Source organism: Aythya ferina (assembly GCF_964211825.1).
Source record: "Aythya ferina genome assembly, contig: HAP1_SCAFFOLD_96, whole genome shotgun sequence".
Classification (NCBI taxonomy): Eukaryota; Metazoa; Chordata; class Aves; order Anseriformes; family Anatidae; genus Aythya; species Aythya ferina.
The window spans coordinates 123306-193730 of NW_028181422.1; the positions used below are offsets into that span (position 1 = coordinate 123306).

The window sequence follows — 70425 nt, forward strand, 5'->3', positions numbered from 1 at the left end:
AGTAAACTGGAGCTGTAACTAACACAAGCAGAAGCAAGGCTTCTGTGTTTTCAGCTGAATAAAGTTCCAACAAAATCATCCTCTGGGATTTGAAGCTTACTTCACATGACATGCCAACGACTCTTTTCCCTCCATTGTAAAGCGGATCCCTGCTGTTAGTTGCTCTAGAAGCAAAGGAATCATCGGTTTGGTTACCAAATAGCCGCTTCTGCAAACGAGAAGTGTTGTGCTCTCTCTTCCCTTTGAATGACTCCACACTTCTCATCAGCTACTGGATTGCTGACCTAGAATCAGAGAACATCCCAAGGTGGAAAGGACTCCCAATAATCACCAAGTCCAACTCGTGGCTCCACACAGGACCACCCCAAAGTGAGACCCGATGTCTGAGAGCATTGTTCAACACTTGTTGACCTCCGTCAGGCTCGGTGCCATGAGCAGTGCCCTGGGCAGCTGTCTCAGTAGCCAGCCACCCCCTCAGCGCAGCACCTGAGGCGCACGGGGCTCGGCGGGGCGGCCCGGGAGGGGAGGACGGCGGGGCGAAGTGGCAGCTCCCTCAGAGCCGTCTCCCCGCCGCCTCGGCCGCATGTCGTGGCTTTTTCGTGTCGGGGCTTTTTCATGTCGTGCCCTCGGTCTCTCGCCGTGGGTGAGATGCTGCTCCCCAGCGCGGACCCCTTGCGCGCGGGGCCTGCCCGCGGCGGCGGCGGGAGGGAAACCCCAACCCCAAAGCCCTCCCGGCAGGGAGAGCTCGGGGTGAGGGCCGATCCGGCACCGACAGTAAACACACGCCGGAGGAAACGCTCTGGTTTTAGCCATGAGCAGCGCGGCCAGGTTCAAAAGGCGTCACGCTGGAGCTCCGAGTTCGGCGGCGTTCCGAGGCCGTTGTGGCGGTTGTGGAGACGGCCCCAGCTGAGGTGGCTGCTGCTGTCGCTGCTGTCCCCTCTGTCCCTGCTGTTGCCGCTGTTGCCGCTGTTCCCGGACCTTGGAGACCCCCGGCGGCTCCCTGTGCCAGGCCCTGTGGCCCCGGGGAGCTGCCCGCCGCCTCGTTGGCCAGCCCGGCAGCAATCCTGCCAGCACAGAATAGCCCACTGCGTTTCAGGGTAAAGTGACGATTAATTTCTATTTCCTGGCCTGGGTGCTGCTTTCTTCTTTAAGGAAGCTTCAAGGTTAAAGGTTCAACTCAGTTATGTCAGGGTTCAACTCCGTTTCGTGAAGGGGCTCTTGTACGAAAGCTTAAGCTGGGATTGACTCTCTGCTAAGCGGAGGCCAAACGTGGACCTACTGAGAAGCAGGTCCTAAGTGATAACATTTTCTAAAGAGACTGCTAAACACATCTGAAGAGTGCTGCTGCAGAACTCTGAATGGGGGGATAGCAACTGTCTTAAGTGATCTGGAATCTTGAATTTACTTTTCAATGGACAAGAGGTGTGTCTCTCAAGGCAAACAAAGAGAGGAGTAACACCCTCTCTTGTCACTCATGTCAACATAAATTTATGCTCAGAGCGTAGGTGTAGGAACAGCATCGGTATGTATATGGAACATCGGGAGAGGAAGCTCTATCGGTATTTACAGTTTTTCTACTACCTTGCCAGAGAGACGTCATCTCCAAATGAGAAATGGATGTATTTTGAAACAGTGGTGGTGGATCGGATTTCTTCTTTCTAGTGTTAATATTTGCTCTTGAATCGTACTTAATACCTGGTAACACCTCAATCAGTTGTCAAAAATAAACTTAAAAATGTGTAAGGCTTATCTCATTGGTCAGTATAAAGATCAAGGTCTTCCCTTCCCTTCCCTTCCCTTCCCTTTTTTTCTTTTTTCCTTTCCTTTCCTTTCCTTTCCTTTCCTTTCCTTTCCTTTCCTTTCCTTTCCTTTCCTTTCCTTTCCTTTCCTTTCCCCCCAGTATTGTTTTTCTGTTCTCCTTCTCACTGCAGTCTTGATTTTGTTTCTTGTCCCTTAAGTATGTTTCCAATGTGTTGCTGAAACATTTTCCCTTTCAATCCTACAAAAGGAGCTGTCACTGGTGAAGATCGGAGCTTATCCCTGAGCCCAGGAGCTGTCACCTTAGTCTTCCAATCGGACAAGGACGACTTCATTTCTCATGTAAATGCATTTGTCAGGTTTGCGTATTGTTTTTTCAGGAATGGAAAGTGTGTATAGAATGGATTTAAAATCAATTTTAAATGTAAAACGTCAGGGCAAAAAAGTTCTAATTACAACCTCTGCGCACAATTTGCCAGCTGTGGGACTAGGAGTTTTCTTATTTACTGTGTTTTGTTTAACGTGTCTGAAGTTTAATGGATAGCAATCAAGGCGTGCTAGAAATCTGAAAGCACTTTATGCTTTGTTCTCTCCGTCATTTTGGTATAACAAACTAGCTTATGTTTTAAACCCTCCATGAGGTTAGTGGTTTCCCTAAAGGTAACAAGTCCCTGTGTGCTACAGTAAGACAGTAACAAAACATGAAGTATAGAAGTTCATCCTGTCATTATTCAGCTTCTGCCTATGGACACACAACTACGCTTATTTAAAGCGGTATCACCTTGAAACCTAATCAGCATTTTAAAAAGGACTTTGTAGCAGTTATTGGCTTTTGTCCTGGAGGGCTGAGGTTTGTTTTGTTTTGTTTTACATTCAGCATTTCCGTTTCTAGCTTACATTCCCCTGTTGTTTTGCATGAGGAAAGCGTGCAACTTTAGAAAGGAGAACGGAAAGAGCTGCTTTTTAGTCTAACTTTTCAGTTTGTCGTAGGAGTTTTAAATGTGGTAGGAGTAAAACACCAGAAGTACTGCTGCCAAAGTTATATTCAAACTCGTCTTTCTTGGAGAAGCAGAAGAAACCAGGGAGAAATAAATTTGCAAACATGCTCTTCATGCTCTCCTTTCCCAAGATTTCTCTGAGATATAGCCCATCCTCTGTGGGTTTTGAGGTATATGGTTCCCAGGAGTGAAAAGGAGGGCCAAACATCTCTCCTCATGGATCTCAACGTGCCAGGGCTTTAGTGTACTGCCACTTACGGCTCCGCTTTTTCACCTGGAAAAAGCGACCGCATGATGTAGACTGAGGAGCCCTCACAGATTAACTTGCTATCACCAAGTGACGCCCATGAAAGGTGTATTTAAAAGCTAGGCTCATTCTAGAATCACAACAAACCCCTCATGACTGGTGCAGTAGACAGTGAGGTAGAGGGCGAGCCCTGGAAAGACAGAAGAAAAGTAGCAGTGAGTTCTGGGTACCTTTGTGCAGACGAAACAGAAAAACGCAGGCAGTGAAGTAATAGTGTTCCGTTACTAATGCCAGCAATAGATAATTGCAACAATTATCTATTAGATCATAGGTACTAATTAACAGATAATTGCGCAACTCCGGAAATCAATAAATAACTGATTCCCCTCAGAGAATGTCTTCTACATTTTTATATTAAAAAGACTCCAGAGTTGTAATGGATTAAAATCCTACGGAAGGGAAAGAAATGGCATCAGCCACTAGTTCTGCAGAAGCGAAAAGTAATACTGATAGAGTTTAGATGGAAATTTTCACTTTGTGTGTTTAGTTTGGGGATTCTTTTTAAATCATTCATACCAGCGATTTAGTTCTTAAGGCTGTTTCTTTGAGATTAAGTGACAGGACTTCTGTTACTCTTTTCTTCTTGGAATGCTTCTTGATATTCTTACGTCAGCCAGAACTTCTGTCTCTGTTGCAGATGTGAACAATGACCGTAGCTAAGAAGCCCAAATCTTCAAAGCCTAAAAAGCCCTCTTCAAGGCGGTCTGGCAAATCCAAGAAACCAAGTACTAAAATACTGATGTCACGCACCGCCAACTGGGGCCGGATAGTGCCTGCAGAAGATTCAAGCCAAGTCTCTGTGGCCCAAGGACGTGGAGGTGCTATTTACTGTAGATCATCTGAAAAATCTAAGGCTTTTGCCCCAAGAGATCTAAGTAAGTGTGCGTTCTATCCTGCCTCCATTGTCTTCAAAGCAAAAGTAGAAAATGCAGTTCTTACTTGTTGCACTGCTAGAGAAGGGGACTACTGTGAAGAAAGACTTCAAAAGCGAATCCCCTAAGGCAACTGAAGTGACTGATGTTACAGAAATTAATTTTGATATATTTACAGTCAACAGAGAAATACGGGGAGCTTTTTGTAATGCACAGATTCCTCCATGTCTTTTCTGTTTTGCAGAGAAAAGTGTTTGATTGTTGCTATTCACAGCTTCCATTTTTCACAGGTTTTTTGAAGGATAACATTGCTCAGGAAAAAATCTGGTATCTGTAGGGGTACCGTCATTCCTAGTTCCTAGTTTTTACGTTTTTACCGTACAATTTCAAGTCTAAGTTTGTGGTTTAAGTTATAATAAGGAAAAAAACAGTAGTTGAGTTAATCAGGTTAAAGATTATAGATGGAGAGGAACTTGGCATTAGGTGCTACAAACAGAATGGCAGTTAGCCTTGCCTTAGAAGAATTAAAATGCTTGACTAAAATTGTTTTTTTTTTTTTTTTTTTTTTTTTTTTCCCCAAAACATTGTGTTGACCAGCCAATTTGAATTTGGTGGTATTAAAGCTGTCTGCAATAAGTTTTTCTGGTTTGGATTGTAGCTAGCTCCTCTAGGTGCTCCTGCAGAATAGTATTTTTTTAAATACCTTTCTTCGAAACAAACAAACAAGATCTCTTTTTAAATTTAACTTTCTTGCAGTCGTTAATGATGGAATTGCTCCGCCACAGAGCATTCTTTTTCCACCTGAGAAGATTTGTATGGATTGGCGAGAAACACAAAGTGTTGGAGTTGGCCTGTACAATCTTGGCAACACATGTTTTCTTAATGCTACTCTACAGTGTTTGACCTACACACCCCCACTTGCCAATTACATGCTTTCTCTTGAGCACAGCCAGTCATGTGAGTACTTTCTAACAGTATTTTGAATCTGTTGGATAGCTCTGAAGGTGAAAGAACAGCAGTGATTCTGTGAGATAAGCTTATTTGCCTGATTTTACCTGTAGCAGCTGGCTTTGAGCACTGTATTAGCAGTGGGCTCCGAATAGCATATGGAGTGCAATTAATGCACCATGTTTTATTTATTTATTTAGTTATTTGTTTGTTTGTTTGTTTGTTTATTAAAGGATCATTTATTGCTTCATGGGAATAATGAAGTGCATTGGACAGTAATGCATTTGGTAGTAATTTTAGAGAGTAATACATTTTGCAGCCTGTGGAGTTCACATTCCTGTCAGCCTTTACAACTGCGACTTTGCAGTAGTCTTTTAGATTTCTCATCACAAAATGCATTTGAATACAGGCTTAGTGGATATTTTTCTTCTGTCAAGTTGTGTGAAATGAAATGTTACAAGACTGTTGGGACATTGGCATCTTGGGAGAATAGAATGTAGCAAGGAGAGTGGATATTGTATCTATAGTTTAAATTGTACTTAGATGTTTGTAGGTATGGATATTTCGCTGGACTGGGATGCTTTGTTCTTTCACTCTTCAGGTCGTGAACAAGATTTTTGCATGATGTGCACGATGGAGACTCACATTAACCAGGCCCTGCGTTGCACTGTTGATGCCATCGAGCCTACGCATGTTATCAGTAATCTCAGTCGTAAGTGGCTTCAGATGTGTTTCTTTTCGATAGCTTGTAATCTTCAAATAATTATTTGATGTGTCTAAGTGGTTTTAACACTCCAATGAAGAGAGATTTTAGAAATACAAGAATGATTTCATTTTTAAATGAGGTCAATACTATCATCTTCTTATTTAGGAATAGGACAACATTTCCGTTTTGGCAGTCAAGAAGACGCACACGAGTTCTTGCGCTATACTGTTGATGCTATGCAGGAAGCGTGCTTGAACGGAAGCACCGAGTAAGCATAAACAAGTTCACTTTCATACATTCTCTAGCACCTTCTAGTCCTTTATTTACTCTCAGAAATGATCTCTAGCACCTTTTAGTGCCTTATTTACTATCAGCAACGCAAGTCTACATCATCCTTGGTTTTCATCAAACTCTTTGAAGAGTTAACTCTGTGCCTTAAATCTTCTGAGGTCTGATTATAATTTATTTCCAGATTGGACAGATCTTCTCAAGCTACCACCATCATTCATCAAATATTTGGAGGATTTCTAAGATCGAGAGGTACTTGAAAAAATATTCCTGTCCTTAGAACTGATCTGTGTCTTTTGTCGGTAGTAAAGCAGTCTGTAGTTTGTCTAAAGTAGTATCTGTCAACAACTTGAATTTGGACAGTTAGTCTCCTTCACATAATGTTAAGCATTTATATTTTGTTTCCAGTGAAGTGCTTGAATTGCAAAGCAGTTTCGGATACGTATGAGGCATTTCTTGATATCACTTTGGATATAAAGGTAAGATGTTTTCTAAAGATAATTCATGATGTTTAAGTACATGCATAACTTTCTAAATTAAACTTGTTTAACTTAAAAAACCAAACCACATATAATGTTAAAACGTAAGAGCTTGGTGGTGCTAAGGAAGTGGATTGGACTTTGTCCTTCCGTGGAACCCATGTAAATAGTCTCCACATTTGCATTGGGTTTAAGGGGAAAGAATTCTCTTTCTGCAAAAATTATAATGCTGTCCTACTTCTTTGTTGTTCTACCTCAATATGCATCTAATTGTTAGACTGATGAATTTGTCCCCAGTATTGATGACAAAGCACACTATAGATGCTGTCTAGGCTACTGGAAAAGTATTTGTTCCAAAGTCAAATGCCTTCCAGGTGAGGTCAATGCTGAGCATGTTCTTTCTGCCTCCTTCTTCACAGTGCTCCTAGTAGATCGCTTGAGTATGTTAGTAAGATTCTCTTATAAACTACTAGTATGTCTCTGGAATTTTGAATTACAGTGACTTTGCGCTCTTCTTTCTCGCTGCTCTAGGCGGTTTCGTCTGTTAGCAGAGCTCTGGAACTCTTTGTGAAACCTGAAGAGCTGGATGGAGAGAATTGCTATAAATGTAGCGAGTAAGATTTTGACGAATTAGGTCTTAATCCTAGACGTCAGTTTTCTATGTTGCATGACTCTGTTGGACTACCTCTAAACTTTGGATCTACTTACAAGTTTTGTGGAAGTTTATAAAAGACTTGGATTTTTGTTTCTTTGGAGGGGGGAAGTCTTGTTCATAGGCATTCCCTATGGGTTTGCAATTCTCTGGCTTGTATTTTGCCATCAGAATTCAAAAAGAGCTACTTTTGTTCTTTCTCTTTATTAGCTCTCGACAGTACTTTTCTTGATGTAAACTGCCCAGTTTCCATTGTTCTCTGGGCTAGTGGCTAATTTTCACTGCTTACACCGTAGGTCCTACCTTGGAGCGGGCAATGTGTCAAACTGAACTATTTTGTTTCAAAGGATGGCAGATGGGTTCAGTGTCTTTCCAGACAAGCTCAGTACATGAAGACTTCCTACTGTTAAATGTCTCCCTCCTGTAGAATGACCATGTGCTTCTGTTGTATTTTTGATGTTGATAGTGGACCTATGTTGGAGATTATTTGCAATTTCTAGCCCTGGGGACCAAGGCTCTCTCGTTCCGCTTTCAGTATTTGTATTTCCCTTGAAAGCTGAAAGAATGTATCCAGGATTGGAGTTCAAATAGCCACTTTTGTAGACCAAGAAATGGTACCTTGCCATCCAACCTGGTCATACCCTTTTGTGAGAGATTCCTGTTCCCGCTATGCTCTGAGTTGTTGGGAAAATTGACCTTCTTCTGTGTATTAACAAACCTGACACGCAGTGCATGGGTTTATGAAAAGAAAAAAGACCAACCTATTATGCAAGTAAATATCATTCAAATAGCATAGGCATGCGTGAGACATTAAAAGGAGTTTGTTTTGGGGGCTAAAAGAAGATGCCTTCAAACACTTATCTCTGCTTGTTTTTAAGGTGTAAAAAGATGGTTCCTGCATCCAAGAGATTTACCATACACCGTTCTTCCAAGGTTCTCACAATATCACTGAAAAGATTTGCAGATTTCACAGGTGGAAAGATCAACAAGGTATGTTTACCACTGTAATGCAACTATATCATTGTGTAATGGGACATCCCCCAAGGCTGAAAGTTGTTAATATTTTCAGACAATAATTGTAGACTAACGACTATGGCTTATTCTTTCTCTTAATATCAATAAAGTTCCCGCTTGACAAGAAGCATATGCTTTCCTCTGAGAAGGCTGATTCATCAGGAAACAGTTCTCTGCAACTTCTAGTCTTAACCGTTGTTTATGGGAAGACTTATTTGTAGTGAATCAAGAAATATATTCTAGAAATATATTCTAGAAATCAATTCTAGTCTGTGTTTTTTGGAAGTGTTTTTCTCTGGCTAGTCCACAAAGTACTCTGGGATAATTTTTCTATCTTCTTGATGTCTCTTTAGGAGGTGAAATATCCGGAGTATTTGGACCTGAGAGCCTACATGTCGCAGTCAATGGGAGAACCACTGCTCTATGCCTTATACGCGGTGCTGGTACATCACGGTGTCAGCTGTCACTCAGGACACTATATATGCTATGTAAAGGTAGAAGTCAACAGCATTTCTAACAGGGTAAAGGTTGTGCTGGCAAACCAATTAAAGCATGACTAGCAGCTACTGTTTCTAGGGAAAAAGATTTCATTATATTTTTATTTGACATGTGTGTATTTTGTTCCTACCCGTGATTTCAATTGGAAAACGTGCAATTCACCTAAAGAAATCGTTGTCTTTATTTGCAGGCTGGTAATGGACTTTGGTATCAGATGAATGATGCTAAAGTAGTGCGTACTGACATTAAAAGAGTTCTTGGTCAGCAAGCTTACATACTTTTTTATATCAGGTAATAACAAATCTTAAATTGTGTTCAGAAGAGATTTACTTTCCTGTTATTGATATTTTTCTGTTTTGCAAGTGTTTTTCTTGCTATCCCAGGAGAAGATTATTATTTGTCTAATTCAGTTCTGTCTAACCTGAAATTCTCTGTGTCGTTTATTATCTTTTGTTGCTTGGCCTTAAACTGCAGCACTCATGTAAATTGCTATCTATGTGTTATCTGTAGCTGGCTAATTTAGAGAAGGAGAGAAATGAAGGTCATCTGTGGTGTAAGAATGAATTATTGCTCTGCAAGTGATAGTCTTAGTAGGAAGACTGTTCTCTACTTTTCAGTTTGTAGTCTTGGCGAAGCCTTCTGTGGAGAAGGCTTCCATATCGTATGAGCTGTTCCTCTAAAATGATAGGATGGGATTTAATCCAAGAGTAGGCTGAAAGAAAAACTAAACTACGATCACTGCTCTTTTCTGAAGGCGCTATGATTTGACACTTGGAGAACGTGCGTTTTACTTGCCAGCACCATCTTATCCCTGTTCATTCCCTCCTGGTCAGCAGGGGGCTAATAGTAAGCAGGCTGGATTTCTGGGACCACGACTTCTTCCTCATATGATTAAGGTAATTCAGGGAAGCGGGAGGGCAGATAACGGCACCAAACTGCTAGTGGGTTTGGGGTTTGGTGTGGGGTTTTTTGTTTGGTTTTCGGCATCTTAGTTTTGTTTTCCTTCCCACGCTGCAGCTTTCTTCACAGCCCTCATGCTACAGCCAGAGTCATTCAAACAGTGGTTACTGCTAAATTGTGCAGCCATGCGACTCCATTACTTTATACCTCCAAGACAGCTTTCTAAAGCACAGAGAGCTACGCTCTTTGACTATTTAAGCAGAGTGTACTAATCCTCAAATCATTTAAAAGAGGACTTGTTTTTCCTATCCTCGTCACTTTAGCTAAGACAGGGAAAACTAAATGTCTTATTCCTGAGCACCAGAACGATTACTTCAGGCTTTTCAGGGTATGTTTAAAGGGGAAAATAAATATATTTGGGAATAGCAGCAGGTAATGTTAAGTTGCTTGGCTGGTTTTCAAAGATGATGTTAATTTGATACCAATCTGCAGTAAACCAAAAGCAGGAATTGAATACGCTTATTGGACTTGCATTTATCCTTAAAGGGCAGTGTGTTTTTCTTTTTAGGTGTTAAGACCATTTGTAGAAACACTCAGTAGGAGAGTTTTGTGTTTCAAAATGTTACATGCAGTGTTTGCGTTAATCCATCTTGCAATTTCTTCTTTTTAAATACAGAATTCAAGCCGTTTAAATGGAAATGGATCCATAAAAGAGGACACAAAGACCACTGGTGTCACCCTAAAAAGGCCATCTTCAGCACCACCAATGGCCTGTGTTCAAAACCAGGCGATTACCAGGCCTTCAATGACTGATACGTCAAGAAAACAGAAGATCACCATCAGTATTCACAATAAATTGCCTGCTCGTCAGATTGTGTCACAGCCTGACTGTCTTAGCAGTGCTGTGGAGGATGAAGATCTCTACCAGGCTGTTCCTTCATCCACAATTACAAATTCGGTAATGCAAATGAAGCAAATGCAAACAAACAAAAAAGTTTCTGATGAAATTTTTGTGGAGCCAACAGTGAATGAAAATCCTAAACTCAGCTCTGATAACACAGTCCCTTATGGTGCAGAATCTTCAGGAAAGTCTGAGGAGGAGTCAAAGGGCTTATTTCAAAGGAATTTGAAATGCAATGTCCTCTAATGGAATTTTGGTTGGAAAGGTAGTCCGTACATTGCAGCATTCCAATTCTTCCTGTCAGAATGCTGACAAAGGAAGATCCCAGCATGAGCTGCCAAAAACAGATTCACTAAATGGTGCTATTAGGTTAGTTACTGAATCTAAAGAAAACGGACTGAAACTTGATGATTCCACTTGCCGAGTTGAACCTGTTAAACCTTCTGAGATGTTCTTTTCTAAAACAAATGGATCGCTTGAAACATAGATTTGCTCCATCGAGAATTTCTCACCTACGATGTATTCGGGAGTGTTTATTGTGTTCCTAATTCAGGTGAAATACTGAGAAAACACAGCACACATGTGATCGTAAGACTTTGTGGTATTATCCCCTTAGAATTTGCAGACCTGAGCTTACATTAGAACTTGTCAACTTAAGCTCAGCTGAGATAAAAATTCCTAAGTTTCCTAAAGTAGATTTTGGGGGGTGAGTTGGGGTTATCTTTGAAGTGTAGATAATGCATACAACTCACAGCGGTCTTGCTTACCATTTAATGGAGACATTCTGACAAGACTAGTCCTCAGTACTACTACAAATAGTATTTTTTTGTCTGCTGACTTGTGCGTTTTAATTGCAGATGCCTGGAGCTATGCCTTCAGTCAATCGAGAAGTCATCACGGAGTCCTTCAGAGCCAGCCAGCTGAACAGCTTGTCAGAGGAAATGAGGTAAAATGAGCACAGTCTGATTAAGACAAGACTTTATGGAAGTTCGTTACAGTTTTATCTGTCTACTAATAGTATTTAATGGAAGGATTTAAATTAGTACAATTCCATACTGTGTGTCCAGTGTCACGAACAGAACTAATGATCAGCACTGAGCATATCACTCTGATGCAGGTTGGTGCCTCAAGGAGAACTTGTGTTCCTTTATAGAATGTTTTTCCATTTTTCTCCACTGTCTGGAGAAACACTGGCTGTTCCCCGCTCGCCCCTATGCCTTTTTTCTCAGAGCAGCAGGTGGAAGGAGACAGATGCGTTTGCTTTTTTAGTGCAATGGCTTCAGAAGCAAGAGGGGAAAAAGCACTTTCTCTGGGAGCTGAAGAAGGTGTCCTAATCACAGGAGAGGTTTCTAAATGGCATATCTTTGCGAGCGTTCCTGTAGTCCGGAGGTTTTTGTTTGTTTGTTTGCCTTTGGAAGGTTTTACTCTTAATATTCATGTCCTTCAGCAGAAGTGAGAAATGGGTTTTTATTTTATGCAGTGTTGCGGAACCTCCGAAATCTCCTGGGAATGATGAATACCTCACCCAGTACCAATGTGATGACCGTGGAGACAAGGAGAAAGCAAGAAGATCAAAAGAACGTGACCTCATTTCAAAAGAAACCGTTTTGTCCGGCAAAGAGTCTTGTGAGCCTGGTGAGAAATTGCGGCAAACTTCCTCTCTCAAGTCTGACACTGAATGTAGCTCTAACAATCTTTCTTCCTTAGCTATTGCAGATAGACGCCAAGATACAAAGGACAAGACTAAAACCACTGAGAAAGAGCATTACCGAAGCAAGAGGGAACATGCTCCTAGTGAAGAGAAGGAGAGTCAAAAAGCAGGTCCTTCCAGCAAGAGGAGGTGTTCTCAGAGCGTGGAATTTGTTGAGCAAAAGAGTCACAAGCAGGAGTACTGGGAGGGAAGCAGGTACAGATCTTTCCCTCGTGAAAGAAACAGCCCTGAGAATGGCAGAAGAGCAGTCAAATATTCAAAGTACAGATCTGGCAGCGGAGGAAGATCAGAACAAGGTAGCAATAGGTACTACCGATCCAAAGGGGAAAGAAGTTGGAGCAGAGAAAGATACTATCGAGACGAAGCACGGAGATGGGAAAGATGTGGCTATTACAAGGATTACTATTCACCTCATGCGACAGGAGACAGTAGAGAGAGAAAGTTCTCTCACGGCGATTCAGCCTTTGACAGATTGACTGCAACTTACTACAGCAGGTCACATAAGCATTATCATTACAAAAGCGGATGGCCTCACGGTTCCCTCTTGAGAGAGGAAGATGTACGTCGCTTTAGCACACCCCGAGCAGACTTGCATCGTTGCTCGGTACCTCAGCAACATTCCAGAAGACATTCTCGTGAAAGACATGCGCTTCCACCTGTGTCAGCTCATTTGGAGAACTGTCGCCAGAAAAATGAAACAGAAGGAAACAGAAAAAGAAAATATACCCGTGCAGAAGGTAGTGAAAGTGAAATAGAAAGGAAAGACAGAAAGATAGAAAAGGAGCTTGTAGGTGGTGAAAAAAATGCAAAAATATCACAAGTTCTGGAAGAAACAGAAGTCTAAGGATAAAGATGGAGAGAAGGATTCCAAGTAAGCAAGGATTCCAGCATACTCCGCATTTTTTATCCTAATTCTTTTCTGGGTGCTTCTCATGTCTTCCTTTTATTTTATTTTTTTTTTTTTTTTTCTGGTAGTTTCTAAGTTATTTAGATAGCATCAGCTGGCTGGGGATCATGTTGTTAGGTTGATCAGTGAAGACAGGAAAGCTCTTGCTGAATTGTGTCAGAGCACTAGCTTTGGACCACATAGTTCGAATCACATCCGTACACCATTCCAGATTAGGTTAAAAGATTTTTTCTGCTTGCACGTATTCCAGAGCTAGCCGTTGTTAATGATCTGTGTACAAACCAGGACCTATGGTCCTTCAATCTGACGGCTTAAGTTTGCTGCATCTAAAGTAAGTTGCGTGTGCACAAAGCACCACAAAATAGCTGACATGCTGCAAATCATCACCTGTGGTAAAATAAATCAAGTTTCATATAGGCAACAAGTGCCACATCTTTTTTTCCCTTTTTAACTTGCATGTTTCTTTCAGACTTCATGATTTGTGTTTCTGTGCGCTCCACTTTGACAATGCCAATCGCAAGCGTAAGAAAAAGAAGAAAAAGGAGAAGAAAAAGAAGAAAAAGGAGAAACACCAGGAAAGCGAAAGGCTCCTTGGAACACTTAGATCCTCGTTTCCAGAAGATAACGCGGGAGAAGAAGGAAGAATCCCATCCTCCAGATGGCTCTTCATGTCAGTAATGCAGAAGTGAGAGCAGTAAACAACCTTACAAGGAAGGGAAGACTTCCAGTGCAGGCGAAAGCAAGAAATACTGCTCCATCGCATCCAACGACTATACTAAAGGTAAGCGGCTGCAGCGTGTGTGAGGAATTCCTTTTATATTAATCTCGAGATTATTTCAAACAGTCTTGAAGTGCTTGATGACTTAACAGTCTGCAGACTTATTATCAAATCAAAAAAAAACCCCACTTGGTAGACTATTTTTTTCCCAGTTTTGAATGACCACTAGGAAAGAAGGCCTGAAATAAAGAGGTTAAAGGCAAATGGTTTTCATTTGGTTTGATGATGAAGTGGCAAACAAGAGGAAGAGTTGCAAGCTCCCTTCTTAAATTCAGTCCAGCCAAGTAGGAAAAGTAAATGTGGACAGCTGTATCTTGGCAAAGAAGATAGTAGGGAGCAAGGAGGTTTAGCAGTCAAGATGGAAGGTGATGCCATGAGGCTTAGAGGCTAGTAATGTTCTAATGAATCACAGCCTTCCTAAAAAAAACCTGCCTGAACAATTCACGTGAATTACATACTACCTTCAGCTATTTCAGCTTCTTGCTGTACAGCTGAATGCCTTTCACGTAATGTTTGGAGAAGTAAAATCTCGGAAGAGGTTTTCATATCTTTTGCCCAGTTTGGATGATGAAGTAAATTGCCAGAGTCAGTAGATTCTGGCACTGACAAGTTTCTTCAAGCTTAAGAGCGAGTGCAATTGTTTCCAAGCATTTTTCTTTTCTGAGAGAGGGAGCACCAGAAGTTGTCATCTTAAAATATGACATGGAGGGGAGGCTGGTTGTTCACACATTCTTGCCAACATTCATGCAATCTGTCCCATTATCAAGAACAAAATTAGGGACTGAACGGAGGTCTTTCAAATTCCAGTGTTGCAAAAATGGACTTTTTACGATACTAATGTCAAAAGAATCCTGATTGTACTAGACTGGAAGTATCTCTTCTAGCTGAAAAATCAGGAAGAGCACAGAAGAAAATGCCTCTGCTCTACTGCTCTTCGGGCTTCAGTGAATTCTCTGGCCAGCAGATGGCGAACTCGTTCTCTCTAAACCAGTCCAAAGTAGAGGAAGAAAGTCAACGTCTTGCATGCATTACACAAGTGCGGGGCATGGGGATCCCTGGGCTATATACGTGAAAGAGATGTTCGTTGATAAATACAGCAGTACCCGCCCCACTTGGATACACTGCTTGCAAGGTAAGCAGGATAGGAGGGCTGTGCAAAGCAATTCTGTTAAATTGAGGAATTCAAGTATTTCGTCAAGCCTGAAGATACTAATTAGTTTCCTTTTGGGGAAGGTCAGTCTTTCAAAGCAAAGAAAAAATGTCTCTTAAGCAGGATTTTCTGAATGGTGGAATCTAATCTGAAAAAAGACCACTTCCACACGTTAATTATTTGCTAGTTTATTATTTTTAATTTTCTACTGTATTGAACCTCTCAAAGAAGCTAGGGACAGACTAGGAACAACGGAGGACTTGTTAGAGTGCCTTTTCAACCAGAATCATGTTCCTTTGAATAAATGAACAAGGATAGCTAGTGACAATTTGTGATTTAAGGAAATTGCAGATACGTGAGAGAAAGAGCAGCATTAAAGCAGTTAAATTCCTGCATTCCTAAGTGCTCTCTCTAGCAAGTTAGTGAACGCTTCTGTTCTGTGGCTAGGATTTGGTCAGCTTTGATCACTAGTAAACCAAGGATGCCGTCCAGTCAAACCATCATATGACTGTAACTTACCTAAGGTCAACCGTTTGCTATCAAAGCAGGTAGCTTGGTCCTAATATTCTGTACAGCTCACCAATTTTAGCATAGAATTCAAATGTAGTCCGTTTAATGGGAGGACTTTGGAAGCCACCTTCTCCAGTCAGTTCAGATGTCGGTGAGGGGCTGGTGAGCCGCTGGGACGGAACCCCCGTTGCCCGGGTTCCCCAAGCAACTGCCCCACTCTCCAGCCACCATGGCAGGTCCAGCAGCCGGCTCCCGCTCCTCCCGGGGCTGCGGCCCTGCTGGCGAGCCCAGCGCCCCAGAGCTCAGCCCAGCGGCCTTTTTCCCACAGAGGGTTTCCCCAGACGGCTTCCGCGGCTTGCGCAGACGCAAAACTCCCCCTTCGTCGTCCCAGCCGTGCCGCCAACGGTGGCTGCCTGGCTGCTGCCCTCCCTCCCCGGAGCGACGGCGCTGCCCTTGCAGCCCCCGCAGGTACCCACCCTCCCCTCCGCGCTGCCCCAGGCCACCGTCTGGCACGTGGTGCCGGGGGTCCAGGGGCAGGTGCTGCAGCTCCCCGCCAGGGTGCAGCTGCCACCTGGGGGGCACCTCCCAGCCCAGGGGCACCACCTGCAGCTTGGGCAGCTCCCCGCCGGGGGGCAGCTCCCTGCTGTGGGGCAGCTCCCCGCCGGGGGGCACCAGCTGCAGCTGGTGCAGCTCCCCGCTGTGGGGCAAAACCTGCAGCTGGTGCAGCTCCCCGCTGTGGAGCAAAACCTGCAGCTGGTGCAGCTCCCAACCATGGGGCACCAGCTGCAGCTGGTGCAGCTCCCCGCCGGGGGGCAGCTCCCCCACACCGCTCCTCCCTGTGCCCCCTGTGTCCATCAGTGGGGACAGCCCATGGTGACGGGGACACTGGTACCCCACCATGCGCTGGGGCTGGGGCCCAGGGCCGTGCTCCATGGGGAGCTCCTGCACCCCGCAGGCACCTGCCTGTTGCAGGCCCCCGCCCAGCGCAACCCCCCGCCACCCCTCGTCCCGGGGCCTCCGCTGCGGGGGCAGGCGCTCCCCACGCCCCGCACCCTGAGCAGCAGCCGGGGGCAGCTGCCGGAGCCCTGCTTGCACGCCGTGGGGCTCAGCGAGGACCAGGGGCCCCCGCTGCCCGGCCCCACTGCCCCCAAGCCTGCCCAGGCTCCAAGGACCGCCAGCACCCAGACGGCGACGCCTGACGGTGAGTTTGGGGCTGGCACAGCCGGCCGCTGGGCGCCCCACACCCAGGGGCCATGGGAAAGCTGACATCGCCCGTCTTGGGGGATTTTCTTGCTTCGTCCTCAGCGGCGACAGCCCCGCAGGTGCCTGAGGAGCCCCCGCAGCTGCCCGAGCTGGGCCCTGATGCCTTTGCCGAGGCCTTTCCAGAGCTGGCAGGGGACAGCCAGCAGCTGCAGCACATGCAGGACGAGCTCCTGGCCGACCTGGACATCCCCATCCCCGGCATGGAGGAGCTGCTCAGCTGGCTCGATGCCGTGGAGCCCCAGGACGCCTTCCCCGATTTGCCCAGCAGTCCTGCCCTCAGCCGCTTCCTCTCGCAGCTGCCCGACCTCTGCGAGGACATCGAGGAGCCGAGCACGCAGGGACTGGAAGCCACAGGAGCCCTCGGTGAGGTCCCCTCAACCCCTGGGCTGCGCCCCGAGAAGCTTGAGGGTGGGCTGTCGCTGCAGTCCCCCGTCGTGCCAGCAGTGAGCCCCCCGCTCAGCCCTGCAGCCAGTCCCCTGCCCAGTGCGCTTAGGAGCCCCCTACCCAGTCCACCCCTGAGTCCCCCCAGGAGCCTCCCTGACACCCAGCTCCTCAGTGCCCTTAGTAGACCCCTGCCCCAACCCCCCCAGCGTTCCCTCAAGACCCGCCCCAACCCCAAGGTCCCCAGTGCCCTTAGTAAACCCCAGCCCCAACCCCCCCAGCGTTCCCTCAAGACCCGCCCCAACCCCAAGGGCCGCAGTGCCCTTCGTAGACCCCAGCCCAAATCCCCCCCGAGTTCCCCCAAGAAACGCCCCAACCCCAAGGGCCGCACTGACCATAGGAGACCCCTGCCCAAACACCCCCTGGGTCCCCTCAAGAGCCCCCCGCCTGCCCCTGCGTCCACCGGCACCAAGCGGGGGGCCAAGCGCCCTGCGCCCAGCAGCACCCCCGGGACAGCGCAGAGCTGCCAGCACAGGAGGCCGACGACAGAGAACCCCCCCGGCAAGGAGAGGAAGATGCTGCTGGGCCAGGCTGGCCAAGGCCGCAAGAGACCGTGCCAGGGGAAGACGGGTGGCAGCAGCACGGTGGCTGGCAGCAGCAGGGAAGCAGGCAGCAGCGGGCAGCAGCTGGCGATCAACAGCAGCACGGCACCCAGCAAGAGAGCGCGAAGCCCGGGGGCTGCAGGGGGGCAAGGAGCAGCGGCGCCACCTCCCCGCAGAGCGCGGCTGCTGCCGGAGACTCCGAGTGGGGAGCCCCGTGCCGTGCGGCCCCAGGACAGGCTCTGTCCCCAGGCCAGCGGGGCCAAGACGCTGCAGCGCCAGCAGCCGGGGACAAAGACCCCCAGCGAGACTTTGCAGCCGCTGGGGGCCAGGGCCAAGGCGCTGGGGCCAGCGTGCCAGCTGGCCTGTGTGCAGCCGCAGCCCACCTCCAGCAGCCCCAGCAGCATGCCCAGCGCCCCGCCGACAGTGCCAGGCTCCAGCTACCCGTGACCAACCTCGGGCTTCTCCTCGACGGCCCCCGCAGCACCCAGGCAGGCACAGAGACCTCTGCAGGCACCTGTTCCAGCTTCAGCCACGCTCCTCAGCCCTTGCCCCTCTCGCTTGCCCTCTCCCCTCTCTCGTGCTGGAGCTAGGGGATGGGCTTGCCACTCACAGGGATGGCAACAGCGCCAATGGCAAATGCGCGCGCGCCTCACCCAGGAAGGTGGCAATGGCAAGCTGGGGAGATGCTGGCAGCAGCTGGGCTGGGAAAGCTTGGCCATGGCAACTGCTGCTTGGGACACCAAAGGGCTGAGAGACAAGACTTGCTTCTTCTTTCGGGGCATTGCTCTTCTTTCCTGCCTTCTGGATTAAATTCCTCTCCTTAGGTGGTCACTCAGCAAGGCCTCTGCCTGCAGAGCACTTCTTCTTGCACTGGCATGCCAAGGGGATAAGAACTGGGAGGTCTTTGGGATAGCAAATGATCAGTGGGATGGGAAGTGATGATGGGGATAGCAATTCATTGGAATGGGACAAATGGGTTTTATTTGTATTAAATTTAAATTTTTTAATTTTCATTTAATTTATTGGTTTTCTTATTTATTTAATTAAATCCACCTTATTGACTGTGTTGTACGGTATGGCATTGTTTTATTATTATAAAATTATAAGTATTTAATAGTATTAAATATTTTTATATATTAATATCTTATAAACTGTAAGTATCATTATTTATTATTTTGTTGGTTTTTATTCCTTTTCTACCCTATTAAACTCTCTTCATCACAACGCACTGGTTTGGACTTTATTTTTCCTTCCGAGTCATTCTGGATTCACTCCGGATGGGGGGACACTAGCGAACGCCTGTGTGCTTCAGATCCAAGGTCACCTTTGCCCTCATTCAAGATACATATTTGCATCTGTTGTTGTGAAACAAAATTAACAACAGGAACAATAAAGTTACCTACTTGCTAGCAGCAGCTCTACATTTGCTGGGGTCTGCTCTGTGCATTTTGAAGACCATTCCATGCTCTTCAGCCCCTTCAGGAGGAAATGTATGGTTCTAGGAAAATGCGTCTTGACCTGATGCAAAGCTGTGACGCAGCCTGCAGCTGCTGCAAGCCCTGGCATTTTACCTGCAGCCCCTCCAACAACTCTGATGTTCCCTGCATCGACTTCAACCACTGCGGCAGGACCTGAGGCCCCTCAAAGCCTTGTCACACACCCTGCAGCCCCTCCAGCCCCTGGCATGTTCCCTGCAGCACCTCCAAGCCTGGCACAGGCCCTACAGCTGGCTCCGGGGACGACCCCGCTGCTGTCTCAGGCACCAATACACACAAGGGGAAGGAATGCATGCAGAAGTCATCTAGTTTCGGAAGGGCAGAAAGTCCTCCCAAGAAGAGGAAGGAGCAAGAAGAAGGCGAGGCAGCCTACCCCAAGGTAGGGCCATCCCAGGGCACAGGAGGCTGTTGGAAAGGAGATTAGATAGAAAAGCAGCAGGAAGCAGGTGATCCCCATCCCTGGGTGAGCTGCGAGCCATGGGACAAGATTGCAGCTGTCCTCCAGGCGAGCACATTGTCAGCTGGCTGCTGCGCTGCTGGGAGAGCAGCTGTGGGAGCCTGGCAGCAGAGGGCAGGGAAGCCAAGCAGCTGGGATCCTTCTCTGGGGAAGGGGGCACTGAGAAAGCGCTTGAAAACAGGGCACAAGCCCTCAGCCTCTGGAGGCGTGAAGGAAAGGGATCCCTTCTGGGAAGATGCTGTGGGCTTGCTGAGGCTCGAAGAACAGACGGTGCTGGCTGCTACCAGCGTGCTGCAGCAGCGGCAAGACAGAGCCGTGGTGGTTTTCCTCAGCTGGGCAGCTGAGCTCCAGCACAAGCGCTCTCTCCCTGGCCCTCCTCCAACGCCAAGGGGAGAAAAGAGGCTGGCAAGGGCTCAAGGGCTGCCAGAAGGACAGGGAGATCACTCCACAAGGAGCGTCACGGGCAAAGCAGGCTCAGCACAGCCTGTTCCAGTCCAGCCCGGGGCCTGCTCCTGCGGGGGCTCTCCACAGGCCGCGGCCTCCTCCAGGCCACAGCCACCTGCTCCACCGGGGGCTCCTCCAGCCACAGGGGGGCTGCAGCGTGGAGATCTGCTCCACGGGGGACCCATGGGCTGCAGGGGGACAGCCTGCTCCACCAGGGGCACAGCCTGCTCCACCAGGGGCCTCTCCCTGCACAGGCCGCAGGGGAACTGCTGCTGGGAGCCTGGAGCACCTCCTGCCTCCTGCTGCACGGACCTTGGGGGCTGCACAGAGCTTTCTCACTCCTCCCTGAGCCAGACGCTGCTGGGCAGCAGCTTTTGTTCCCTTTCTTAGATGGGCTCTCCCCCAGGCGCAAACATCATCCTTTTGCTCTGCGTTCTGGGCAGCAGCGGGTGGGTCCCTCCTGGAAGGAGCCTCCTGGAAGCGGCCCTGAGCTCCCATGGGGCAGCTGCTGCATTCTCCTCACAGAGGACACCCCTGCAGCCCCCCGCTCCCACAGCCTGGCCACGCAAACCCAAGCCAAGACACCGAGCGAGCCTCCCTGATTGCCAGCCAGCAGCTGGCTCAGCCTGGGACCCCAGGCCAGTGCCCACAAGACTCTCCTGGGCCTTGAAAAGCAAGCCTTGTGGGGACGGAGCACCCACAAAGAACGGACTCACACAACAGGACTCCTTGCCAACACCGCCTCACAGACACCTGGGCCTTGAGCGGGTAGCTCACCTTGAGCGAGCTCATTTCCTTCCCAGTAGCTGAAATGTGCCCTTTCGGGGGCATTTGGGGGCTACAGCGTGCTGCTGAGAGGGATGTTGGAGCTCCTGCAGGGCAGTGCTTCCACTAAGGCAAGGCCTTTTCTGCATCTTCTACTGCCCTGCAAGCGAGGATGCTTGGGGCACACAAGAAGCTGGCAGGGGACACAGCTGCAGGGATTGCAGGGATTCCTAAAGTCATAGCCAAATACAAGAAAGACAGGAGGACGTGATGCTTCCGAGAGAAAGGAGCTCGCTTTGGGGTCAAAATGCATCCCTTTTTCAGGAAAGCAAGAGATGCTGTGCATTTCTCTCGTCCCCCTCAGACAGCCACTGGGTGACGATGGTGCCAAGTGTCTGGAAAGAGACCTTGCTTTCTCAGGCCCAGGTGTCCAGCTGCACACCAAGGCTATCCCTGTCTTCCAGGCGCAGTTGCCAGGCCCAAGGCCGAGCTCCCCTGCGAACCCCCAGCCCAGCAGACCTTGCTCCTGGCATTGTGGAGCAGCCATTTCACGGCAGCCTTTTCTCCTGGCAGTCAGCTTAGCGCCGAAAGCTCTGTCACCGGGACGCCTGAGAGCTGTGGCAGCTCAGCAGAGAGTCACTGTCAGCCTTGGAGCTCACAAAGGTGGGTGGCCACAAGTGCCCTGAGTGTCCAGCTCGCATTGAGGACTGCTGTGGCACTCAAATTGTCACCTGTTTGCTGCGATGCTGGGATACCTGCTCTGGTAGCCTGGCATCAGAGGCCGGGGAAGCCAAGCAGCTGGGATCCTTCTCTGAGGCAGGGGACACTGAGAGTGGAAATGGAAATGGGGCACAAGCCCTCCGCCTCTCAAAGGAACCCCTCAGATGTTTAGGTATAGTAAACTTATGTATATCTGTGTGACTCTAGACCACAACATGTTAGTGTTCTGGTTTGTCCACTGCTTTGTTGTGGGGGCTTTGAGTTGGCCTCTACTCTTTAGGTGAATGCTGACTTCATATCTATGGTGCACTTTATTCTTAAAATGGGAAGTTTCTACCAATTTCCTGTCCAAAGTTCCTCATAAGCCAACTGCAATCATCATTTCAGATGTATCTCCCAACTTACACATTTCCTAATTCTCCTTGATATTTACTCAAGAAATGCATTTTCACAGAGACATCATATTTTTCTCTCAACTGGCATCTGGCTGAGCAGAATGATGTCCTTTAATTCCCTTCCACACAATAGGCAACTTGTTCCTTCTGTCTTCTGAACACTTCCTCCTAAGTTCAATGTGAATACAAGTGGCAGAATTTTGCCTCATGTCTTATATGTGTGGCAGGGCTGCCCTGTCAGGTGTATTTATACTGGAGAAAAAAAAAAAAAAAAAAAAAAGAATAGCCATACACACCATATAACCACTTAACTTTTTCAGTTCTTCTGTTAACAGTGCATGAACATGGGGTTTTGTTGTTTTATTGTTTGTTTTAAACTCCTGACTGCCATATAGCAAACATGACAAAAAAAAAAAAAAAAAACAAAAAAAAAACCTTTGTTGAGAATCTCTAAGCATGGCTCTACTTTGTATTATCAAATGTCACTTCACCTGAACCATTTCAATCACAAGGGATATCCTTCTGTCAGGCTCGGTAGTACTTCCCAACTTTATGTCACCTGGAAATCTCAAAGCTCATATGTAATTTTTAGTCTTCGGCCACCATGTCCATATGAACATACCTAAATTTGAAGTCATCTCTGCTCTGAATAGGAGGTTGGGTTTTCAGAGCTCCCTTCCAGCCTACATTTCTCCATGAGTCTTTGCCTCCTTAGCAGCTGCAGTTTCAGAACTGTCTCTGAGAATCACTACAGGGAACCTCTCCTTTGCCGGTAATTCCCTCTTCGAACAGTGTGAACAATTGCAAACTCCCTTGATTCACTTGCAGCCCCAAAGCCCAAATCCATAGATAAGGTATCAGAAGCTCACAGAAAGTGAAATAGATGTAGTTCATCCCCTGTGTAGGGGAGCACTGGTCCTACAAAGGCAAGCTACTAAATTCTCTGGAAACAAATTAGCTTTAATAAATTATCTTGTAAATTCCACATTACCCGCTACTTCCCTAGTCTTATCTCTTCTTGCTACAAAACTTTGCCCAGTGTTGATGTCAAACTAACAGGCCTGCACTTGTCTGGATCACTCTTTACATTCTCCTGGACAGAAGTATATTTGTTACTCTCCCATTCTGGGGACTATCCCTGATTTGCACAGTTGTGATGTATTTTTCCTACTTGACTTGTTCTGTGTGCCAGTGCTGTTAATAGGCTAGGTAGATATCAGCTTGTCATTTTTCACTTGAATCACTGTAGATTTTTATTTCACCTCAGATGATGTTGTGCCTAGTGCCCTACCCTCATTTGCAATGGGAATCCTGTCACTGCCCTTAATATCACATTGTTGTTGCTGTTAGATGCAGGAAATAAGATTTGCAGCATTTGAGACATCATTAACTTTTGATCTATTTTTGCCTCGAGTATGCAACTGTCCTAATTTGTTCTCTTTGTTCCCCCTGGGTTCTGTGGCTTAAGTATCATTCACTATTATTGTTTAATTTTCTATGTGAAGGAGGTTTTGGGTCATTCGTACTTTATTTTTGCAGTTTTTAACCTCTGAAATGTACCTTTTCTCATTGCTTTTTTCCCATCGGAATTTTGAATTTTAACTCTGCCTTCTCTGCACTCCAGTCCCAGAGATGCTTAGTCAGACTCAATGATTCATTTCCTTAGATTTCAAAGTTTGCATTTGTAAGCCTCAAAAATTTCATTCTAAGCCTGGTTTTGTTTTATGTTTTGTTTTATCAGTTTTATGGTATGATAAGCTTTTGCTTCCACTGAAGGGTAGAAGTCATTACGAATAGTGCCAACAAAACAGAAACATAACAATGAAAATGATATTTGAATTCAGAATAGGTATTTAAAAAGTTCACCTTCTCCAGCACAAATGGGGAAAGTAAAATAAATAAATAAATAAATAGAGCAGTCCTAAATCATCAAAACTGGCCAAAGAATTAGAAGAAGCACTATTTTTCCAAGGCTGCAATGTTTTCCATTCATCTCACTGGGCCAGCAGAGCACTAGAGAGCTGGATGCACTGAAGTCCTGGCTCATACCCTAAATGACCTGCAGGAAGATCTTCTTATCTCTGTCCCCCCGTTTCTCCTTTCAATCTCTGTTTTGTCTGTTTGTATCACTAGCTATCAAAGCGCTACTGAGATATGCACGTGCAGCACCCAGCACAACCTTGTTTCAGGCTCCAGTGGGACCTTTAGGCATTACCATCCTATAAACAAGTCACAGTGATAGTGAGCGTAATTACAGTCGTCAAACTATTCCAGCTCCACTTCATTAGCCATGCCCTGAGCTAAATAACATTTTAATCAGTTTGATATGTCATCTGTGGCTTTCTTCACTGTCACTTGCAATCCAGCAAACTCCTTCCTTCATGTTTCTAGATTAGACAGAGGGTTCTTAACTGCAGACATCCACTTCCCTGTTCAGGAAGCAGTGAGACCTTTCATCTTCACCCAGAATTAAGATGATATCCAAGCATCATGAGACACAGCGCGTGTGTCTCCTAGGCCCATCCCATAAGAGCAGGACATTTACCTCACATGAGAAGAAGACTTAATGCAGAGGCAAAGCGAGATACTCGGTGTCAAAGCCATGTCTGGATGATCATTAAAGACAGACCAATATTACCCAGTACAGGAGGAAAATCTATCATTTGAAGAAGATTATGGTCTCTGATTATTAGTTTCAAAATTAGTTTTTTTCTTTGGATTTCCTCTGAACTTAAACTTAGTTTGGAATGCCTTTGGTTTTGAATAGTTCTGAAATTGTATTACTTCTCCTAAGTAAGTTGATAGTCTGTTCTATTTACATGAAATTCAAATAATATAGTGAAGGATCTGACATCAGTTTTACTGTGTGCCAGGCTGAGAGCCTTCCTGTACTTAAAGGCAACCTATAGGAAAGCTGGGGAGGGGGTCTTTATCAGGGCCTGGAGTGACAGGACATGGACTAATAGCTTTACACTGAAAAGTTAGATTTCTGATATATGTTAGGAAGAAATTCTTTACTGATAGTACTTCACATCCAGCCACTCCAGCCCCTGGCATTTTCCCTGCAGCCCCTCCAGCCCCTGGCATGTTCCCTGCAGCCCCTCCAAGCCTGGCACAGGCCCTACAGCTGGCTCCGGGGACTACCCCGTTGCTGTCTCAGGCACCAATACACACAAGGGGAAGGAATGCATGCAGAAGTCATCTCGTTTTGGAAGGGCAGAAAGTCCTCCCAAGAAGGGGAAGGAGCAAGAGGAAGGCGAGGCAGCCTACCCCAAGGTAGGGCCATCCCAGGGCACAGGAGGCTGTTGGAAAGGAGAGCAGAGAGAAAAGCAGCAGGAAGCAGGTGATCCCCATCCCTGGGCGAGCTGCGAGCCATGGGACAAGATTGCAGCTGTCCTCCAGGCGAGCACATTGTCAGCTGGCTGCTGCGCTGCTGGGATAGCAGCTGCGGGAGCCTGGCAGCAGAGGGCAGGGAAGCCAAGCAGCTGGGATCCTTCTCTGGGGAAGGGGGCACTGAGAAAGCGCTTGCAAACGGGGCACAAGCCCTCAGCCTCTGGAGGCGGCGCCTGTCAGGCGTGAAGGAAAGGGATCCCTTCTGGGAAGATGCTGTGGGCTTGCTGAGGCTCGAAGAACAGACGGTGCTGGCTGCTACCAGCGTGCTGCAGCAGCGGCAAGACAGAGCCGTGGTGGTTTTCCTCAGCTGGGCAGCTGAGCTCCAGCACAAGCGCTCTCTCCCTGGCCCTCCTCCAACGCCAAGGGGAGAAAAGAGGCTGGCAAGGGCTCAAGGGCTGCCAGAAGGACAGGGAGATCACTCCACAAGGAGCGTCACGGGCAAAGCAGGCTCAGCACAGCCTGTTCCAGTCCAGCCCGGGGCCTGCTCCTGCGGGGGCTCTCCACAGGCCGCGGCCTCCTCCAGGCCACAGCCACCTGCTCCACCGGGGGCTCCTCCAGCCACAGGGGGGCTGCAGCGTGGAGATCTGCTCCACGGGGGACCCATGGGCTGCAGGGGGACAGCCTGCTCCACCAGGGGCACAGCCTGCTCCACCAGGGGCCTCTCCCTGCACAGGCCGCAGGGGAACTGCTGCTGGGAGCCTGGAGCACCTCCTGCCTCCTGCTGCACGGACCTTGGGGGCTGCACAGAGCTTTCTCACTCCTCCCTGAGCCAGACGCTGCTGGGCAGCAGCTTTTGTTCCCTTTCTTAGATGCAAGATCTTCTTAAATTCAGTCCAGCCAAGTAGGAAAAGTAAATGTGGACAGCTGTATCTTGGCAAAGATAGTAGGGAGCAAGGAGGTTCAGCAGTCAAGATGGAAGGTGATGCCATGAGGCTTACAGGCTAGTAATGTTCTAGTGAAACCCAGCCTTCCTAAAGAAACCTGCCTGACTACTTGATGTGAATAACAGACTCTATCCATCTCTTTGCTATCATAGAAATGGTGCTGACTGCTTCTTCAGAGTAACAGAAGTTCGTGATACTACTGAAATAGTTATGGTTCAGATGTAGATCTGATTTCTCCTAAGCACGCTGAATTCGCAGCTATTGATCCTCCAGAGGAGGCTTTGCAATTGAACACCTGGAGAATAGGTAAATTTCCCGCTGTTGTTCTCCTCTCCTCTTGTTTTGTTTTGTTTTGTTTTGTTTTCCTAGCAGCATAGGCTTAAGACTCTGAAGAAACAGGCTGCTTTTTTTCATTTCCAACATTTGCTGTTCCCTGAGCCCTGCCTTCTATTTTTGCAGTCATAGGATATGTGAATGTAAATTGGTGGAGAGAGGTAGAAAACTGTTTCAACTGGTGTTTTTTCGGCTATGTGGGGAGAACAAATAGAGTGTTTTTGAATATTCTGGCTCTTAATCAGAGCGGCATGTGGAGGGAGACAGATGCGTTTGCTTTTTTAGTGCAATGGCTTCAGAAGCAAGAGGGGAAAAAGCACTTTCTCTGGGAGCTGAAGAAGGTGTCCTAATCACAGGAGAGGTTTCTAAATGGCATATCTTTGCGAGGGTTCCTGTAGTCCGGAGGTTTTTGTTTGTTTGTTTGCCTTTGGAAGGTTTTACTCTTAATATTCACGTCCTTCAGCAGAAGTGAGAAACGTGATTTTATTTTGTGCAGTGTCGTGGACCCTCCGAAATCTCCTGGGAATGATGAATACCTCGCATAGTACCAATGTGATGACGGTGGAGACAAGGAGAAAGCAAGAAGATCAAAAGAACGTGACCTCATTTCAAAAGAAACCGTTTTGTCCGGCAAAGAGTCTTGTGAGCCTGGTGAGAAATTGCGGCAAACTTCCTCTCTCAAGTCTGACACTGAATGTAGCTCTAACAATCTTTCTTCCTTAGCTATTGCAGATAGACGCCAAGATACAAAGGACAAGACTAAAACCACTGAGAAAGAGCATTACCAAAGCAAGAGGGAGCATGCTCCTAGTGAAGAGAAGGAAACTCAAAAAGCAGGTCCTTCCAGCAAGAGAAGGATAAAGTGGAATACAAAGAATACAAACTTGAGCTCCTGATTGGCTTCATGCTGAACTCTGTGCTGTTCTTGTCCTAATCTTGGTCTCTCCATAGATAATATGGTTTAAATCCAAATAGAATCGTGCGATGAGGAAGATCTCACTGCAACAAATTCAACATCTAAAATCAAAGTTGACATTTTCCGTGATTATCTTCCTGAGCAGAAGTGTGCGGTACTCCTTTTATATTAACGTAGAGATTATTTCAAACAGTCTTGAAGTGCTTGATGACTTAACAGTCTGCAGATTTATTATCAAATCAAAAAAAACCCGACTTGGTAGACTATTTTTTTCCCAGTTTTGAATGACCACTAGGAAGAAGGTTATTCCGGCATCAAGAAAGTCATGTGGAATGTAACAAAATGTACTGAACCAGTAAGTAAAACTTATATTTTTCTATTATTTCCATTGTTTCAACTCTTCAGATGCTTATGGATGGCATAGATAACAGAGGGGAGATCGTGGTAATCAGAGCTACTAACAGACTGGATTCTATAGATCCTGCTTTACGAAGACCAGGACGCTTTGGCAGACACTTCCTCTTCAACTTGCCAGATAAAGAGGTGAGAACTTAAATTCAATGTAAGTGCTACCATGGCAAAGTCCAACTTTATAGGAAAAAAATAATTGACAACTTGAACAAAAGAGTGATACGTGGAGACACTGCGTTGTTCCATGGAGGGCAAATCTGGTACTGGATATATATGGTCAGGATGATACCACCAAGTAGTTAGTTCTATAATCAAACCTTTCATTCCCCAAGTTGTACCTGTTTGCTTAATTATTTAGTCCACTTGGGTGTTTTCATCATGAAGTTGTGTTTTTGGTCTCAATCCTTCGCTTATGAATGAATAGGGGACGTGTTTGCATTTGATTGTGCCCCTGCTCGGTGGTAGTAGTTTGAGTCATAATTCTTTTCTTCTTTATAGTAATTGTAGCAATTGGAAGCATTGTGCCAGAAGTGCTTTCTGTGAATTTACTGACTGGAAAGCAAATGTGATGAAGTAATGAGACTGTCCCAATGAAAGCTTGCTAAGTTTTAGAGAAGTTCTTTGGACAGCAAAGAAATGTTTCTGGATAAAGTTTTCATTACAGTATTTTCCTCTGGGTCCTTAGGTCTTGTAGTTTGGAAACTTGTTATTGAAGCTATAAATGCCTTTTCTCACTGTAGGTTCCTAGAAAAAAGTGCAGTGTAACAAATAAGAAATATTCAATTTCCTGGTTGAAAATGCAGAGTGTATATTAAATAACTGTAAAATACTTGAAAGTTGAGCAAGTAAGAAAAGCGTATTAATAGATGAGGGGTTTTGAGGGAGGACTGTTTTGTTTTTTGTTGTTTGTTTGTTTGCTTTTTGGTTTGTTTGTTTCTTGTTGGTATTTTTAAGGAAAACTTGGGACAAGCTAAAATGCAATGATTTTGCTTCCAGGCTAGAAAAGAAATTGTCAAGATTCATACTTGTGACTGGACCCCTCAGCCACCGGACATGTTGCTTGATGAACTAGCTGAGAAATGCATTGGTAAGACTGAAACAGAAACGGATTCTTGCTTGTGACCAAGTTGTAAAGAACCTTAGCTTGTACCAGGCAGTACCCATGCTCTTGTGCCTTGCTGCACAAGTAGTCAACGAGGCAGCTGGCACACCTTCATAGCAATCTGAGTGAGATGCTTTCATCTATTTACTCTTTGTTGTCGTTCCTCTTGTTGTCTAAGAACGTTAAATGGTTCTGGGGCATCTTCCTCAAGAGTATAGTTTTTGATGAGGAGTCTGCTTCAGCTGCATAAGCGCAGGATATCAGGCAGTGAGCAACATGAAACTTCCCTGCAGAGCGGTAGCACTTTGAATTCCCTGTTAAGCTGTTTGGTTTTGGCATTACAAATTCTTTAAATGTTGCATGTTGTAAACCTGGGCCTTGACTGATGTAACGTTTGATTTTTGTTTGTTAGGATACTGTGGTGCAGATATCAAATCCCTCTGTACTGAAGCTGCGCTGTGCTCTCTACGCCGATGCTATCCTCAGATTTATGCAAGTAGGGAGAAATTGCAGCTAGATGTTAATTCTATTAAAATAAAAGCGAAGGACTTTTTCATGGCTATGAAGAAGGTTGTTCCAGCTTCAAACAGGATCGAGACTTCGCCCGTACAAGCACTATCACCCATTTTCAAGCCACTTTTTCAAAGATCAGTAGAGAATATTTTACAAGTTGTGCAGAAGATCTTCCCGCATGCACAGCTTGCACTAAAGGAGGACCGACAGCAAGGTATAACCACAGCATCCACTTCTTTATAATTCTGCTAAAGCAAAAACTTGTGGTTTGTGCAATCAACTTAAACCTTTCAGAAATAATGGTGGTAGAATTTTATTATTTGCATGTGCGTGTCTTGTTTTTGGGCAAGTCTGGAATATAACGCATAGGTTTTATTGTGGATTCGAAACTGAAATGCCAAATGGAAGCTCTGAATGATCAATACACAGTAAAGGACGATGCGTTCTCTACTGAAGCATGCTGCTTCTGACGGCAGCTAAGATAATTAGCATTTGTAGAGGTTGACTTGAGGTTTGAAGTATAAGGCACCTATTTTTCTTTAAAAAATCAAAACTCAGATCTTTGGAGGGGAAGCATTTCTAGGTCAATGTTTCTAATTCCTTTCTGAAGAATGTCAGGACCAGGATACAAGTATACCTGGTCTAAGCTGAATATTGTTTTAGTTATCATCATTTTTAACCAGTCTCCTAATTTAAATGTTTGTGGATCGTACTATACACGTGAGATCAATTAGCATTGATACTTACTAGATGAATGGAATTCTGTGGCCATCACATCCTTTATCCCCGTGCTTTCATTGTGGGAACCTCCTCCAGAAAGAAATGGTCTTGTTTGTTTCTTTTTTAGCTATTTAGCAACTGCAGAAAGTGTTTGTAATCTCCTTTATTCTAAGGGGGAGAAAAAAATCACCAAGAGTAGCATACCTTATACGTACACATCAGTGGGACTTAGTAGAGCTTTGTAGGGCCTTGTGCCATCTCCTTAGATCTGTGGTGGGCTGAACTCTAGGAAATAGCTTTCAGTGTGTGCTCTCAAATGAAGAAAGGGTTTTGGCACTGATTTAGAAGCTGTATTAATGGAAGAGAAAGAGACAAAGGCTATTCAGGAAAGTTAACAAACCTCTTTTGCCTTTCAGAGCATTTCAGTCCTATTTTACAAGATGATATGTTTGACAGTGATGACGATGCATCCTTGGTTTCTGGAGATGAATTAAAAGATGGAATGCCTGACGGACCAGAGAAAAAATGCCTCTGTTTCAGCAGGTAAAGAAAGATAGATCCCTGTTACGTTTAAACTCTCAGGTCTGCTGAGTTTTTGTAAACATTTCCAGCTGTTAAAAGTGCGAGGGGTGGTAGACGAAGGGGCAACATCAAGTTTGTGTGTTGAAGGGGTGCTTGGTATTCACAAGAAGAAAGGGTGGAGGGACTAAAGTTGTAATGAAGTTGCTCTGAATGACCAAATTGAAAAGCCCAGGCTTCTCTTCGTAAGCCAAAGTGATCCGTAGACTACCAGAACACGTTGACTTAATCCATGGCATTCTTTGAAAGACTCAAGACCACATAAATGTGCAGTCTGTCCTTTTAGCTAAAAATACCCCAACTTTATGGGTTTGTGTTGCCACCTTTTGCCCTTCTGTTTTCCAGGATTGTTAAACCAGTAGTGAATTATGTAGCAGAAAGAAAACTGAGAAATGGCTTGTTAAAACACCTTGAGAAAAAATTGAATGGTGTCTTTATTTGTTAAGCCACCAAGTTGTGTTAATCTTGTGATATTTTAGTATGGAAGTCATGCAAGCCCACAGTTGGAAAGTTAGATCATGTTGTCACAGCTGGATCAGTTATTTTTCTCCGTTTCTATTGCTGTGCTGTCCAGAAGATTTTCTGTGCTTTAGAGCAAGGCTAAGTCTCTAGCATCTTTGATTTAAGCCAGCAGAGGTACAGCCTGATTGTAGTGGGGAAACAAATGCTCCTCACCAATTTATTTCCTAGTAGTAAAGCAAGATTGCAGGGATATTAATTTGCAGTCTTGGTTTAGTTAAGAATAGGAAAAACAAGGGGAGAAGATGAAACAAAGGGAAGAAGGTGAAACAATTGGAATGAGTGAATAACTTAACTGGAAATCTTTCATGTATTTAATGTACCGCTGCCATTTGGATTATTTGGGGAGGGAAAAGAAAGTCTATAGGAAAATTACTTGGAACATCTGTGTGTCTATTCAGCACCTCATTTATAAGCTTGTTTTCTTAACTCTTGTTCTAGGAGTGCTTTCTGCGAACCAACATCATGCCAGCCCCGTCTGCTAATAGCAGGAAAAGAAGGGTACGGCCAGGTTTCTTACGTGGCACCCGTGGTGTTGCACGTTTTGGAGAAGTTTCCCGTTCACACCCTGGACCATTCTGTTCTGCTTACAAACGTTGCACCGCCAGAAGAAATCTGCAGACAGGTACCTTTTTTCTTTTTCTTCTCATCGGATTCACTGACTGTATGTAAAGGATCAATCGAGTTGCAAGTAAGGTGAGCAAAATTCATTGGTAATGGAGGTGGCCTTGTTTTAAAGTTGCTTCTGTCTGAAAATCCCCTTTTCTTTTAGACAGCACCACAAACAATCTGGATATTGTACATGTCGACATTTTCCATACCCAATTTTACAGTGAGGCTGTTGCTAGCAGCTCAGGAAGCTGGGTGGTGTTGCTAATAAACATCTCTTTGTGGAAAGAAATGCTGTTCATGTCACTGGGATCCAGAAAGTAGTTCTCATTGCCTCCTAAGACTGTGTGCTCCCAGTAGATGGCTCTGTATCAGACTGCATGTCGGCTACTTTTTGTAGGCTTCTTCTAAATTGTATTAGTAAGGCAACCAAGGTTTGGGGCTTCTGTTTATTTTGTTTTCGCACGGACATACACAACTTGTGCTGTTGCAGTATGTGCACTAAAAGCATTAACATTCAGAAAACACTTCATTTGCACGGTGATGTGGTTTTAACTAGAAAAAATGACCAGATTTGGTGTTTCTTCTTTTAGGCAGGAAATCCATTTTCTTGTTTGGCATCACTACCTTAAAATATTTTTACCTTTAGTGGAAACGTTTGAGAGCCATACAAGTAAGGACAGACATGTTACACGACTGAATACTGATGTGTCCCTTAAGAGGGACATTTCCTTTCTTTGTTATGCGATGATTGTGGCTGTGGCCATATAGCTACGGTGTCTAGCCACTGCCTGAATATATCCTTCCCATCTTCTGACTAGAGTTCTCCGAATACTGATAATCTGAAAGGGTGCACAGAGAAATTCCTTATGTGAAAGGATGCTTGCCACTCTGTTCACGTAGTTTCATTTCATGGGGCAGTCAGATGGCTATGTAGCTATGTATTAAGAGGTTCTTGTACGTGTTTTAGTTTTCTTACGCAAGCTTTCCTTTTCACTAGCTGATCCGAAATGCTCAGAAGACAGCACCAAGCACAATTTATGTCCCAGATATCCATTTATGGTGGGACAACGCTGGACCTGCCTTGAAACTTACTTTTCTAACTCTACTACGTAACATTCCAGCACTTTTGCCAGTTTTGCTGCTTGCTCCGTCTGATGTACGTCACTCAGATCTCCCAGAAGAGGTATTTGTCAATACTTTTCTTACTATTTCTTCAGTGTCTTGTAATTTATGAATGCTTTCAACATCAAACTGGTGTGCTTTCTTAAATGCATGCTGTTATTACTCAGGCACCCTAACAAATCACTTAAAATTTGCTTAGAGAAAAAGAATACTGTGAAAGCATCTGCTTAAGGTTTTTTCTGAGTCAAGCAAGTGACTTTCACCCCCTTCTCACACATGCAAATAATAAATTAATACAATAATTCTGGTGGCTACAAAGTGGTTCAGTCAAGAATATGCAGTGCTTGAAATGACAAGAGGATGTTTTTACTGAAGAGATTTCTTCTGACAGTCTGCCATTCCATGCTCTGTTGGGTAAACTGCTAATAATGCAATTTAGTAGAGAATTGAAACACTTTGATTGAAAAATAAATAAATAAATCAGTTTCTTTCTTCATATAGGCCAAAGCTTTCCAAGGTGGAAAGCTGAGTTCCAATTTCTGCTCAATTCCAATTTCTTCTCTCAGTCACTGGGGGAAGAGAACGGGTCTAACCTAGACGTGTTTATTATCAACTGCTTTGAAAGTGCTTGAGTTCCCACAGAAGTTTTTGTACAGGCTGTAAATTCCTTCTAAAAGAAGTAGTGAAATTCCTCACCTACCTTTTAATACTAGAACTTGAAAATGGAGGAAGACGTAGAGGTACTAGCTACTTCAGACACCTTTTGGGAGAGAAATAAAAACTCAGCAAAAAGCCCTCACTTGTCTGCTGAAGTCTTTCTCTTCCCTCGATAGCCATAAAGGTTCTAAGTAAAGGCTGCAGCAAGGCAAGTAAATACAAAGGAGGCGCTGTTGGATGTGGTGAAAGCCATTACTTTACCAGTGTAGCGTACAATCCCTTCAGCGAGCTTTAATTCTACAGGTGATTCTTAAAGGTGATATTTGAATTTGCCGTGCCAGCCTGTGAAAATGTAGCGTTTTAAGGCCAGGAAGATAACTTTTTTCAGTTTGTGTTCTTCAGGTTATTCTTAATTTGAAAAGGTACTCTTCTTTTTGGAATCGAAGATGAGTTTTTTGTGGCCTTAAATCTGAAATGTCTCTCCTCCTTCTGCTTTAGATGCAAAAATGATTTAATACGGAATTTGGAGGTGTGCAATATTGAGTTGCCTGGTAGGGCAGAGAGAGCAGCCTTTTTTTGAGGACCTAATTCTAAATGAAGTGGCTAAGCCTCCTGTAAAGAAAAGAGGTGAGGAGGATATGAGAAGTACATCTAAAACTTTCCTATCGAAGTTACTAGCTCGTTGGTCTTTGCTTTGGTGGTCATTTTCTGTCAGTAATTTGTCATATGCTTGTATTTGAGTACTGTAAATTGGCTAATTTTTCCTGATGAATTGAAGTTGATCGGACATTGGAAGTTGTGCCTGTAGCACCACCAGCTGAGCCTCAGAAGCCACAAGAGGAAGAAGTAAAGATGCTGGAGGAGGAAGAGAAGGATACCTTGCGTGACCTTAGAATTTTCTTGAGGGACGTTACTCACAGACTTGCCACTGACAGACGTTTCAGGGAATTTGCAAAGCCCGTTGACCCACAGAAGGTAAAGTAGTGCTGATCCGTGTGTGTCTGTAACTTCTTAGTGTTTGTACTTCTCAGCGTTTTGGGGAAGGTTCAACTTTGTTTTTAGGGCTGCACTGTTAGGATTTTGCAAGAAGCAGAGGCAGTGCTTTTACTTCTGCTGACTCTCAAATGTGTCTTATGGGATTATTCGCTGAAAGCCCTGGTTTCATTCTAAAAAGCCAGTCCAAATGCCAACACAGTTTGCTCGTGAAAAAGCTTTGATATGTAGGCGTGTCACAGCACTGAAAAGCACAGAGATCTTTCCTTATAATGACAAACAGTATTTACAGGACTACTTGAATGAAGTCTAAAGCCCTTTCTTGGACTGTCAGTTCCTGTGGGAACAGGAATAAGAGCAGCAGTTTGTAAAACTAAGTTTTGAGATCCTGTTCTCTGTTTCATCTGGAACTCCTCAATAGGAATCAACCATAAGTGCAGTGTGTTTTCTTTTTCCTCCAATTGGCTGCTTAGATGCCTTTTTCTCCTTAATTTATGAGATAAGCCTAAACTAGGGGCGTATATGTCAAAGACAGATGTAACTTGAATATACCTGGGGATCAGCAAAGTCGTCTTCATGTGGGCCTCCACTGGCTTTTCTTCCCCTTTTCTCCTAGGTTCTTGAGCTGTGAAAAATCTAGACAGATACATATGTCCTCATCTGAACTGGTCATTAGTCTCCTCTTCTGGTCTGAGGGAAGAAATGAACACCTCAGGGTCCAGTTATCTCATTCTAAAGTAGATGCCTGCAACAGGTACTTCACAGGTGCAATTCATGCACCTTTTCCTCAATGTCGACAACAAAGAGAATGCCGGATGGCTTGCTCAGCTTTCACTGTTGTGATTTTCTGAAGCAAAGTGAAATGAATCTCCCACCCTCAGTGTTTCTTCTCTACCATGCATGTGCTTCTGACCTCCCTACTTCTTGTTGTCCTCTCGTGGCCGCTCTAATGAAAAATGAAAGAGCCCTTCCATTTTTGAGAAGCAAACTGGTTAATTTCAGCATCTTCTGATGCATCGCAAATGTTCAGGGTTTTTAGGAAGTCGTTTATTTAAAGTTTTCAGAATAATTTTGGTAGACAGTGTGCAAGTTTAAGAAAACCTCTGAATGCTTGTATTTGATCTGCAGGTACCTGACTATGCCACAAGGATTAAAGAGCCGATGGATCTTTCAACAGTTCTGACTCAAATTGACTCGCGCCAGTACCTCGCTGCCGGAGACTAGCTGAAGGACATCGATCTAATCTGTAACAATGCCTTAGAGTACTACCCGGATCAAAGATCTACAGGTGAGGATGTGCTTTTTAGCCCTAGTTTAAAAAATCTGTCAAACATATAGATGGATAAATGCTGTGTGCGGACAATAGACTTCGGATGGATTAGATGATTTTGGACGTCCAGACTGTAAATATTTTATCATTTTGCTACTTGGGCATGGAATTGTGATATAAGTGTTCCCAAGGAACTAGTGCTTTTGTTTTAATTAACTTCGATGTTGTTATGCTGAAAATATTCACTGAGATAAGCTTTCGGAACCAACCTATGAAGAAAGCAATTTTTTTCTGTGATCAAAACAGTTTCATTGGTTGGTAGACAACATTCAGTTAAAGTGTGTAAAATTTCAGATCGTCACAGCGCCTATGTTTTGGAAGGCATTGCATATTCAATGGTGAGGAACGAAATGGATACAGAGTTTAGACGACTTTGTGAACAAATTAAAGAATCTCATGAGAAAAGAGGTACGTGCTTTAACACTAAGGATTTGAAGACTTGTCTCTGCATTTGTAACTGAAAATGCACGATGAAGATCTTTGGTATCTATTCTTTCTTGCAAGGTCGCACTGCTGCAGCGTGTGCTCCATGCGACAACTCCAAGTCACCACAGCAGAACCCTGCTACTGAAGACGAGAAACCAGATGAAGAGAGTAATGAAAATGAGGAGATGCCAGCGGCACCTGTAGATGCCAGTACACCCATTTCTAATGGCAAGTTGCATTTTATTCAGCTGCACTTGTCATTCATACCTTCTCCGTTTTTGAGGCGCAACAGGTGTCTCTGATGCCTGGCTCTTTATGGCAGAGGTATTTTGTTTTCAAATTGACTTCCAAATGGGAGAGAGAAATCCAGAGGTCATTCATTCAATATAGCGATGAATTAAAGTTCAAAGAAAGTTGGTTCATTTGATGTACTCTTACTGGAACTTCATTTTGTAAACAGAACGACCCCCCACTCAAGGATATGACAGCTTCCCTCCCGTACTAAAAATGATAGTGCTCACCCTTGTAGGAGCAGCAATGTGAAGAAGGTCAAGGGCAGTAAGAAGGGTTCGAAGCTTTGATATAACAAGCCTTTCACTTTTTTTGACAGAGCTCCTAATAAGGATCTTTAGCAAGGTCTGGAGATGGGAGAAAAACTCAAACTAGATTTTAATTCTAGGATGTATAATGTCAAGCTTGACTGTTCCTCTGAACAGTCAATTGAATTTAAATTTTTTAATTTAAATTAATTAGTTTATTTTTTTTAATTTAAATTCAATTGAATATAAAGTTTTTTGTTGTTGTTGTTGTTTTTTACGAAACACTAATTTTATGTGAAAGGTTTTGCTGCAATATCTTTTTGCCAAGGATATTAAGCTTAAGTTATCCACAAGAAAACGGTGGGGAAAGGGAAGCTTTAGTTTTGAAAGCTTTTTTTTTTTTTTTTTTTTTTTCTCTCCAGGTTTTTCTTGAACACAGCAGCATTTCAGTGTCTGCCTGCCATTAGTTGCCCCACTACCAAGTCAGGAGGGTCAATTAAACTTGCGTGAGGCAGAATTTCTTTATCTGAATCTACGTGGTTCACATAAATATATTCTTGTTTCCTTCTTTCCCTAGGATTATTCTTCTCCCAGTATTGAATGTTTCAACGGACACCGTTGAAGATCAATGAGCAAAAGCATCCTGCGGTGTTCAGTCTCCAGCTTTGAAGAAAGTATGGCGATACTGAGGGGAAATGTCAAGAGAAGATGCTTTTCAAGGTACTGTATTTCTATATGTTCAATCTCTGTTCGATTTGTAGATTGAAAAGCAAGAGAGAAAGCATGTGCAGTGAGTTGTGGCCTGATAAACCTCCGGCTAAAATCAGCAGAGGCCTATGAGCATGCTGATGGCGTACCAGTACCTTAAAACTAGCATCCCTCTTCTCAGTGAAAGTCTTCTGCTTTTCTAAAAAAACCTGTTTTTTTCCCCAACCCCTTTGAGGTGTTGTTGTGGTTTAACCCGGCCGGCAGCTAAACACCACACAGCCCTTCTGCAACCCTCCACCTCCCTCTCTGGGATGGGGGAGAGAAACGGGACAGTGAAGCCCGCGAGTTGAGATAAAGACAGTTTATTAAGACAGGAAAATAATGATGATGATGATGATGATGATGATGATGATAGTACTGCTACTAGTAATGTGTACAAAACAAGTGATGTACAATGCAGTTGCTCACTACCCGCTGACCAGTGCCCAGCGTAACCCCTAGCAGCCCGGCTGCCCCGCCCTATCCATGGTGCAGCGTGTTGCCATAAGGCATAGAATTCTTTGGCCAGTTGGGGTCGGCCATCCTGAGTCTGTCCCCTCGCAGCTGTTGCTGTGCGCCGATTCTGATCGCCAGTAGGACAGTGAGACACCGAAAGGTCCTTGGCTTGTTGTAAGTACTGCTCTGCAGCAATTGAAACATCGGGGTGGTATCAGCACTCTTCTAAACATCCTTTCACACATTCTAAGCCAAAACATAGCAACCTACCCGCTACTAGGAGGAGAACTAACGCTGTCCTAACTGAGGATACATGTCCTAACAGAAACCAGGACATGTATCTTTTCCACTTGGGTGCTATTGCTCATAATTTTGAGAATTCAACATGAGCAAGCTAGGAAATGTGGGTACATACAGAACCGCGTGTATATGGCACGCAACAGACTTGGGATGTGGATCCTGCGTGAGGCCTACAGGCTTCTCTTTGTATACCATGGAGCACTGGCTTGTAAACATGGTGAAATTTCCCATCCTTGATGGGTCTAATACAACAAGTCCTTTCTCCCTTCTCTGCCCTGTCCTCTTTCTTAATGTAGGCAGTTGAGAAAGCCAAAATTGGAACGAAAAAAAGAATATAACACAGGTAAGTGGCTGTAAGTCCCCGGGATACCTATTTACGCTGGTTACTGAAGAGGATGGCACTTGGTCACTCCATGGCTTTCATTTGGCCCCAAAGCCTTCTGTAGTCAGCTGAATTCACTCCTCAGTGACTTTTCTGTGAAGAGAGGTAGGTGCAAATAGGAGATTTTATGAATTCCTTGGGGAGGGAGCAGTGTGAATTGCAGCTTGGTAGGCACAAAGCAAACTGTTCTAATTGTGCAAAGTAAATCGATACTTGATAAGTTCAAACTCAGTTTTATAGCTGGCAAGCACAAAAGTAAACCTTAGCTGTGATCCTAGCAGCACAGTGGTGTAGCTCTTCCCTTCCCCTTGTCCTCTTGGCTCTTTTAATGACAGTGCAAGCAACCAACCTGTGCCAAAGGGTGCTGTATGGCAAACAATGGGCAGGCTTTTTTCTAAAAAGCACGAGTTTGAGTTATGTGGTGTTTGGGTGTTTCTCTTGAAACGGTTCTTCCCTCCTTGAGCTGTTAGATCCTAATGCAGGAAATGGAAGTGCTGCATGCATAAACAGAGTAATCAAACATACACCTCTTAGGAAGAGGCTTGCAATGTCCTAGTGTTTGTTTTGAGCACTGTTAGATACAGTTTGACATGAATGGAGTGAAAACACCTTAGAGAAAGGTGTTGATTGTTCTCACTTTTCCAAGACAGAAATAAGTGGAGTAGATTTCCCTCCTGCATGGAACAAAAGTTGCACGTTTGTTTTTGTCTGGCTAGCTTTCAGTCTCTTTAAAAATTTCCCTACAGGTCCCAGTTTTAAGTAGACAGTTTAAACGTGCAGAGCGATAAAGAAGTGGAATGCAGTGGTTGTGACACCAACTTCTGATCTGAAATGTAAAGAAAACTCAATCCACTTCAGGGTGCCTTTTTTGTCTGTCTGTTTCCATTTTACAAGAGCAACGGTGAAATAAGGAGAATCCCATCTTCACTGTTTCAAAAGACTTTGTTTCTGCGTTTCAGTCACCAGAACATTGAGGAGTAGAGCTGGTGCAAAAACTGTGAGACGAGTCCACGGAGAAAACAGGGACTTGGAGCTGCGCCGCAGCTGTAGAGTCGGACACAGTCGGTACTCGACTACTAACTCGTCCATTCTATTTGACAAACTTATGACAAAGTAAGTCATCTTTTCTTGCAGACCTCTTAGAATGATCTTTCTTCGCAAGCCTTTGCACTATGGCATGATGTTGGCCTCGACTTGCTCTTTATTTTGACAGCAAAGAGGTATGGCTGCTCCTGGCATTTCCTTCCTGTTTACAGGGAGACACCGTTACCTGGCTAGATAAACAGATTTTCTTGAAGGTGCTATTTCAGCATATAAGAATTGATTTAAAAAACAACAACAACAACAAAAGTGCTTCATGGCTTACTAGTTTTGTAATCTCACATTTCTCCAGGAATACTTGATTTGCTGCATTTCACCATTACACTCGTCAGCGCCGCTGATTCTGGTTTATCACTATTTGCATTGCAAATCTCCTTGTCCAAAGCTTAAACTGATGTATGCACTGCTTGAAAACAAAACCTGAAGTTGCAGAGCAGAAGACTCAAGTCATTATGTTAGCCGCTGTGTAACCATACTGCTTTCCAAGCATAAGATGTCCAGCTTATTTTGTTTCTATGAAGAGTTTAAATGGCTCCCGTTAAGCAAAGATGTCCCCACACTGATACTTACTATTAAGCAAGGATTCCACCTCCTTTGGCTGAGGTCTGCTCCCTTACTCACATTGGAACATTCATCCAAGTAGCCTGCAATTCCACACTGTCGGGGGAAAGTCCATAGAATAGAAAAGGTTCCTCCAGTCTCTTCCTCAGCCTTTTTTTTTGAAGCATGCAATAAAGCAAAACATTCACAGGCTGCCCTTCCATGCAAAACAAGGCAAATTAGTAAGACAGGAGCCACAAAACTGATTGTCCTTTAAAGTTAAAATGAGATTTGAAATAGATCGAGTTAGCAAGTGTTGTAAGTCTGTAGCTAAGTCTGGTTTTGCCAATGCAGCACAATTCCCTATCACGTAGCCAGAGCTGCTTCTGTAGCTCCAAGAAGCAAAACTGCTTTGACAAAATACTGTGTCATCAAAGCATTCGTTGGCTCAGTAGGCACGGCTCAGGTTCAACAAGTTTGTGAAAAAATGAGTACTAACAGAAGCAGCAGGGTCCAAAGAAACACTTTATGTCCCCACTGCGAAATGAGGGGCTTTACCTTGAGTGTTATGCACACTGTCAATAGAAAAGCACTGTAACAGAATCTGCCACGGCAGTTTGCATGTTACTGAAAGACCATCAGAGTGGGACTGCAGCAAGATCATTGCGAAGTTACAAAAAAAACCATGTGGGGGTGGGAGTTTAGTTGCGTTCGATAACACAATCTTAGATAAAGATTTTGGTCTTAACGTAAAAGTAAGGATGTCTACTGATCTCTTCAACTCCAACAACTGAAGCCCAAGTCTGAAAAATCGCCTTTAAGAATGCAAAGAAAATATTTAACTCTTCTGTATGTTCATACTTTGCTATCAAGCAAAGGAATGAATGCTGATGCCTTAACTATGTAGGGCTGTAGCTTTAAAAACGTTAAATGTACGTGAAATTATTTGGGGGTGTTTTCACATGCAAAGCCTAATGCAGTGCATGCAAGCCCTGTCATCTTCTTCATCTAGTAGTGTCGCGTTAAGGGGTGTAGCCGATTGACCGTCATGGGTCCCGTCGGATTCAGGGTGCTGAACTATCACGGTCACGGATTCACCAACAACGCAGTACGGCCTCGCTCTAGTCGCATTCAAGGAGAACTCTCACAGCTAGGAAGAATGCAATTAAGTGCAATTTCTTACGGCGACAGGTACACAGGTTCTTTGGATTGTCAGTGATAAATTCACTGTCTGCAAAAGCAAGCTAGCGTGCATGAAATGCACAGGTACACAGCCTAGGTATTAAGACATTAAAAAGCATCAAAACTATAGAGATTTCTAAGATTCCACAGAGACGCCTGGTATAAGCAAGCGTTCAGATCTTACCCCACGGCGTCCCAATGGAGTGGGGGTGGGGGAGTGAGAGGCTCAGCCTGTCGAGTGATGTCAGAAGGAATCCTTCCTGATAGTATCTTCCCTAACATCCCCTTTCTCTTAAAGCAATTGATATTATTTTCTATCTTTAAGGTGGAGCTTGAGTGACTCTAGTCATGCATATCTTGGTTGTGCTTGGTAGAAATGATCTCACTTGCGTTTAAAGGTACAGGCTCTGAGAAATTCCGAGGGCGTGCTCAGTGAGGGGTGGTTGCACCTTGGAGGCGGGTAGCTTTTGGGATGGAGGTGTGCTTATGATGCCTAGTCGCTTAAGGCGATTACTCCACAAGTAGTAACTTAGTGTTGATTTAACTCCAGCATATCTAAAACATAAGAAGGATGTTAGTATGGAAGAAGCCGATGAAACCAGTCCTTAAATCTTACTACTTATTGTGCGTGAGCAGACTGGCGTGAGTTTTAGCTATACTGGCAAATATCAAACCACACCTGTGTCGTCCCAAAGCTGGGAAAAAAAAAAAAACAAAAACAAAAACAAAACCAAGGAAATGTTGAAGCAAATAGGGAGGCCTGTAGCTTGTGCAGTCTTTTAGCTGAGAAAATAAAGAAGGAGAGAGACAGGTAGCCTTGAGCTAGCAGAAGCAAGGAAGAGAAGGGCTAAAAGGGAAAAAACAGGAAGGAGAACACCAGCTCCAGACTGACCTATAGTAACCTTTTTCTCATTAAGGGTCATTAGCACATTAAAAATCACACCTGTCAAAATGCTAATCTATGCTAATGTGGGATTCGGTGTGTGTCCCCCCTCTCCTGTTCCCCCTCCCCCCCGGTATTCCTCTGTAATGCACAAGCTCAGTGGAGATAAGTTAGGTGAGCTGTAATAACCAATCCAAAGGAGCCAAAGAGAGAGTTTTCACAAGTTTCCTGTGTATAAATGACGGTGATTCGAGTCAGAGGTGTGCTTGCTTTGCGAAAGATGGCCAAGTACCTGACTCTGCAGAGTTCTATAAGTAATTATATAATTAAAAGACCTTCGTGTGCATTCCGACTCTGGGTGCTTATTGGCGCGGTGCACTCTGCACGAGCCTGCAGACAACATCTGTACTCAGTGTCATGCCTACAGACAACCCTTTACTGTTGGGACCTGCATATTTTTCTGTGCATTCAACACAACCCCTTTGGCACAACTAGTTAACCACGTAGCTGCCAGTCCACCACTCAGTTGCACTTGTGAAGAGGAAAAGCTATTTCCGTCTACTGGAGGAGCACATCCTCTAAATGCAAGCTTCACTCAGCTGGTCATTTACTGCGGGACAAGATTTGAAAAGTGTTGTTGAGTTCTGGGTTTCCTGCTTACAGGAAAAATTAAGTGCTAGATCGCCCTCTACTCCGCTTTGTCTGCTGCATTTAATGGAGATTAAACTGATTTCGTTTGCTCCTCCGTTTATGGACAATGAGCTGAAGGAACAGGTACAGCACATTAGCCTGGAATGCCTTCCCTCCCAACCAAAGTAAACTGGAGCTGTAACTAACACAAGCAGAAGCAAGGCTTCTGTGTTTTCAGCTGAATAAAGTTCCAACAAAATCATCCTCTGGGATTTGAAGCTTACTTCACATGACATGCCAACGACTCTTTTCCCTCCATTGTAAAGCGGATCCCTGCTGTTAGTTGCTCTAGAAGCAAAGGAATCATCGGTTTGGTTACCAAATAGCCGCTTCTGCAAACGAGAAGTGTTGTGCTCTCTCTTCCCTTTGAATGACTCCACACTTCTCATCAGCTACTGGATTGCTGACCTAGAATCAGAGAACATCCCAAGGTGGAAAGGACTCCCAATAATCACCAAGTCCAACTCGTGGCTCCACACAGGACCACCCCAAAGTGAGACCCGATGTCTGAGAGCATTGTTCAACACTTGTTGACCTCCGTCAGGCTCGGTGCCATGAGCAGTGCCCTGGGCAGCTGTCTCAGTAGCCAGCCACCCCCTCAGCGCAGCACCTGAGGCGCACGGGGCTCGGCGGGGCGGCCCGGGAGGGGAGGACGGCGGGGCGAAGTGGCAGCTCCCTCAGAGCCGTCTCCCCGCCGCCTCGGCCGCATGCCGTGGCTTTTTCGTGTCGGGGCTTTTTCATGTCGTGCCCTCGGTCTCTCGCCGCGGGTGAGATGCTGCTCCCCAGCGCGGACCCCTTGCGCGCGGGGCCTGCCCGCGGCGGCGGCGGGAGGGAAACCCCAACCCCAAAGCCCTCCCGGCAGGGAGAGCTCGGGGTGAGGGCCGATCCGGCACCGACAGTAAACACACGCCGGAGGAAACGCTCTGGTTTTAGCCATGAGCAGCGCGGCCAGGTTCACAAGGCGTCACGCTGGAGCTCCGAGTTCGGCGGCGTTCCGAGGCCGTTGTGGCGGTTGTGGAGACGGCCCCGGCTGAGGTGGCTGCTGCTGTCGCTGCTGTCCCCTCTGTCCCTGCTGTTGCCGCTGTTGCCGCTGTTCCCGGACCTTGGAGACCCCCGGCGGCTCCCTGTGCCAGGCCCTGTGGCCCCGAGGAGCTGCCCGCCGCCTCGTCAGCCAGCCCGGCAGCAATCCTGCCAGCACAGAATAGCCCACTGCGTTTCAGGGTAAAGTGACGATTAATTTCTATTTCCTGGCCTGGGTGCTGCTTTCTTCTTTAAGGAAGCTTCAAGGTTAAAGGTTCAACTCAGTTATGTCAGGGTTCAACTCCGTTTCATGAAGGGGCTCTTGTACGAAAGCTTAAGCTGGGATTGACTCTCTGCTAAGCGGAGGCCAAACGTGGACCTACTGAGAAGCAGGTCCTAAGTGATAACATTTTCTAAAGAGACTGCTAAACACATCTGAAGAGTGCTGCTGCAGAACTCTGAATGGGGGGATAGCAACTGTCTTAAGTGATCTGGAATCTTGAATTTACTTTTCAATGGACAAGAGGTGTGTCTCTCAAGGCAAACAAAGAGAGGAGTAACACCCTCTCTTGTCACTCATGTCAACATAAATTTATGCTCAGAGCGTAGGTGTAGGAACAGCATCGGTATGTATATGGAACATCGGGAGAGGAAGCTCTATCGGTATTTACAGTTTTTCTACTACCTTGCCAGAGAGACGTCATCTCCAAATGAGAAATGGATGTATTTTGAAACAGTGGTGGTGGATCGGATTTCTTCTTTCTAGTGTTAATATTTGCTCTTGAATCGTACTTAATACCTGGTAACACCTCAATCAGTTGTCAAAAATAAACTTAAAAATGTGTAAGGCTTATCTCATTGGTCAGTATAAAGATCAAGGTCTTCCCTTCCCTTCCCTTCCCTTCCCTTCCCTTCCCTTCCCTTCCCTTCCCTTCCCTTCCCTTCCCTTCCCTTCCCTTCCCTTCCCTTCCCTTCCCTTCCCTTCCCTTCCCTTCCCTTCCCTTCCCTTCCCTTCCCTTCCCTTCCCTTCCCTTCCCTTCCCTTCCCTTCCCTTCCCTTCCCTTTTTTTCTTTTTTCCTTTCCTTTCCTTTCCTTTCCTTTCCTTTCCTTTCCTTTCCTTTCCTTTCCTTTCCTTTCCTTTCCTTTCCTTTCCTTTCCTTTCCTTTCCTTTCCTTTCCTTTCCTTTCCTTTCCTTTCCTTTCCTTTCCTTTCCTTTCCTTTCCTTTCCCCCCAGTATTGTTTTTCTGTTCTCCTTCTCACTGCAGTCTTGATTTTGTTTCTTGTCCCTTAAGTATGTTTCCAATGTGTTGCTGAAACATTTTCCCTTTCAATCCTAAAAAAGGAGCTGTCACTGGTGAAGATCGGAGCTTATCCCTGAGCCCAGGAGCTGTCACCTTAGTCTTCCAATCGGACAAGGACGACTTCATTTCTCATGTAAATGCATTTGTCAGGTTTGCGTATTGTTTTTTCAGGAATGGAAAGTGTGTATAGAATGGATTTAAAATCAATTTTAAATGTAAAACGTCAAGGCAAAAAAGTTCTAATTACAACCTCTGCACACAATTTGCCAGCTGTGGGACTAGGAGTTTTCTTATTTACTGTGTTTTGTTTAACGTGTCTGAAGTTTAATGGACAGCAATCAAGGCGTGCTAGAAATCTGAAAGCACTTTATGCTTTGTTCTCTCCGTCATTTTGGTATAACAAACTAGCTTATGTTTTAAACCCCCCATGAGGTTAGTGGTTTCCCTAAAGGTAACAAGTCCCTGTGTGCTACAGTAAGACAGTAACAAAACATGAAGTATAGAAGTTCATCCTGTCATTATTCAGCTTCTGCCTATGGACACACAACTACGCTTATTTAAAGTGGTATCACCTTGAAACCTAATCAGCATTTTAAAAAGGACTTTGTAGCAGTTATTGGCTTTTGTCCTGGAGGGCTGAGGTTTGTTTTGTTTTGTTTTACATTCAGCATTTCCGTTTCTAGCTTACATTCCCCTGTTGTTTTGCATGAGGAAAGCGTGCAACTTTAGAAAGGAGAACGGAAAGAGCTGCTTTTTAGTCTAACTTTTCAGTTTTTCGTAGGAGTTTTAAATGTGGTAGGAGTAAAACACCAGAAGTACTGCTGCCAAAGTTATATTCAAACTCGTCTTTCTTGGAGAAGCAGAAGAAGCCCAGGGAGAAATAAATTTGCAAACATGCTCTTCATGCTCTCCTTTCCCAAGATTTCTCTGAGATATAGCCCATCCTCTGTGGGTTTTGAGGTATATGGTTCCCAGGAGTGAAAAGGAGGGCCAAACATCTCTCCTCTTGGATCTCAGCATGCCAGGGCTTTAGTGTACTGCCACTTACGGCTCCGCTTTTTCACCTGGAAAAAGCGACCGCATGATGTAGACTGAGGAGCCCTCACAAATTAACTTGCCGTCACCAAGTGACGCCCAGAAAAGGTGTATTTAAAAGCTAGGCTCATTATAGAATCACAACAAACCCCTCATGACTGGTGCAGTAGACAGTGAGGTAGAGGGCGAGCCCTGGAAAGACAGAAGAAAAGTAGCAGTGAGTTCTGGGTACCTTTGTGCAGACGAAACAGAAAAACGCAGGCAGTGAAGTAATAGTGTTCCGTTACTAATGCCAGCAATAGATAATTGCAACAATTATCTATTAGATCATAGGTACTAATTAACAGATAATTGCGCAACTCCGGAAATCAATAAATAACTGATTCCCCTCAGAGAATGTCTTCTACATTTTTATATTAAAAAGACTCCAGAGTTGTAATGGATTAAAATCCTACGGAAGGGAAAGAAGTGGCATCAGCCACTAGTTCTGCAGAAGCGAAAAGTAATACTGATAGAGTTTAGATGGAAATTTTCACTTTGTGTGTTTAGTTTGGGGATTCTTTTTAAATCATTCATACCAGCGATTTAGTTCTTAAGGCTGTTTCTTTGAGATTAAGTGACAGGACTTCTGTTACTCTTTTCTTCTTGGAATGCTTCTTGATAGTCTTACGTCAACCAGAACTTCTGTCTCTGTCGCAGATGTGAACAATGACCGTAGCTAAGAAGCCCAAATCTTCAAAGCCTAAAAAGCCCTCTTCAAGGCGGTCTGGCAAATCCAAGAAACCAAGTCCTAAAATACTGATGTCACGCACCGCCAACTGGGGCCGGATAGTGCCTGCAGAAGATTCAAGCCAAGTCTCTGTGGCCCAAGGACGTGGAGGTGCTATTTACTGTAGATCATCTGAAAAATCTAAGGCTTTTGCCCCAAGAGATCTAAGTAAGTGTGCGTTTTATCCTGCCTCCATTGTCTTCAAAGCAAAAGTAGAAAATGCAGTTCTTACTTGTTGCACTGATAGAGAAGGGGACTACCGTGAACAAAGACTTGAAAAGCGAATCCCCTAAGGCAACTGAAGTGACTGATGTTACAGAAATTAATTTTGATATATTTACAGTCAACAGAGAAATATGGGGAGCTTTTTGTAATGCAGAGATTCCTCCATGTCTTTTCTGTTTTGCAGAGAAAAGTGTTTGATTGTTGCTATTCACAGCTTCCATTTTTCACAGGTTTTTTGAAGGATAACATTGCTCAGGAAAAGATCTGGTATCTGTAGGGGTACCGTCATTCCTAGTTCCTAGTTTTTACGTTTTTACCGTATAATTTCAAGTCTAAGTTTGTGGTTTAAGTTATAATACGGAAAAAAACAGTAGTTGAGTTAATCAGGTTAAAGATTATAGATGGAGAGGAACTTGGCATTAGGTGCTACAAACAGAATGGCAGTTAGCCTTGCCTTAGAAAAATTAAAATGGTTGACTAAAGTTTTTTTTTGTTTGTTTGTTTTTTTTTCCCCCAAAACATTGTGTTGACCAGCCAATTTGAATTTGGTGGTATTAAAGCTGTCTGCAATAAGTTTTTCTGGTTTGGATTGTAGCTAGCTCCTCTAGGTGCTCCTGCAGAATAGTATTTTTTTAAATACCTTTCTTCGAAACAAACAAACAAGATCTCTTTTTAAATTTAACTTTCTTGCAGTCGTTAATGATGGAATTGCTCCGCCACAGAGCATTCTTTTTCCACCTGAGAAGATTTGTATGGATTGGCAAGAAACACAAAGTGTTGGAGTTGGCCTGTACAATCTTGGCAACACATGTTTTCTTAATGCTACTCTACAGTGTTTGACCTACACACCCCCACTTGCCAATTACATGCTTTCTCTTGAGCACAGCCAGTCATGTGAGTACTTTCTAACAGTATTTTGAATCTGTTGGATAGCTCTGAAGGTGAAAGAACAGCAGTGATTCTGTGAGATAAGCTTATTTGCCTGATTTTACCTGTAGCAGCTGGCTTTGAGCACTGTATTAGCAGTGGGCTCCGAATAGCATATGGAGTGCAATTAATGCACCATGTTTTATTTATTTAGTTATTTGTTTGTTTGTTTGTTTGTTTGTTTATTAAAGGATCATTTATTGCTTCATGGGAATAATGAAGTGCATTGGACAGTAATGCATTTGGTAGTAATTTTAGAGAGTAATACATTTTGCAGCCTGTGGAGTTCACATTCCTGTCAGCCTTTACAACTGCGACTTTGCAGTAGTCTTTTAGATTTCTCATCACAAAATGCATTTGAATACAGGCTTAGTGGATATTTTTCTTCTGTCAAGTTGTGTGAAATGAAATGTTACAAGACTGTTGGGACATTGGCATCTTGGGAGAATAGAATGTAGCAAGGAGAGTGGATATTGTATCTACAGTTTAAATTGTACTTAGATGTTTGTAGGTATGGATATTTTGCTGGACTGGGATGCTTTGTTCTTTCACTCTTCAGGTCGTGAACAAGATTTTTGCATGATGTGCACGATGGAGACTCACATTAACCAGGCCCTGCGTTGCACTGTTGATGCCATCGAGCCTACGCATGTTATCAGTAATCTCAGTCGTAAGTGGCTTCAGATGTGTTTCTTTTCGATAGCTTGTAATCTTCAAATAATTATTTGATGTGTCTAAGTGGTTTTAACACTCCAATGAAGAGAGATTTTAGAAATACAAGAATGATTTCATTTTTAAATGAGGTCAATACTATCATCTTCTTATTTAGGAATAGGACAACATTTCCGTTTTGGCAGTCAAGAAGACGCACACGAGTTCTTGCGCTATACTGTTGATGCTATGCAGGAAGCGTGCTTGAACGGAAGCACCGAGTAAGCATAAACAAGTTCACTTTCATACATTCTCTAGCACCTTCTAGTCCTTTATTTACTCTCAGAAATGATCTCTAGCACCTTTTAGTGCCTTATTTACTATCAGCAACGCAAGTCTACATCATCCTTGGTTTTCATCAAACTCTTTGAAGAGTTAACTCTGTGCCTTAAATCTTCTGAGGTCTGATTATAATTTATTTCCAGATTGGACAGATCTTCTCAAGCTACCACCATCATTCATCAAATATTTGGAGGATTTCTAAGATCGAGAGGTACTTGAAAAAATATTCCTGTCCTTAGAACTGATCTGTGTCTTTTGTCGGTAGTAAAGCAGTCTGTAGTTTGTCTAAAGTAGTATCTGTCAACAACTTGAATTTGGGCAGTTAGTCTCCTTCACATAATGTTAAGCATTTATATTTTGCTTCCAGTGAAGTGCTTGAATTGCAAAGCAGTTTCAGATACGTATGAGGCATTTCTTGATATCACTTTGGATATAAAGGTAAGATGTTTTCTAAATATAATTCATGATGTTTAAGTACATGCATAACTTTCTAAATTAAACTTGTTTAACTTAAAAAACCAAACCACATATAATGTTAAAACATAAGAGCTTGGTGGTGCTAAGGAAGTGGATTGGACTCTGTCCTTCCGTGGAACCCATGTAAATAGTCTCCACATTTGCATTGGGTTTAAGGGGAAAGAATTCTCTTTCTGCAAAAATTATAATGCTGTCATACTTCTTTGTTGTTCTACCTCAATATACATCTAATTGTTAGACTGATGAATTTGTCCCCAGTATTGATGACAAAGCACACTATAGATGCTGTGTAGGCAACTGGGAAAGTATTTGTTCCAAAGTCAAATGCCTTCCAGGTGAGGTCAATGCTGAGCATGCTCTTTCTGCCTCCTTCTTCACAGTGCTCCTAGTAGATCGCTTGAGTATGTTAGTAAGATTCTCTTATAAACTACTAGTATGTGTCTGGAATTTTGAATTACGGTGACTTTGCGCTCTTCTTTCTCGCTGCTCTAGGCGGTTTCGTCTGTTAGCAGAGCTCTGGAACTCTTTGTGAAACCTGAAGAGCTGGATGGAGAGAATTGCTATAAATGTAGCGAGTAAGATTTTGACGACTTAGGTCTTAATCCTAGATGTCAGTTTTCTATGTTGCATGACTCTGTTGGACTACCTCTAAACTTTGGATCTACTTACAAGTTTTGTGGAAGTTTATAAAAGACTTGGATTTTTGTTTCTTTGGAGGGGGGAAGTCTTGTTCATAGGCATTCCCTATGGGTTTGCAATTCTCTGGCTTGTATTTTGCCATCAGAATTCAAAAAGAGCTACTTTTGTTCTTTCTCTTTATTAGCTCTCGACAGTACTTTTCTTGATGTAAACTGCCCAGTTTCCGTTGTTCTCTGGGCTAGTGGCTAATTTTCACTGCTTACACCGTAGGTCCTACCTTGGAGCGGGCAATGTGTCAAACTGAACTATTTTGTTTCAAAGGATGGCAGATGGGTTCAGTGTCTTTCCAGACAAGCTCAGTACATGAAGACTTCCTACTGTTAAATGTCTCCCTCCTGTAGAATGACCATGTGTTTCTGTTGTATTTTTGATGTTGATAGTCGACCTATGTTGGAGATTATTTGCAATTTCTAGCCCTGGGAACCAAGGCTCTCTCGTTCCGCTTTCAGTATTTGTATTTCCCTTGAAAGCTGAAAGAATGTATCCAGGATTGGAGTTCAAATAGCCACTTTTGTAGACCAAGAAATGGTACCTTGCCATCCAACCTGGTCATACCCTTTTGTGAGAGATTCCTGTTCCCGCTATGCTCTGAGTTGTTGGGAAAATTGACCTTCTTCTGTGTATTAACAAACCTGACACGCAGTGCATGGGTTTATGAAAAGAAAAAAGACCAACCTATTATGCAAGTAAATATCATTCAAATAGCATAGGCATGCGTGAGACATTAAAAGGAGTTTGTTTTGGGGGCGAAAAAAGAAGATGCCTTCAAACACTTATCTCTGCTTGTTTTTAAGGTGTAAAAAGATGGTTCCTGCATCCAAGAGATTTACCATACACCGTTCTTCCAAGGTTCTCACAATATCACTGAAAAGATTTGCAGATTTCACAGGTGGAAAGATCAACAAGGTATATTTACCACTGTAATGCAACTATATCATTGCGTAATGGGACATCCCCCAAAGCTGAAAGTTGTTAATATTTTCAGACAATAATTGTAGACTAACGACTATGGCTTATTCTTTCTCTTAATATCAATAAAGTTCCCGCTTGACAAGAAGCATATGCTTTCCTCTGAGAAGGCTGATTCATCAGGAAACCGTTCTCTGCAACTTCTAGTCTTAACCGTTGTTTATGGGAAGACTTATTTGTAGTGAATCAAGAAATATATTCGAGAAATATATTCTAGAAATCAATTCTAGTCTGTGTTTTTTGGAAGTGTTTTTCTCTGGCTAGTCCACGAAGTACTCTGGGATAATTTTTCTATCTTCTTGATGTCTCTTTAGGAGGTGAAATATCCGGAGTATTTGGACCTGAGAGCCTACATGTCGCAGTCAATGGGAGAACCACTGCTCTATGCCTTATACGCGGTGCTGGTACATCACGGTGTCAGCTGTCACTCAGGACACTATATATGCTATGTAAAGGTAGAAGTCAACAGCATTTCTAACAGGGTAAACGTTGTGCTGGCAAACCAATTAAAGCATGACTAGCAGCTACTGTTTCTAGGGAAAAAGATTTCATTATATTTTTATTTGACATGTGTGTATTTTGTTCCTATCCGTGATTTCAATTGGAAAACGTGCAATTCACCTAAAGAAATCGTTGTCTTTATTTGCAGGCTGGTAATGGACTTTGGTATCAGATGAATGATGCTAAAGTAGTGCGTACTGACATTAAAAGAGTTCTTGGTCAGCAAGCTTACATACTTTTTTATATCAGGTAATAACAAATCTTAAAATGTGTTCAGAAGAGATTTACTTTCCTGTTATTGATATTTTTCTGTTTTGCAAGTGTTTTTCTTGCTATCCCGGGAGAAGATTATTATTTGTCTAATTCAGTTCTGTCTAACCTGAAATTCTCTGTGTCGTTTATTGTCTTTTGTTGCTTGGCCTTAAACTGCAGCACTTGTGTAAATTGCTATCTATGTGTTATCTGTAGCTGGCTACTTTAGAGAAGGAGAGAAATGAAGGTCATCTGTGGTGTAAGAATGAATTATTGCTCTGCAAGTGATAGTCTTAGTAGGAAGACTGTTCTCTACTTTTCAGTCTGTAGTCTTGGCGAAGCCTTCTGTGGAGAAGGCTTCCATATCGTATGAGCTGTTCCTCTAAAATGATAGGATGGGATTTAATCCAAGAGTAGGCTGAAAGAAAAACTAAACTACGATCACTGCTCTTTTCTGAAGGCGCTATGATTTGACACTTGGAGAACGTGCGTTTTACTTGCCAGCACCATCTTATCCCTGTTCATTCCCTCCTGGTCAGCAGGGGGCTAATAGTAAGCAGGCTGGATTTCTGGGACCACGACTTCTTCCTCATATGATTAAGGTAATTCAGGGAAGCGGGAGGGCAGATAACGGCACCAAACTGCTAGTGGGTTTGGGGTTTGGTGTGGGGTTTTTTGTTTGGTTTTCGGCATCTTAGTTTTGTTTTCCTTCCCACGCTGCAGCTTTCTTCACAGCCCTCATGCTACAGCCAGAGTCATTCAAACAGTGGTTACTGCTAAATTGTGCAGCCATGCGACTCCATTACTTTATACCTCCAAGACAGCTTTCTAAAGCACAGAGAGCTATGCTCTTTGACTATTTAAGCAGAGTGTACTAATCCTCAAATCATTTAAAAGAGGACTTGTTTTTCCTATCCTCGTCACTTTAGCTAAGACAGGGAAAACTAAATGTCTTATTCCTGAGCACCAGAACGATTACTTCAGGCTTTTCAGGGTATGTTTAAAGGGGAAAATAAATATATTTGGGAATAGCAGCAGGTAATGTTAAGTTGCTTGGCTGGTTTTCAAAGATGATGTTAATTTGATACCAATCTGCAGTAAACCAAAAGCAGGAATTGAATACGCTTATTGGACTTGCATTTATCCTTAAAGGGCAGTGTGTTTTTCTTTTTAGGTGTTAAGACCATTTGTAGAAACACTCAGTAGGAGAGTTTTGTGTTTCAAAATGTTACATGCAGTGTTTGCGTTAATCCATCTTGCAATTTCTTCTTTTTAAATACAGAATTCAAGCCGTTTAAATGGAAATGGATCCATAAAAGAGGACACAAAGACCACTGGTGTCACCCTAAAAAGGCCATCTTCAGCACCACCAATGGCCTGTGTTCAAAACCAGGCAATTACCAGGCCTTCAATGACTGATACGTCAAGAAAACAGAAGATCACCATCAGTATTCACAATAAATTGCCTGCTCGTCAGACTGTGTCACAGCCTGACTGTCTTAGCAGTGCTGTGGAGGATGAAGATCTCTACCAGGCTGTTCCTTCATCCACAATTACAAATTCGGTAATGCAAATGAAGCAAATGCAAACAAACAAAAAAGTTTCTGATGAAATTTTTGTGGAGCCAACAGTGAATGAAAATCCTAAACTCAGCTCTGATAACACAGTCCCTTATGGTGCAGAATCTTCAGGAAAATCTGAGGAGGAGTCAAAGGGCTTATTTCAAAGGAATTTGAAATGCAATGCAATGTCCTCTAATGGAATTTTGGTTGGAAAGGTAGTCCGTACATTGCAGCATTCCAATTCTTCCTGTCAGAATGCTGACAAAGGAAGATCCCAGCATGAGCTGCCAAAAACAGATTCACTAAATGGTGCTATTAGGTTAGTTACTGAATCTAAAGAAAACGGACTGAAACTTGATGATTCCACTTGCCGAGTTGAACCTGTTAAACCTTCTGAGATGTTCTTTTCTAAAACAAATGGATCGCTTGAAACATAGATTTGCTCCATCGAGAATTTCTCACCTACGATGTATTCGGGAGTGTTTATTGTGTTCCTAATTCAGGTGAAATACTGAGAAAACACAGCACACATGTGATCGTAAGACTTTGTGGTATTATCTCCTTAGAATTTGCAGACCTGAGCTTACATTAGAACTTGTCAACTTAAGCTCAGCTGAGATAAAAATTCCTAAGTTTCCTAAAGTAGATTTTGGGGGGTGAGTTGGGGTTATCTTTGAAGTGTAGATAATGCATACAACTCACAGCGGTCTTGCTTACCATTTAATGGAGACATTCTGACAAGACTAGTCCTCAGTACTACTACAAATAGTATTTTTTTGTCTGCTGACTTGTGCGTTTTAATTGCAGATGCCTGGAGCTATGCCTTCAGTCAATCGAGAAGTCATCACGGAGTCCTTCAGAGCCAGCCAGCTGAACAGCTTGTCAGAGGAAATGAGGTAAAATGAGCACAGTCTGATTAAGACAAGACTTTATGGAAGTTCGTTACAGTTTTATCTGTCTACTAATAGTATTTAATGGAAGGATTTAAATTAGTACAATTCCATACTGTGTGTCCAGTGTCACGAACAGAACTAATGATCAGCACTGAGCATATCACTCTGATGCAGGTTGGTGCCTCAAGGAGAACTTGTGTTCCTTTATAGAATGTTTTTCCATTTTTCTCCACTGTCTGGAGAAACACTGGCTGTTCCCCGCTCGCCCCTATGCCTTTTTTCTCAGAGCAACAGGTGGAAGGAGACAGATGCGTTTGCTTTTTTAGTGCAATGGCTTCAGAAGCAAGAGGGGAAAAAGCACTTTCTCTGGGAGCTGAAGAAGGTGTCCTAATCACAGGAGAGGTTTCTAAATGGCATATCATTGCGAGGGTTCCTGTAGTCCGGAGGTTTTTGTTTGTTTGTTTGCCTTTGGAAGGTTTTACTCTTAATATTCACGTCCTTCAGCAGAAGTGAGAAATGGGTTTTTATTTTATGCAGTGTTGCGGAACCTCCGAAATCTCCTGGGAATGATGAATACCTCGCCCAGTACCAATGTGATGACTGTGGAGACAAGGAGAAAGCAAGAAGATCAAAAGAACGTGACCTCATTTCAAAAGAAAATGTTTTGTCCGGCAAAGAGTCTTGTGAGCCTGGTGAGAAATTGCGGCAAACTTCCTCTCTCAAGTCTGACACTGAATGTAGCTCTAACAATCTTTCTTCCTTAGCTATTGCAGATAGACGCCAAGATACAAAGGACAAGACTAAAACCACTGAGAAAGAGCATTACCGAAGCAAGAGGGAACATGCTCCTAGTGAAGAGAAGGAGAGTCAAAAAGCAGGTCCTTCCAGCAAGAGGAGGTGTTCTCAGAGCGTGGAATTTGTTGAGCAAAAGAGTCACAAGCAGGAGTACTGGGAGGGAAGCAGGTACAGATCTTTCCCTCGTGAAAGAAACAGCCCTGAGAATGGCAGAAGAGCAGTCAAATATTCAAAGTACAGATCTGGCAGCGGAGGAAGATCAGAACAAAGTAGCAATAGGTACTACCGATCCAAAGGGGAAAGAAGTTGGAGCAGAGAAAGATACTATCGAGACGAAGCACGGAGATGGGAAAGATGTGGCTATTACAGTGATTACTATTCACCTCATGCGACAGGAGACAGTAGAGAGAGAAAGTTCTCTCACGGCGATTCAGCCTTTGACAGATCGACTGCAACTTACTACAGCAGGTCACATAAGCATTATCATTACAAAAGCAGATGGCCTCACGGTTCCCTCTTGAGAGAGGAAGATGTACGTCGCTTTGGCACACCCCGAGCAGACTTGCATCGTTGCTCGGTACCTCAGCAACATTCCGGAAGACATTCTCGTGAAAGACATGCGCTTCCACCTGTGTCAGCTCATTTGGAGAACTGTCGCCAGAAAAATGAAACAGAAGGAAACAGAAAAAGAAAATATACCCGTGCAGAAGGTAGTGAAAGTGAAATAGAAAGGAAAGACAGAAAGATAGAAAAGGAGCTTTTAGGTGGTGAAAAAAATGCAAAAATATCACAAGTTCTGGAAGAAAAAGAAGTCTAAGGATAAACATGGAGAGAAGGATTCCAAGTAAGCAAGGATTCCGGCATACTCCGCATTTTTTATCCTAATTCTTTTCTGGGTGCTTCTCATGTCTTCCTTTTTTTTTTTTTTTTTTTTTTTTTTTTTTTTTTTTTTTTCTGGTAGTTTCTAAGTTCTTTAGATAGCACCAGCTGGCTGGGGATCATGTTGTTAGGTTGATCAGTGAAGACAGGAAAGCTCTTGCTGAATTGTGTCAGAGCACTAGCTTTGGACCACATAGTTCGAATCACATCCGTACACCATTCCAGATTAGGTTAAAAGATTTTTTCTGCTTGCACGTATTCCAGAGCTAGCCGTTGTTAATGATCTGTGTACAAACCAGGACCTATGGTCCTTCAATCTGACGGCTTAAGTTTGCTGCATCTAAAGTAAGTTGCGTGTGCACAAAGCACCACAAAATAGCTGACATGCTGCAAATCATCACCTGTGGTAAAATAAATCAGGTTTCATATAGGCAACAAGTGCCACATCTTTTTTTCCCTTTTTAACTTGCATGTTTCTTTCAGACTTCATGATTTGTGTTTCTGTGCGCTCCGCTTTGACAATGCCAATCGCAAGCGTAAGAAAAAGAAGAAAAAGGAGAAGAAAAAGAAGAAAAAGGAGAAACACCAGGAAAGCAAAAGGCTCCTTGGAACACTTAGATCCTCGTTTCCAGAAGATAACGCGGGAGAAGAAGGAAGAATCCCATCCTCCAGATGGCTCTTCATGTCAGTAATGCAGAAGTGAGAGCAGTAAACAACCTTACAAGGAAGGGAAGACTTCCAGTGCAGGCGAAAGCAAGAAATACTGCTCCATCGCATCCAACGACTATACTAAAGGTAAGCGGCCGCAGCGTGTGTGAGGAATTCCTTTTATATTAATCTCGAGATTATTTCAAACAGTCTTGAAGTGCTTGATGACTTAACAGTCTGCAGATTTATTATCAAATCAAAAAAAAACCCCACTTGGTAGACTATTTTTTTCCCAGTTTTGAATGGCCACTAGGAAAGAAGGCCTGAAATAAAGAGGTTAAAGGCAAATGGTTTTCATTTGGTTTGATGATGAAGTGGCAAACAAGAGGAAGAGTTGCAAGCTCCCTTCTTAAATTCAGTCCAGCCAAGTAGGAAAAGTAAATGTGGACGGACAGCTGTATCTTGGCAAAGAAGATAGTAGGGAGCAAGGAGGTTTAGCAGTCAAGATGGAAGGTGATGCCATGAGGCTTAGAGGCTAGTAATGTTCTAATGAACATGGCCAAGTCTTGCGCTGGGCAGCCTGCTTGGGTCCAAAGCCTGCAGTCCTCCCCAAGATGTCGGCGAGGGGCTGGTGAGCCGTTGGGACGGAACCCCCGTTGCCCGGGTTCCCCAAGCAACCGCCCCACTCTCCAGCCACCATGGCAGGTCCAGCAGCCGGCTCCCGCTCCTCCCGGGGCTGCGGCCCTGCTGGCGAGCCCAGCGCCCCAGAGCTCAGCCCAGCGGCCTTTTTCCCACAGAGGGTTTCCCCAGACGGCTTCCGCGGCTTGCGCAGACGCAAAACTCCCCCTTCGTCGTCCCAGCCGTGCCGCCAACGGTGGCTGCCTGGCTGCTGCCCTCCCTCCCCGGAGCGACGGCGCTGCCCTTGCAGCCCCCGCAGGTACCCACCCTCCCCTCCGCGCTGCCCCAGGCCACCGTCTGGCACGTGGTGCCGGGGGTCCAGGGGCAGGTGCTGCAGCTGTCACCTGGGGGGCACCTCCCAGCCCAGGGGCACCACCTGCAGCTTGGGCAGCTCCCCGCCGGGGGGCAGCTCCCTGCTGTGGGGCAGCTCCCCGCCGGGGGGCACCAGCTGCAGCTGGTGCAGCTTCCCGCTGTGGGGCAAAACCTGCAGCTGGTGCAGCTCCCCGCTGTGGAGCAAAACCTGCAGCTGGTGCAGCTCCCAACCATGGGGCACCAGCTGCAGCTGGTGCAGCTCCCCGCCGGGGGGCAGCTCCCCCACACCGCTCCTCCCTGTGCCCCCGTCCATCAGTGGGGACAGCCCATGGTGACGGGGACACTGGTACCCCACCATGCGCTGGGGCTGGGGCCCAGGGCCGTGCTCCATGGGGAGCTCCTGCACCCCGCAGGCACCTGCCTGTTGCAGGCCCCCGCCCAGCGCAACCCCCCGCCACCCCTCGTCCCGGGGCCTCCGCTGCGGGGGCAGGCGCTCCCCACGCCCCGCACCCTGAGCAGCAGCCGGGGGCAGCTGCCAGAGCCCTGCTTGCACGCCGTGGGGCTCAGCGAGGACCAGGGGCCCCCGCTGCCCGGCCCCACTGCCCCCAAGCCTGCCCAGGCTCCAAGGACCGCCAGCACCCAGACGGCGACGCCTGACGGTGAGTTTGGGGCTGGCACAGCCGGCCGCTGGGCGCCCCACACCCAGGGGCCATGGGAAAGCTGACATCGCCCGTCTTGGGGGATTTTCTTGCTTCGTCCTCAGCGGCGACAGCCCCGCAGGTGCCTGAGGAGCCCCCGCAGCTGCCCGAGCTGGGCCCTGATGCCTTTGCCGAGGCCTTTCCAGAGCTGGCAGGGGACAGCCAGCAGCTGCAGCACATGCAGGACGAGCTCCTGGCCGACCTGGACATCCCCATCCCCGGCATGGAGGAGCTGCTCAGCTGGCTCGATGCCGTGGAGCCCCAGGACGCCTTCCCCGATTTGCCCAGCAGTCCTGCCCTCAGCCGCTTCCTCTCGCAGCTGCCCGACCTCTGCGAGGACATCGAGGAGCCGAGCACGCAGGGACTGGAAGCCACAGGAGCCCTCGGTGAGGTCCCCTCAACCCCTGGGCTGCGCCCCGAGAAGCTTGAGGGTGGGCTGTCGCTGCAGTCCCCCGTCGTGCCAGCAGTGAGCCCCCCGCTCAGCCCTGCAGCCAGTCCCCTGCCCAGTGCGCTTAGGAGCCCCCTACCCAGTCCACCCCTGAGTCCCCCCAGGAGCCTCCCTGACACCCAGCTCCTCAGTGCCCTTAGTAGACCCCAGCCCCAACCCCCCCAGCGTTCCCTCAAGACCCGCCCCAACCCCAAGGGCCGCAGTGCCCTTAGTAGACCCCAGCCCAAATCCCCACCGAGGTCCCCCAAGAAACGCCCCAACCCCAAGGTCCCCAGTGCCCTTAGTAGACCCCAGCCCAAATCCCCCCCGAGTTCCCCCAAGAAACGCCCCAACCCCAAGGGCCGCACTGACCATAGGAGACCCCTGCCCAAACGCCCCCTGGGTCCCCTCAAGAGCCCCCCGCCTGCCCCTGCGTCCACCGGCACCAAGCGGGGGGCCAAGCGCCCTGCGCCCAGCAGCACCCCCGGGACAGCGCAGAGCTGCCAGCACAGGAGGCCGACGACAGAGAACCCCCCCGGCAAGGAGAGGAAGATGCTGCTGGGCCAGGCTGGCCAAGGCCGCAAGAGACCGTGCCAGGGGAAGACGGGTGGCAGCAGCACGGTGGCTGGCAGCAGCAGGGAAGCAGGCAGCAGCGGGCAGCAGCTGGCGATCAACAGCAGCACGGCACCCAGCAAGAGAGCGCGAAGCCCGGGGGCTGCAGGGGGGCAAGGAGCAGCGGCGCCACCTCCCCGCAGAGCGCGGCTGCTGCCGGAGACTCCGAGTGGGGAGCCCCGTGCCGTGCGGCCCCAGGACAGGCTCTGTCCCCAGGCCAGCGGGGCCAAGACGCTGCAGCGCCAGCAGCCGGGGACAAAGACCCCCAGCGAGACTTTGCAGCCGCTGGGGGCCAGGGCCAAGGCGCTGGGGCCAGCGTGCCAGCTGGCCTGTGTGCAGCCGCAGCCCACCTCCAGCAGCCCCAGCAGCATGCCCAGCGCCCCGCCGACAGTGCCAGGCTCCAGCGCTGTGCCCGCTGCCCCCCGGCCCCCAGCTGGCGGCAAGGAAAGGGAGGTGCCAGCACCACCAGGCAGCACAGCATGAACAGGGGACGCTGCCATAGAGCCGGCGCCCAGAGCGCTGGGCCTGCCAGCCGCGTGAAGCACGTGCTCCAGCTTCAGCCACGCTCCTCAGCCCTTGCCCCTCTCGCTTGCCCTCTCCCCTCTCTCGTGCTGGAGCTAGGGGATGGGCTTGCCACTCACAGGGATGGCAACAGCGCCAATGGCAAATGCGCGCGCGCCTCACCCAGGAAGGTGGCAATGGCAAGCTGGGGAGATGCTGGCAGCAGCTGGGCTGGGAAAGCTTGGCCATGGCAACTGCTGCTTGGGACACCAAAGGGCTGAGAGACAAGACTTGCTTCTTCTTTCGGGGCATTGCTCTTCTTTCCTGCCTTCTGGATTAAATTCCTCTCCTTAGGTGGTCACTCAGCAAGGCCTCTGCCTGCAGAGCACTTCTTCTTGCACTGGCATGCCAAGGGGATAAGAACTGGGAGGTTTTGGGGACAGCAAATGATCAGTGGGATGGGAAGTGATGATGGGGATAGCAATTCATTGGAATGGGACAAATGGGTTTTATTTGTATTAAATTTAAATTTTTAAATTTTCATTTAATTTATTGGTTTTCTTATTTATTTAATTAAATCCACTTTATTGACTGTGTTGTACAGTATGGCATTGTTTTATTATTATAAAATTATAAGTATTTAATAGTATTAAATATTTTTATATATTAATATCTTATAAACTGTAAGTATCATTATTTATTATTTTGTTGGTTTTTATTCCTTTTCTACCCTATTAAACTCTCTTCATCACAACGCACTGGTTTGGACTTTATTTTTCCTTCCGAGTCATTCTGGATTCACTCCGGATGGGGGGACACTAGCGAACGCCTGTGTGCTTCAGATCCAAGGTCACCTTTGCCCTCATTCAAGATACATATTTGCATCTGTTGTTGTGAAACAAAATTAACAACAGGAACAATAAAGTTACCTACTTGCTAGCAGCAGCTCTACATTTGCTGGGGTCTGCTCTGTGCATTTTGAAGACCATTCCATGCTCTTCAGCCCCTCCAGGAGGAAATGTATGGTTCTAGGAAAATGCGTCTTGACCTGATGCAAAGCTGTGACGCAGCCTGCAGCTGCTGCAAGCCCTGGCATTTTACCTTTAGCCCCTCCAACAACTCTGATGTTCCCTGCATCGACTTCAACCACTGCGGCAGGACCTGAGGCCCCTCAAAGCCTTGTCACACACCCTGCAGCCCCTCGAGCCCCTGGCATGTTCCCTGCAGCCCCTCCAGCCCCTGGCATGTTCCCTGCAGCACCTCCAAGCCTGGCACAGGCCCTACAGCTGGCTCCGGGGACGACCCCGCTGCTGTCTCAGGCACCAATACACACAAGGGGAAGGAATGCATGCAGAAGTCATCTCGTTTCGGAAGGGCAGAAAGTCCTCCCAAGGAGGGGAAGGAGCAAGAGGAAGGCGAGGCAGCCTACCCCAAGGTAGGGCCATCCCAGGGCACAGGAGGCTGTTGGAAAGGAGATTAGATAGAAAAGCAGCAGGAAGCAGGTGATCCCCATCCCTGGGTGAGCTGCGAGCCATGGGACAAGATTGCAGCTGTCCTCCAGGCGAGCACATTGTCAGCTGGCTGCTGCGCTGCTGGGATAGCAGCTGCGGGAGCCTGGCAGCAGAGGGCAGGGAAGCCAAGCAGCTGGGATCCTTCTCTGGGAAAGGGGGCACTGAGAAAGCGCTTGCAAACAGGGCACAAGCCCTCAGCCTCTGGAGGCGTGAAGGAAAGGGATCCCTTCTGGGAAGATGCTGTGGGCTTGCTGAGGCTCGAAGAACAGACGGTGCTGGCTGCTACCAGCGTGCTGCAGCAGCGGCAAGACAGAGCCGTGGTGGTTTTCCTCAGCTGGGCAGCTGAGCTCCAGCACAAGCGCTCTCTCCCTGCCCCTCCTCCAACGCCAAGGGGAGAAAAGAGGCTGGCAAGGGCTCAAGGGCTGCCAGAAGGACAGGGAGATCACTCCACAAGGAGCGTCACGGGCAAAGCAGGCTCAGCACAGCCTGTTCCAGTCCAGCCCGGGGCCTGCTCCTGCGGGGGCTCTCCACAGGCCGCGGCCTCCTCCAGGCCACAGCCACCTGCTCCACAGGGGGCTCCTCCAGCCACAGGGGGGCTGCAGCGTGGAGATCTGCTCCACGGGGGACCCATGGGCTGCAGGGGGACAGCCTGCTCCACCAGGGGCCTCTCCCTGCACAGGCCGCAGGGGAACTGCTGCTGGGAGCCTGGAGCACCTCCTGCCTCCTGCTGCATGGACCTTGGGGGCTGCACAGAGCTTTCTCACTCCTCCCTGAGCCAGACGCTGCTGGGCAGCAGCTTTTGTTCCCTTTCTTAGATGGGCTCTCCCCCAGGCGCAAACATCATCCTTTTGCTCTGCGTTCTGGGCAGCAGCGGGTGGTCCCTCCTGGAAGGAGCCTCCTGGCAGCGGCCCTGAGCTCCCATGGGGCAGCTGCTGCATTCTCCTCACAGAGGACACCCCTGCAGCCCCCCGCTCCCACAGCCTGGCCACGCAAACCCAAGCCAAGACACCGAGCGAGCCTCCCTGATTGCCAGCCAGCAGCTGGCTCAGCCTGGGACCCCAGGCCAGTGCCCACAAGACTCTCCTGGGCCTTGAAAAGCAAGCCTTGTGGGGACGGAGCACCCACAAAGAACGGACTCACACAACAGGACTCCTTGCCAACACCGCCTCACAGACACCTGGGCCTTGAGCGGGTAGCTCACCTTGAGCGAGCTCATTTCCTTCCCAGTAGCTGAAATGTGCCATTTCAGGGGCATCTGGGGGCTACAGCGTGCTGCTGAGAGGGATGTTGGAGCTCCTGCAGGGCAGTGCTTCCACTAAGGCAAGGCCTTTTCTGCATCTTCTACTGCCCTGCAAGCGAGGATGCTTGGGGCACCCAAGAAGCTGGCAGGGGACACAGCTGCAGGGATTGCAGGGATTCCTAAAGTCATAGCCAAATACAAGAAAGACAGGAGGACGTGATGCTTCCGAGAGAAAGGAGCTCGCTTTGAGGTCAAAATGCATCCCTTTTTCAGGAAAGCAAGAGATTCTGTGCATTTCTCTCATCCCCCTGAGACAGCCACTGGGTGACGATGGTGCCAAGTGTCTGGAAAGAGACCTTGCTTTCTCAGGCCCAGGTGTCCAGCTGCACACCAAGGCCATCCCTGGCTTCCAGGCGCAGTTGCCAGGCCCAAGGCTGAGCTCCCCTGCGAACTCCCAGCCCAGCAGACCTTGCTCCTGGCATTGTGGAGCAGCCATTTCACGGCAGCCTTTTCTCCTGGCAGTCAGCTTTGCGCCGAATGCTCTGTCACCGGGATGCCTGAGAGCTGTGGCAGCTCAGCAGAGAGTCACTGTCAGCCTTGGAGCTCACAAAGGTGGGTGGCCGCAAGTGCCCTGAGCGTCCAGCTCGCAATGAGGACTGCTGTGGCACTCAAATTGTCACCTGTTTGCTGCGATGCTGGGATACCTGCTCTGGTAGCCTGGCATCAGAGGCCAGGGAAGCCAAGCAGCTGGGATCCTTCTCTGAGGCAGGGGACACTGAGAGTGGAAATGGAAATGGGGCACAAGCCCTCCGCCTCTCAAAGGAACCCCTCAGATGTTTAGGTATAGTAAACTTATGTATATCTGTGTGACTCTAGACCACAACATGTTAGTGTTCTGGTTTGTCCACTGCTTTGTTGTGGGGGCTTTGAGTTGGCCTCTACTCTTTAGGTGAATGCTGACTTCATATCTATGGTGCACTTTATTCTTGAAATGGGAAGTTTCTACCAATTTCCTGTCCAAAGTTCCTCATAAGGCAATTGCAATCATCATTTCAGATGTATCTCCCAACTTACACATTTCCTAATTCTCCTTGATATTTACTCAAGAAATGCATTTTCACAGAGACATCATATTTTTCTCTCAACTGGCATCTGGCTGAGCAGAATGATGTCCTTTAATTCCCTTCCACACAATAGGCAACTTGTTCCTTCTGTCTTCTGAACACTTCCTCCTAAGTTCAATGTGAATACAAGTGGCAGAATTTTGCCTCATGTCTTATATGTGTGGCAGGGCTGCCCTGTCAGGTATATTTATACTGGAGAAAAAAAAAAAAAAAAAAAAGAATAGCCATACACACCATATAACCACTTAACTTTTTCAGTTCTTCTGTTAACAGTGCATGAACATGGGGTTTTGTTGTTTTATTGTTTGTTTTAAACTCCTGACTGCCATATAGCAAACATGACAAAAAAAAAAAAAAAAAAAAAAAAAACACCCTTTGTTGAGAATCTCTAAGCATGGCTCTGCTTTGTATTATCAAATGTCACTTCACCTGAACCATTTCAATCACAAGGGATATCCTTCTGTCAGGCTCGGTAGGACTTCCCAACTTTATGTCACCTGGAAATCTCAAAGCTCATATGTAATTTTTAGTCTTCGGCCACCATGTCCATATGAACATACCTAAATTTGAAGTCATCTCTGCTCTGAATAGGAGGTTGGGTTTTCAGAGCTCCCTTCCAGCCTACATTTCTCCATGAGTCTTTGCCTCCTTAGCAGCTGCAGTTTCAGAACTGTCTCTGAGAATCACTACAGGGAACCTCTCCTTTGCCGGTAATTCCCTCTTCGAACAGTGTGAACAATTGCAAACTCCCTTGATTCACTTGCAGCCCCAAAGCCCAAATCCATAGATAAGGTATCAGAAGCTCACAGAAAGTGAAATAGATGTAGTTCATCCCCTGTGTAGGGGAGCACTGGTCCTACAAAGGCAAGCTACTAAATTCTCTGAAAACAAATTAGCTTTAATAAATTATCTTGTAAATTCCACATTACCCGCTACTTCCCTAGTCTTATCTCTTCTTGCTACAAAACTTTGCCCAGCGTTGATGTCAAACTAACAGGCCTGCACTTGTCTGGATCACTCTTTACATTCTCCTGGACAGAAGTATATTTGTTACTCTCCCGTTCTGGGGACTATCCCTGATTTGCACAGTTGTGATGTATTTTTCCTACTTGACTTGTTGTTCTGTGTGCCAATGCTGTTAATAGGCTAGGTAGATATCAGCTTGTCATTTTTCACTTGAATCACTGTAGATTTTTATTTCACCTCAGATGATGTTGTGCCTAGTGCCCTACCCTCATTTGCAATGGGAATCCTGCCACTGCCCTTAATATCACATTGTTGTTGCTGTTAGATGCAGGAAATAAGATTTGCAGCATTTGAGACATCATTAACTTTTGATCTATTTTTGCCTCGAGTATGCAACTGTCCTAATTTCTTCTCTTTGTTCCCCCTGGGTTCTGTGGCTTAAGTATCATTTACTATTATTGTTTAATTTCCTATGTGAAGGAGGTTTTGGGTCATTCGTACTTTATTTTTGCAGTTTTTAACCTCTGAAATGTACCTTTTCTCATTGCTTTTTTCCCATCGGAATTTTGAATTTTAACTCTGCCTTCTCTGCACTCCAGTCCCAGAGATGCTTAGTCAGACTCAATGATTCATTTCCTTAGATTTCAAAGTTTGCATTTGTAAGCCTCAAAAAATTCATTCTAAGCCTGGTTTTGTTTTATGTTTTGTTTTATCAGTTTTATGGTATGATAAGCTTTTGCTTCCACTGAAGGGTAGACGTCATTACGAATAGTGCCAACAAAACAGAAACATAACAATGAAAATGATATTTGAATTCAGAATAGGTATTTAAAAAGTTCACCTTCTCCAGCACAAATGGGGAAAGTAAAATAAATAAATAAATAAATAAATAGAGCAGTCCTAAATCATCAAAACTGGCCAAAGAATTAGAAGAAGCACTATTTTTCCAAGGCTGCAATGTTTTCCATTCATCTCACTGGGCCAGCAGAGCACTAGAGAGCTGGATGCACTGAAGTCCTGGCTCATACCCTAAATGACCTGCAGGAAGATCCTCTTATCTCTGTCCCCCCGTTTCTCCTTTCAATCTCTGTTTTGTCTGTTTGTATCACTAGCTATCAAAGCGCTACTGAGATATGCACGTGCAGCACCCAGCACAACCTTGTTTCAGGCTCCAGTGGGACCTTTAGGCATTACCATCCTATAAAAAAGTCACAGTGATAGTGAGCATAATTACGGTCGTCAAACTATTCCAGCTCCACTTCATTAGCCATGCCCTGAGCTAAATAACATTTTAATCAGTCTGATATGTCACCTGTGGCTTTCTTCACTGTCACTTGCAATCCAGCAAACTCCTTCCTTCATGTTTCTAGATTAGACAGAGGGTTCTTAACTGCAGACATCCACTTCCCTGTTCAGGAAGCAGTGAGACCTTTCATCTTCACCCAGAATTAAGATGATATCCAAGCATCATGAGACACAGCGCGTGTGTCTCCTAGGCCCATCCCATAAGAGCAGGACATTTACCTCACATGAGAAGAAGACTTAATGCAGAGGCAAAGCAAGATACTCGGTGTCAAAGCCATGTCTGGATGAGCATTAAAGACAGACCAATATTACCCAGTACAGGAGGAAAATCTATCATTTGAAGAAGATTATGGTCTCTGATTATTAGTTTCAAAATTTGTTTTTTTCTTTGGATTTCCTCTGAACTTAAACTTAGTTTGGAATGCCTTTGGTTTTGAATAGTTCTGAAATTGTATTACTTCTCCTAAGTAAGTTGATAGTCTGTTCTATTTACGTGAAATTCAAATAATATAGTGAAGGATCTGCCATCACTTTTACTGTGTGCCAGGCTGAGAGCCTTCCTGTACTTAAAGGCAACCTATAGGAAAGCTGGGGAGGGGGTCTTTATCAGGGCCTGGAGTGACAGGACATGGACTAATAGCTTTACATTGAAAAGTTAGATTTCTAATATATGTTAGGAAGAAATTCTTTACTGATAGTACTTCACATCCAGCCACTCCAGCCCCTGGCATGTTCCCTGCAGCCCCTCCAAGCCTGGCACAGTCCCTACAGCTGGCTCCGGGGCCGACCCCGCTGCTGTCTCAGGCACCAATACACACAAGGGGAAGGAATGCATGCAGAAGTCATCTCGTTTCAGAAGGGCAGAAAGTCCTCCCAAGAAGAGGAAGGAGCAAGAGAAAGGCGAGGCAGCCTACCCCAAGGTAGGGCCATCCCAGGGCACAGGAGGCTGTTGGAAAGGAGATTAGATAGAAAAGCAGCTGGAAGCAGGTGATCCCCATCCCTGGGCGAGCTGCGAGCCATGGGACAAGATTGCAGCTGTCCTCCAGGCGAGCACATTGTCAGCTGGCTGCTGCGCTGCTGGGATAGCAGCTGCGGGAGCCTGGCAGCAGAGGGCAGGGAAGCCAAGCAGCTGGGATCCTTCTCTGGGGAAGGGGGCACTGAGAAAGCGCTTGCAAACGGGGCACAAGCCCTCAGCCTCTGGAGGCGGCGCCTGTCAGGCGTGAAGGAAAGGGATCCCTTCTGGGAAGATGCTGTGGGCTTGCTGAGGCTCGAAGAACAGACGGTGCTGGCTGCTACCAGCGTGCTGCAGCAGCGGCAAGACAGAGCCGTGGTGGTTTTTCTCAGATGGGCAGATGAGCTCCAGCACAAGCGCTCTCTCCCTGCCCCTCCTCCAACGCCAAGGGGAGAAAAGAGGCTGGCAAGGGCTCAAGGGCTGCCAGAAGGACAGGGAGATCACTCCACAAGGAGCGTCACGGGCAAAGCAGGCTCAGCACAGCCTGTTCCAGTCCAGCCCGGGGCCTGCTCCTGCGGGGGCTCTCCACAGGCCGCGGCCTCCTCCAGGCCACAGCCACCTGCTCCACCGGGGGCTCCTCCACCCGCAGGGGGGCTGCAGCGTGGAGATCTGCTCCACGGGGGACCCATGGGCTGCAGGGGGACAGCCTGCTCCACCAGGGGCCTCTCCCTGCACAGGCCGCAGGGGAACTGCTGCTGTGAGCCTGGAGCACCTCCTGCCTCCTGCTGCACGGACCTTGGGGACTGCACAGAGCTTTCTCACTCCTCCCTGAGCCAGACGCTGCTGGGCAGCAGCTTTTGTTCCCTTTCTTAGATGCAAGATCTTCTTAAATTCAGTCCAGCCAAGTAGGAAAAGTAAATGTGGACAGCTGTATCTTGGCAAAGAAGATAGTAGGGAGCAAGGAGGTTCAGCAGTCAAGATGGAAGGTGATGCCATGAGGCTTACAGGCTAGTAATGTTCTAGTGAAACCCAGCCTTCCTAAAGAAACCTGCCTGACTACTTGATGTGAATAACAGACTCTATCCATCTCTTTGCTATCATAGAAATGGTGCTGACTGCTTCTTCAGAGTAACAGAAGTTCGTGATACTACTGAAATAGTTATGGTTCAGATGTAGATCTGATTTCTCCTAAGCACGCTGAATTCGCAGCTATTGATCCTCCAGAGGAGGCTTTGCAATTGAACACCTGGAGAATAGGTAAATTTCCCGCTGTTGTTCTCCTCTCCTCTTGTTTTGTTTTGTTTTGTTTTGTTTTCCTAGCAGCATAGGCTTAAGACTCTGAAGAAACAGGCTGCTTTTTTTCATTTCCAACATTTGCTGTTCCCTGAGCCCTGCCTTCTATTTTTGCAGTCATAGGATATGTGAATGTAAATTGGTGGAGAGAGGTAGAAAACTGTTTCAACTGGTGTTTTTTCGGCTATGTGGGGAGAACAAATAGAGTGGTTTTGAATATTCTGGCTCTTAATCAGAGCGGCATGTGGAGGGAGACAGATGCGTTTGCTTTTTTAGTGCAATGGCTTCAGAAGCAAGAGGGGAAAAAGCACTTTCTCTGGGAGCTGAAGAAGGTGTCCTAATCACAGGAGAGGTTTCTAAATGGCATATCTTTGCGAGGGTTCCTGTAGTCCGGAGGTTTTTGTTTGTTTGTTTGACGTTGGAAGGTTTTAGTCTTAATATTCACGTCCTTCAGCAGAAGTGAGAAACGTGATTTTATTTTGTGCAGTGTCGTGGACCCTCCGAAATCTCCTGGGAACGATGAATACCTCGCATAGTACCAATGTGATGACGGTGGAGACAAGGAGAAAGCAAGAAGATCAAAAGAACGTGACCTCATTTCAAAAGAAAGCGTTTTGTCCGGCAAAGAGTCTTGTGAGCCTGGTGAGAAATTGCGGCATACTTCCTCTCTCGAGTCTGACACTGAATGTAGCTCTAAAAACCTTTCCTCCTCAGCTGTTACAGAGAGATGCCAAGATACAGAGGACAAGACTAAAACCACTGAGAAAGAGCATTACCAAAGCAAGAGGGAGCATGCTCCTAGTGAAGAGAAGGAGACTCAAAAAGCAGGTCCTTCCAGCAAGAGAAGGATAAAGTGGAATACAAAGAATACAAACTTGAGCTCCTGATTGGCTTCATGCTGAACTCTGTGCTGTTCTTGTCCTAATCTTGGTCTCTCCATAGATAATATGGTTTAAATCCAAATAGAATCGTGCGATGAGGAAGATCTCACTGCAACAAATTCAACATCTAAAATCAAAGTTGACGTTTTCCGTGATTATCTTCCTGAGCAGAAGTGTGCGGTACTCCTTTTATATTAACGTAGAGATTATTTCAAACAGTCTTGAAGTGCTTGATGACTTAACAGTCTGCAGATTTATTATCAAATCAAAAAAAAACCGACTTGGTAGACTATTTTTTTCCCAGTTTTGAATGACCACTAGGAAGAAGGTTATTCCGGCATCAAGAAAGTCATGTGGAATGTAACAAAATGTACTGAACCAGTAAGTAAAACTTATATTTTTCTATTATTTCCATTGTTTCAACTCTTCACACGCTTATGGATGGCATAGATAACAGAGGGGAGATCGTGGTAATCGGAGCTACCAACAGACTGGATTCTATAGATCCTGCTTTACGAAGACCAGGACGCTTTGGCAGACACTTCCTCTTCAACTTGCCAGATAAAGAGGTGAGAACTTAAATTCAATGTAAGTGCTACCATGGCAAAGTCCAACTTTATAGGAAAAAAATAATTGACAACTTGAACAAAAGAGTGATACGTGGAGACACTGCGTTGTTCCATGGAGGGCAAATCTGGTACTGGATATATATGGTCAGGATGATACCACCAAGTAGTTAGTTCTATAATC

At 45.7% G+C, this 70425-nt stretch overlaps 2 protein-coding genes, 1 long non-coding RNA gene and 1 pseudogene across 4 annotated transcripts; all 4 read left to right on the forward strand.

Annotated features, from left to right (window-relative positions):
• Positions 1–2008: 2008 nt before the first annotated feature.
• Positions 2009–11271, forward strand: LOC311428583 (ubiquitin carboxyl-terminal hydrolase 42-like; the record flags this gene model as incomplete). Its single annotated transcript, XM_084539965.1, has 14 exons — positions 2009–2100; positions 3701–3938; positions 4692–4892; positions 5485–5595; positions 5755–5857; positions 6062–6129; positions 6286–6356; positions 6888–6970; positions 7887–7998; positions 8376–8516; positions 8711–8811; positions 9275–9416; positions 10097–10378; positions 11179–11271. Exons 2-14 carry the CDS (start codon positions 3710–3712, stop codon positions 11269–11271), a joined length of 1737 nt encoding a protein of 578 aa, XP_084396091.1. The 5' UTR covers positions 2009–2100; positions 3701–3709.
• Positions 11272–12083: 812 nt separating this feature from the next.
• LOC311428591 lies at positions 12084–15804 on the forward strand. The gene is made up of 4 exons (XR_014687779.1): positions 12084–12903; positions 13409–13720; positions 14387–14849; positions 15706–15804. It is a non-coding gene; the product is annotated as an uncharacterized lncRNA (long non-coding RNA).
• Positions 15805–16749: 945 nt separating this feature from the next.
• Positions 16750–26358, forward strand: LOC311428584 (uncharacterized protein; the record flags this gene model as incomplete). The annotated part of the gene is made up of 3 exons (XM_084539966.1): positions 16750–17260; positions 17405–17651; positions 26330–26358. Exons 1-3 carry the CDS (start codon positions 16796–16798, stop codon positions 26356–26358), a joined length of 741 nt encoding a protein of 246 aa, XP_084396092.1. The 5' UTR covers positions 16750–16795.
• Positions 26359–47294: 20936 nt separating this feature from the next.
• On the forward strand, positions 47295–56496 carry LOC311428576 (ubiquitin carboxyl-terminal hydrolase 42-like; annotated as a pseudogene). Its single transcript has 15 exons — positions 47295–47523; positions 48274–48474; positions 49067–49177; positions 49337–49439; positions 49644–49711; positions 49868–49938; positions 50470–50552; positions 51471–51582; positions 51960–52100; positions 52295–52395; positions 52859–53000; positions 53681–53962; positions 54768–54856; positions 55391–55438; positions 55841–56496. The product of its transcript is annotated as a ubiquitin carboxyl-terminal hydrolase 42-like (transcript).
• The last annotated feature ends 13929 nt before the right edge of the window (positions 56497–70425 follow it).